The sequence below is a fragment of the Acartia tonsa genome, chromosome 9 (genome assembly GCF_053477335.1).
Source record: "Acartia tonsa isolate MP-2025a chromosome 9, ASM5347733v1, whole genome shotgun sequence".
Taxonomy (NCBI): Eukaryota; Metazoa; Arthropoda; class Copepoda; order Calanoida; family Acartiidae; genus Acartia; species Acartia tonsa.
In genome coordinates, this window is record NC_137268.1 from 48,319,086 (window position 1) to 48,384,183 (window position 65,098).

General features: G+C 30.5%; 1 protein-coding gene across 3 annotated transcripts; it reads left to right on the top strand.

Annotated features, from left to right (window-relative positions):
- Positions 1-336: 336 nt before the first annotated feature.
- Positions 337-49,399, top strand: LOC145329112 (uncharacterized). Of its 3 annotated transcripts, none has more exons than XM_080173153.1 (25): positions 337-517; positions 3,388-3,603; positions 3,903-3,996; positions 6,814-6,881; positions 13,070-13,124; positions 13,499-13,593; positions 17,978-18,094; positions 21,973-22,088; positions 22,835-22,988; positions 23,945-24,083; positions 26,287-26,387; positions 26,611-26,749; positions 26,952-26,996; positions 27,260-27,393; positions 32,107-32,208; positions 40,086-40,172; positions 40,575-40,692; positions 42,509-42,693; positions 43,193-43,272; positions 43,610-43,691; positions 45,964-46,127; positions 47,283-47,388; positions 48,166-48,337; positions 48,956-49,045; positions 49,285-49,399. In XM_080173153.1, the coding sequence occupies exons 2-25, from the start codon at positions 3,391-3,393 to the stop codon at positions 49,299-49,301; spliced, it is 2,673 nt and encodes an 890-aa protein (XP_080029279.1). In that variant the 5' UTR covers positions 337-517; positions 3,388-3,390; the 3' UTR covers positions 49,302-49,399. The 3 variants fall into 3 exon arrangements, with proteins under 3 accessions (XP_080029279.1, XP_080029281.1, XP_080029280.1); XM_080173154.1 differs by lacking the exon at positions 337-517 and adding an exon at positions 2,905-3,038; XM_080173155.1 differs by lacking the exon at positions 48,956-49,045 and having other exon boundaries at positions 376-517.
- Positions 49,400-65,098: the final 15,699 nt, after the last annotated feature.

The following is a 65,098-nucleotide window of genomic DNA, read 5'->3' on the forward strand; positions in this document are numbered from 1 at the left end:
AAGAGAAAAAGATATGGAAAGAAAGTTAAAAGAGTAGGAGATATGAATTGAAGGAGAGAGATAGAGTAAAATAGTATAATGGAAAAGAAAGAGAAATTCAGAGGTAGGCTGATGGGGAGAAAAGAGAAAGAAAGAGAGAGAAAGAGAGAGAGAGTGAGACATAATAAGAGGAACAGAGGGTTTAAGATAGAAAGATATTGTGGGTGTGAGAGGGAGAAAGAGAGAAAGAAAATAGAAAGGGAAAGAGATAAATAGATAGATAGGAGACTTGGAGGTGTGGGAGAGAGGTGTGTGGGGAAAACTATCGGAGGAATGTGCACACACACACACACACAACCTCTGAGAGTAAGTTTGAGAGCGCACAGAATTTTGCTAGTCTCACATTCAGTTCTTCTAGAAACCTCTTACAGCTTCGACAGCTTCAGATACTTTATCCTCGTATCAAATTAAACTAATTTTAATAATTTGTTTCACTTGAAATAAAAGAAAACCTTTAAATCAACTTTAATTTTAGCAGGTAATCATTTAGTTTTTTTTGTTTTTTAGCGTTGTCATTTTAAAATATCTTAAATCTTGTGCCCAAAACGTTATCGCATATGTTTTGATAAAAAAAAATTGTGTCTGGGAATGGGGAAATTACATGATCTTATGTAATAAAAGTAGAAAGATGCGTGTTAGTATATTCACAAGGTTTGTTGAAAATCAAATCATTAGATGCATCTTTTTCAAGGAAGATCCTATTATATAAAGTAGTAAGCTTCACAGGTATCCTAGGATGGTTTAATCTTATTTTTTTTCAAATTAAAGTCTAAAGAGATGGTCTAAGGCTATTTTCTGTCTCTCCCATCAACCTACCAATGGCTAAAATGTTCCTAGAAACTAGGGTCGAAGCCACTAGAGGTGTTAGAAATAGTACAAAATTATTTCCTGGAATGAAACCTTATATTCAATTGTTTATTACAGTTTAAAAACAAGGATGATAACATACAAAGCATGTTAATAATTTAGCCATAACATACCAAAACAAAGTATAGATATGATTCAATAATTTTTGCACAGTTTTATACATAATATCTAATTTTCCCGGCACTTACTACCAGATACTTTTATCAACCATATATGTAATAATATTTTAGCAGAAATTCTTACTAATTTGGCCTGTATGAAAACAATGTGTGAATGCACATTACTGCATTCTTCCTACCTTTAAGGAAATTGCTATTAGGGAAGAAATTTTTCATATATAAATTAACCATATAAATAAAAATTTGACTGCATATATTTGTAAATGTTTATGATATTAATAATTGATTTATTATTTATATGAATTTACGTCCAAAAATACTAAATCTAATCATTCACACAAGTCTAATAGTCCAAACAGCGCGAAGGCTTAAAGAAAAGCTGCATTCGTAGGATTTACATAAATTTAGAAGTACAAGAATATAATTCGTCTACAAACACAAAACGTGATTTGTTTTATTGAAAAAGGATCAAATTTCTATTGCAATTATCTGCCCTTATTTACATTTCTTTGACAAAACAATAGCTGCATAACACTCAAGCTTTTTGCTGTTATTATATCAATTTATGTCTATAGATACAATACCAGTATTTAAAAAGATCAATCAATTTTACAATAGTTATTTATCACAGCTTTCTGTGGACATTAAAATAAAAAAAATAAAGATTGAAACAAGTTTTGTTATTCCCGAGGGAGAAAGGCCCGGTCTCACAAAACAGGTTTTAATTTTATGCTTTGTCTTAATATTCGTGGAAAAATGTCTGTAATACGATGCTATACATGACTTTTTATTATGGCTAAAAAGCGGTTCAAATCCAGTGGATATAATCGGTTTCAAAGCCATACTTGAAAGTCAACGTTAAGAATGATTAAAAGTAAGGTTAATAGATGAATACGTACATCATCTTATTAAATTTTAAATTTAAATAGGCTTAAGGAAATACCAAATAATTGAAATATTTTATAGAGAAAATAAGGATTAAATAAATAATTACTCCACCCCCTTTTCTAAAACACCACCAAATCGCGAGGGGAGAAATTTATGGATTTTAAAGGATAAGACAATTATGATAAATTTTTATAAATTATAAACAAACAAAATTACCACATTATTTGATTCAAACCATTGGTAGAAAAGTATATGCAGTAAGGGCATGCCATTTTCAAAAATTCTCTTGGGAAATCAATAATTTGTGGGTCAAATTTGCGTAATTTTTGAAAAATCACGTAAACTTGAACTAATAACATATAAAGGTTATTGTAAAATATTTAAAATTCTTTTATAATACATCATAAATATTTATAATACATAAGCACTATCGCCTTCTTTGGCGTTTAACTCCCCCTTTTAGAACAACTTTTGTAAGGGGAAATAATGAAACTTCTAGGTTTCTCTGTTTTCAAACAGAGATAGGACAATAGCAGTAAACCAATCTTCCATCCTAAAAACTAGTTGTAGTGGTTATTACAACATTGTAATTTCAATGATCTTTCAATCAGATTTGGAATTTTATCCCGGGAGGGAAGGTACATTGGACTGAAAATCTTGACAGTACCAAAGTATTATATATACAATCTCTTGCTTAAATATTTTGGGCAATTCCATTGAATCTATAGATTAGTTGGTACAAGCATTCAGTTTCTAAGCTTAACCACCAAAAATTTTAATCTACAAACGGGTTAAATTTGTTTATCGCAATTGGAGATGATCAACAATTTATTGCCTATTGTCTTATCCCTTAAGATTCCTGATTATAATCCCATTTTTTCATCCCTAGCAGCAACCTATTTCAATCATTTCCCCCTTTATATACCCCCCCCCCTCCCCCTTTATTGTATGTATTATTATTGACTGACCCCAAAACAAAAAATAAGAATTTAGTTGAAATAAACAAGAAGTGGTGTAATGTTTGAAATATTGAATTTTATGTATTAGAAGTTTGAATTATAAGTTATTTGTGATTGACATTCCTTAAATAATAAAAAAATTAACCGTTAAAATTCAAGATTTAAGGTAAAATTTATCAGTACATATTTAATTAGTTTAGTTTTTATGGCTTAAATTTTTGTCTATGATATATTTGATGTAAAAAAATTATATTCTAAGACCTAGAGCTGTGTATTTTATGTGTAATTTTATGGCGGTTGTTGAAATTATGGATTCAGCTGCCATTTTTGCAGTTGTTAATTTAGAATTATTGTACGCCTGAGAAAATTGACCTTTGAGATACTTCACTGAAAAGAAGAACTATATCAGTATATCGGTCAGCGAGATCTTTCGCTACACACACAGACAGATATCCTGTTACTTTTGTTACTTTAACAATAAAAAAATATTAATAAGATGCTATGTTATTGTTTAGGTAATGGCTATAATAAACTCGCACTGGCCACTCGCCTCAACACTCGCCCTCCTCTTCTGCCTCCACCTGGTTAGCTATGGCGCCCTCGCCACTGGAGATTTCGCGGATTTTGTAACGGAACCTGTGACGACTGCAGCCACTGTGGATGAGACTAACAGAGCAACTGGCACGCCTTACCTCACCGAGTATGTTATCAAGGGCTCCAGAGATGGAGAGGTAATCAAAAACCTTTTTAAAAGCGAAGTATTTCTATAATTAGGTTTGTATGTCCGTTTGTTCATAACGGGTTTCTTCTTTTACTTCATTTAGGCATTCTAGAATTGTACAATTGATTTCAAACTTTGTAAAATGATTGCTATAATAGTTATGAGCTAGGTACGATTTTGGATGCATAGCAAAGATAGTATCTTTTTTTCTTTTTAAATATAAATTGTCACCCAAAATTTTCTTATAGTATAATATTACAAAAAGTTTCATGGAATTATTAGACATTTTTTATTTTTTTTTTATCATAGACCCCGGAAATGTGTTCGTCTCGAGTGATTAACGCCCGCAAGGCAGCCCTCACCAGGCCTATTGAGCGCGGAGTTCAGCCCACTGTTAATCTAGGTAATACATACTTAGACAGAGAGAAATACATGCATTTTTAGCAGCGAAGCTACTCTTTAATTTGTAATGTCCGTCTGTCTGTATGTATATCTTTAACGTTTTGGGGGATACGTTATTTTCTCGGCTCTATAAAAGATAGAAGTCTGAAACTTTTTAACAGTATTTCCATCATTAAGGAGCTTAATTAACTATCAAGCATCCATTACGGTTGGACTCATTTTTAGCAGGTTTTGAGCTATTTTTATATTTTTCTACATTTTCCCCCATATTTTTGGTGTTTATGGTCCGATTTTCGAAATTTTTGTAGTTAAGAATATCAAAATTAAATTTCCCATCGTTTTAAGAAAACATCCGTGACAGTCGGGCTGCCTTTCATCAGAATTTTTATGCTTCACTACTTACGGATTTTGTAATCCTTGTTTATTTTTTTTTAGTTTTATAAAGAAAAATTATGCGTCATTAAATTGTAAAAACATACACAAATAGCAATAAAACTAAATGTTTAATTCTATATAATTTAATTTTCAATTATGTTGCGCAAACTATTGAATTATTGATTATGAAAAGGATGACAAAATCCATTAAAACGAAGTTCTTTTAACAAGAAATTATAAATGGTTAAATTATGATGTAGAATATTTTTTTACAATTGATATTATTTAAAATATGAGTGTTTAACCCTTACAGATCGGGCCCCTATTCCCACCTTAATAGATCGGGGGGGGGGGGGGGGTCATATTGACCCCCCCCTCTATCTCGGCTTCTGTTACAGATAAAGACGTAAAATTTTTTTCTGGTGGTTCATGTTTATTTTTAGAGAAAATTACTTTTTCTAGTCATAGCGGCCAGACCGCTCCTTAGCCGCTTTTTAGCGGCCAGCCGCTAAATTTTAAAACAGCTGTAGAGCGGCCAATTTTGCAGCTAGGATGACCAAATTTTAGGACGAACTTTTATTTTTCATACCAAAAAAATTACTTTTTCTGATCATCGCCGAAAAACGGCAAATAACGGAAACCGCCATTTTCGGCGGTTACGGCGGTAAAACGGCGGTTGGCGGCGCCAATTAATATTTTTATCTGTTTATTATTGCTCAAGGATTTACCAGAAAAATTTATAGGTCTCTAGCTGTAATAGAAGCCACGATATTCATGATATATGTCTGTAGTAAAAGCCGGACAAAAATCGGTCATAAAGTCGGTCAGGGTGCGGTCAAACGGTCATAACACCACTTTTCTCATAAGGTCATTGATATCTCAGTATTCAACAAAAAAATTTTAGGTTTCTATCTTATATACAAAGTCATAATGTAGAAATCAAGAATTATTTAGTTTTTTTTTTAAATTTTGGTGCTACCCAACCGGCTTTGACCGGACGCCACGACCGACACAGACCAGATATCCTTATAAGATCAACTCTTGCCAACGTAAAATTACTAAACTTAAAAAGTCATGAAGTCACAACTCTCTATCTTACCTACAAAAAAAATGACATTGAAAAAATAGAGGGGGGGGTCAATATGACCCCCCCCCCCCGATCTGTAAGGGTTAAGTGATATTTAAACTTTATTAAATATTTATAAAATAGTGAAAAGTTGTAAAATAACTTCATACAACTTTATTCAATATGATTTGTTTCTATTTAGTAGTGTAGCTACTTTATAGCTATTGAGTTTTCGTCCATCCATAAGAGGATTACCTAAGCATATAAAGCTCAATTATAATTTGCCAAAAATTAAATATTCTTTAGAGATTCATAGACGATATTGACTAAAAGAATATTTTGTTTATGATTTTTATTTACTGTTAAATAGTACTAATTAATTTGGAAGATTTCTCACGTGTCTTGAGTGTTTACATAAAACTTTTTTTTTCTCAATTGCATAAGCTAAAAACATGTTTTTTACCTGAAGTTAAAAAAGTAATAACCATTTTCAAACAAATTTTTAGCAGTTTTGTTATGTATTTCATTATCCGCGAAAATCTGTCTTTAATACGAGGCGATAATAAATATTCTTTTTATATGTAAAATTTAAACAAACAATATCTGCAATATCTACCCTCCATCCCCTTTAATAAGATTCTACAGGTCATTAGTATTAGAAAATATTTAGAACTATCTTTCTATCTTTAAAAAGCATTGTATCTATATATCCTAAAAGACTTAGATGTAAAAAAGTGCAATTTTCCTTAAGAAAAAGTTAAAACGAACAAATCAATTGTCAGTTAGGAATGTAAACCTATTCTTGTCCATCCCATAGTACAAAAAGACAACTGTACACTTTTAGAAAGTCTTAGGTGAGGTCATTGGTTTAGAAGCCATTGTCAGATGACTCATGCACCTGACATTCTATCAGAAGTTATTAGTTATTTCTCGCATCGTATTATAAACGGCTTTCCGCGGATGTAGAATGTACAATTATAAGATTAAGTTTTTTAGCCCCGAGGTGCCGAAGGCACGGGCTAATCTTATAATTGTACATTTTTATATTCGTAGAAAGCTGGATATAATACGATGATAGACATAGTTTTTTCGTATGACTCATGCACCTGACATTCCATCAGAAGTTATTAGTTATTTCTCGCATCGTATTATAAACGGCTTTCCGCGGATGTAGAATGTACAATTATAAGATTAAGTTTTTTAGCCCCGAGGTGCCGAAGGCACGGGCTAATCTTATAATTGTACATTTTTATATTCGTAGAAAGCTGGATATAATACGATGCTAGACATAGTTTTTTCGTATGGATGAGAACCGGTTCCTATTCAACGGATTCGAATGAATACGAGAAATATATTTATATATTTAATTTATTTCAGGCGCTGCTTTGCTGATTTTCCTGTTTGTGGGTGTGTTTGCTGCTGGTATTGCTTATGCTTTCCAAATGGTAAGTCAGCTTTTCCCCATCTGCCTTTCAAAAATAATAATTCCTCTAAAATATTGAGAACAATTACAGCACGCTTTTGTTCTATAAGATGCTAAAAAGATTTAACTATTTGGTTACTGTTTAACTGTGTACCTATATCTATCATCCATTTTTGGGAATAGTCCCTTTCGTAGCAACACCCCTTAAGGGGCGATTTGTCATATTTTTAAAATGGTTTTTGATAGGTTATTTTAGGTTAGGTTAGATTATATTGGGTTAGGTGGTTGCCCCACAGGGTTAGGCAATTGGCCCCGCATGGTTAGAGCCAACGTTGGGCTAGAAATAGGAGAAAAGCTATTGTGAAAAAAACGAAGAATCGCCCCCTTAAGGAGCGTTGCCACGGAAGGGACTATACCCCCTTTTTTTTCTAACTTGTGATGTGTAAAACGCGTTGGACAGTATCAATACTAATTTGTTAATTAGCAATAATTATCTCAATTATTTAATTTATTTAATTGTTTAATTAAACACATGGATTGAACTTCATATTAACCTTAATTTGAATTAAAACAAGCACAACCTTATTCATTAAAAGCCATCTAACTATAAATTTAAATTATTTCTGAATTAAGTAGTTTTATGTTATTATCAGTTGTAAAAAATATATGTAAAGAATTTTAATTCCGTTTTAAAAATAAAATCTAGTTTATCTTTTTTTTTTCTGTGAATTATTGTGTCCTAAATAACAGACAGACAGATAGACAAACAATAATTTTAACATTTGTTTACCCCATTTACAATTATGTATGTCAAAACATGTAATAAAATGAGTGATCTCATGAAACATAAAAAGTATAGTTAGAAGTTTTATATATTGATATCTGATTTGATATATAAAAAAATAACATTGCCAATAACCATTAAATCATAAAATGAAGTTTTAAAGTAGTTACACTATTCTAAGCAATCAAACCTAGTATTATATATCTTAGCCTTTTTGTATAAACATTGCTTAAATTCCAATGAATTATGTTTTGTCTGATTTCAAATAAGAAATTTTTTAGGGTTCAAAGAATAATTTTAGAGTAAAGATTTTCCTAAAGCTATTTGTTCTTATTAACAATGTGAAGCATTTTTAGTAGAAAAACTATTATTTTTCCCCAGTAAAAACATCTTTAATTTTCTAATGTTTGGCTATGCTTATTTTTTATGATGTCATTCTTGTTTATTTTTAAAGTTTTGGATAAACATGTGTTACGCAATTTGGGGCGTCTTTTTGTGTATTTTTGTTGTATTTTACGCATTTCTTGTATGTAATTTTGGGGGTTAGTGCTCCAACAAAAAGCTAGTCACATATGTTCAGTACATTTTCTGTGAAAATTTATGTGCTAATTTTAATTTTCGTAGTGCTGCTACTTTTAAACTAATTAGATATCTAAGGGAGGGCAATTTATTATCTCAATATTTTCTTTTAGATATATTTTGTTATTTAGAGGTACTGTAATATAGTTAATATTTAGAATATACAAAATATTTTGTATTGTACATTGCTTAAACTTAACTCAAATATGACCTTTGAAATACAATAGCATTCCTTACTTTTGTACAGTCATTCATATGTTTCAAAACAACTAAGAAAATAAACATTACATTTATTATTGATTGAAAAAGTCATTTAAAGTATAAATTTCTATTCAATAAGCTAGTTACCACACCTTTAGCCTCCCTGGCCTGCCTAGCCGCAGCTCTCAGCCCCTAGTCTGCCTAGCCGCTGGTTCTCGGCCCCCTAGCCATATAACCTAACCTAAATGTTAGGGGGGGGGGGGGGTGGAGGCAGGGGTATACATTTTCAAAATTGAAAAAAATCTGAAGATGATAACCCCATATTCCTTTCTTAAATTTTATATTACATGCTTTATTAAGGTCTAATATACTTTATTAAAACTTTTACTTTCAAATAACAAATGTATATACATACACCCAACAATTGTGGATTTAAAAATATAGGTCTTCTAATGACTTATAGGAAATGTAAAAAATTTGACATTTTGAAAAAAATGCCCGACATTTCTAGGATTTTTAGCATGCATTAGTTTGGGGGCAAAGCATTTTTTTCAAAGATAAGTTATTTACGCTTTAAATCATTAGATGTTCTGATGTAAAATTTTAAAAATAAATGCAAGCAGAGCTGACTAGCAACTATAGCTAACAATATTTCATACTTTCAGTGTATTTACTAAACAGTCAGCTTTTTATAAGTATACTTCAAAAATAATTGCTTATTAAGACATTTGTTTCATACATCAGCGGTATTTTAAGTGTTAATTTTTAAGAATTATTATTGTTTATTGTTATGCTTAACAGTTTTTTTACTTGTTTCAACTTGTTGTCTACATATTATTATTTGTAAAGTCACATTTACCATATTACTTATAGACAAACATTTTGAAAGGAAGTTATAAGAAAGGCTTAAAATGTAAAAGCAGAATTCTATCTCAAATAATAGTCAATTAAGCTCCATCGCCCCTTAAACGTTATATAACCTTGTAAAACTAAACTGTGTAAGTAATAAAGCTACTCTATAATTCACTGTCCGTCCGTCCGTCAGTCAAATTTGTTTTTTTGTTAGTGCTTTGTTTTCTTACAGACTAACTAACATTTGGAGTTTTATTTTAACATCGTTGTTTTAAATCTATATTCTATTCCCATGGTACCATGTCTATATAAAGTTTTGAATTAAGTTAACACGAAAATTTAATTAAAGTTTTGTTCCATCGAGAAAATTAGCAACATGGAGAGTTTTAATTTATTTCGCAGTTTGTATAAATTTGTAGTTTTATTTTCTTTAAACAGGCCTCTTTAACAGTAAACATTCTCTAAATAAACAAAAATATAATAAATATAATATTATTTTGTATTAAAAGCTAGCAATTGTTATCCGTTTATGGTTAGATGATGTATAGTTGTAGTTATAGCGAAGCTGTGCTAATAAAAATGTTCTTTTTCCTCTCCTGATTTAAATGAATACAGAAGAAAGCTTTGTTTTGACAAAAAAATTGAAATTGATAACAGATACCAAGTAGACCAAGAATGTACAAAGTATAAAGTGCAAAAAAACTGCTTCTAAAAGTTGAACCAATTCTTTTTGTTTATTACATTTTATAAAATAAACTTTTTATGCACTGTAGAAAATAGGACCTTGAATTAGCCTATCATCAAGAAAGTGATCTTGACCCTAAAGTCATAGAGGCCTAAAGGCCTAGGCCGTCGGCATTCCTAAGCAATGACTTGGCGCGCTTTTAGTTTTATTACATTATACAAATTTATGAGGACAACAGTTGTACAAGTGCAGCTACTGTACTACTATAGTTAGTCTGTAAGTTCGTAACTCCATTAGAAAAAGTAAAATATATCTTATTGTCCTTAGATAGATAAATAATTTTTTTATTTAATTATTTTCATTGTTCTTGAATTTTACAGGTTTTTTAGGAAGTTTATTTTTTGAAAATTCTTTTAAATTTCTTAAATTACATAGGCCTTAAAACGACTAGCCTATGAGCCAGGCGTCTCTTTATGTATGTATACTATGTAAATGGGAAAGGAGGAGTATAATTGCTTTCTCTCAGCGTTAAAATCTAAAAGAATGTGTATTAATGCCATGCTAATTAAAATTCCCTAAAATTTACATTGTAAAAGATAATAGTTTTTTTCGTCTTATTTCGCTTTTATGTTATATTTTCTAGACAAAGCTTATGAAGCGCACAAAATTTATATATTAATAGTTATTTATCGCATCGAATTTTTGACAGCTTTCCACTATGGATAATTAAAGGAAAAATTAAAACCCAGGCTTAAAACTTGTATTAATTTTATGATTTTTATTTTAAAATTCGTGGAAAATTGTCAATAATACGATGCTGTATAAATGTTTCAGTATGGCTAGGAATCGATTCTAAACCAGCGGATTTTCATCTGTTTCAAAGCCATACTTGAAATCATATTAATGCTTTTGGTTGATAAAATAGTTAAAGGAACGGACTTAAAAGTAAAACTTTCTTAGAGAGTAGCTGCAATAATACCAAACTTAATATTACATAATTTTTATTCATGCTGTTTGCAAATTCTTATTCGTAAAAACAAGTTCAAAATGTAAACAATCCTAACATTAAAAAGTATGTTTCAGGCCTAAAATAAAGTTTACTGAAGGGTAAAGAGAGAATAAACACTCAAATGAAAAGTTGGTAATATAAGAAAGTTACAAATAAGTTATTTGGGGTAAAAATAATAAAGGAAAAATGAAATATATGTATGATTTTTTAAATCTGTATATGCCATGAACTTGGAGAAATTGTCTTTAGATTGGTATATTTCAGGACTCTGCAGCCGCGGCTTTAAAATTTGTTTTGAAAATAAAGATTACCGTAATTTAGGTCAGGTTTAGGCTTCCAGCGGATTTTTGATATTGAGAAACATTGATTACCCTGAGACTTGCAGTAGACTGACGCGCGGCTGCCGAGCCTTGATGTATTCTGTTCATGTTTACTGTGTTCACAATAATAAAATGAATTAATAGATTGTGTCTGTTTGTCCAGAACTTATATCTGACATACTACATTCCTAGAATGACTTTACAGATAACTTTTTCATACACCCGCCCAACAGAAGGTCATTCTAACTGTCTGAAGCTATAAATCAATTTGTATACTCATTTGCCTATTATACTATTTCCTTAAGCAAACTAATTTAATGAGCATACAATATTATTGTTCACTAATTAAAAAATTAGCAAAATTTATGAAATAAACCTATCTAAATAATACAAAAGCTTTAGATACTGCCCATAATCTTTACCAGGGCTCGGCAGCCGCGAAAAATAAGCTGAAATTTTGTGTGCAAACAAAAATAATCATAAATATGGATTGTCTGCTTCTAAACAGGTTAAGAAATCCAACTGAATTTTAAGGTTATAATATGACGATTCTCTGATCTAGGCTTACACGCGGCTGACGCGCTGCTGCCGAGCCCAGATCTTTACATTGCATAACCTAAGGCATGCTGTACACACACAGAAGCGCATAGGTCGTAAAGATAACTTTTTCTCAAATATTTCATGTTCAAACATTCATATGCTTTAAATTTGAAACAGCTTTCTAAGTAGGGTTACGTAAGGGAAAAAAATTTGGACTACGGGATTAGATATGCGCTAGTCGACATAAAATTACTTGGATGTTGCACCAGATTTTCATGTACTCTGATAAGGTGATGTTCGAAGCTGGCTAAAATAATTATTCCCCTATCCACCCCCTTACTTCCATCCCTTTCCCTCCAAGTGGATGAACAAACTGGCCAATAAATGCGGTTCATATTAGCAAGCTAAATGGACGCGGATTTTCAATACATCCATGTATATCCTATATCCATTGATATGCTGCTTGTTAACTTGAGGGGAGGAAGAGGATAAATTCCTTGGAAATGACTTTCTGCATTTAAAAAAATTAAAATTAATTATTTTTTCACACCTCAACAAGTTCATTAAAACTTAAGTTTTTATCTGAAAAAATGCTTCTAAATATTTAAGAATTTTCAAGACATTTCTAGCATTTTTAAAACAAGTACAAAAAGTTATTTAAATAAAACATTTTAATTATATAGAGGAGACTATATTTTAGACTTTTTTTAAATTCAAATACTATGGAATGATATTTAAAATGTTATAAGTTTTTATTAAATTAGTTAAAAATATCTAAATTTTGACACTATGTAATTGTCGATAGGTCAGAGTTGAGGAAAATTGAACTATTTTATTTCGCTTTTCCAAAGAACAATATACATATATTCCACTCCAGTTCAGAAATCGATTCATAACTGCAGAATTAAAACCGGTTCTGAGCCACACTGAAAAATCATGTATCATATCCTATTATAGACAGTTTCCAGAGACTTGTAAATAAAAATATTTGTATCAATGTTACCCTGGCTTTCGATTTCTTGTGACTAACAAACCTGGAATTAACCATATAATTTTCATTTTACTGTCCAAGGAAAACTGTCATAATTGAAAAGTTGTATGTCATTTATCTGCAGGGTGAAGATAAAAAATCATGTCATGGTATTCAGTTACATTTCAATGGAGAATATCTAATAAATATTATTTATTTACAAAATTACTGGTATGTGGCCCGAATTTTGATATAATCAATTTTGTTTAGGTGCGCAAGCATGTGTACCATGATGCTGACAATCTTGATACTGCTTTTGATGCAGGTAATAAGCTTTTTGTGTACCATGTGTACCATGCGTTCCATGTGTACCATGTGTACCATGATGCTGACAATCTTGATACTGCTTTTGATGCAGGTAATAAGCTTTATGTGTACCATGTGTACCATGCGTTCCATGTGTACCATGTGTACCATGATGCTGACAATCTTGATACTGCTTTTGATGCAGGTAATAAGCTTTTTAGTAGCGAAGCTACCCTATAAATCAGTTTGCCTGACCGTCGGCGTCCGTCAGTCTAAAAATTTACATATAGTTTCCATCTCTAACTCAAATTAGCACCCCAAAGTTTGCGACAAATTTTCCCCTGTCAATATATATATACACGGATAAACTTTATCCATTATATTTTATTATAGGAGGAAAGGTGTCTATTGGTCTGACTGCTACCACAATTGTATCCCAATGGACCTGGTCCGCCACCCTCCTCCAGTCCTCCACCGTGGCAAGCAAGGTGGGAATCATTTTTAAAGTATTGCGTCGAAACCGATTAATATCCGCTGGATTAGAACCGCTTCTAAGCCATACTCAAGATCACATAAAACATCGTATTTTACTTAATTTTCTGCTAATAATGAAATAAAAATTATAAAGTTGTAACCAGTTTTGTTAGCATAGCCTTTAGCCCCTAGGGGCTAAAACTGGTTCCGATAGTATTTTTTTTCTCATATAGATATCCGCGGAAAGCTGTCTAATACGATTCGATAAAAAATAATATTAAGACCCATAGAACGCTGTTACATTGAAATATACATTTAATTCTAAAATTTAAAATAGCATGACATGTAATTTACAAAATTGAATAAGTGGTGTACAATTTTTATCGAAATTAACATTTGAAATACAATAGATTATAAAAGTACAAATTCTTTTCAGATTAATTTTAAATTCAGACTATTTGTTTAACATCAAACATCTAAGAAGATTTAATACTCTAAAAACTTTAGTTTTACATTTTTGAATTAAGCTATGTTTTATAATTATACACATAAGTTGTTATATAAGTGTATTTTTCATTTATCAGTAGGCTTTCAAAGCAGATTCTTCAGAGAGATAAGATTAATTTCATAGCTTTTTTTTATTGGGGTAAAATGAGGAGATATAATAGGTTTGAGGGGGGTAATCTGATGTATTTTTTTTAATTTGAGGGGGGTAAAATGAGGGATTTCAACAAAGTTTGGGGGGTAAACACACCTTTACCCTTATCCTTGAACGTACATGATTAAGGGGAAGGTAGCTTATGCTAAAATTCCGTAAAGGTGTAAGTTTTAAGGCTTAAAAAACAGTAGTAGAACGATGATATTCACTGATTTTGTTCCATAAAACTCACACCTACCTCCCCCTTTTTCATCATTTTTCGTTTAACTTAGATTTGAAAAGATTATTTGAAGAGTGTGTTGGCTTAATTTGTCAAGTCAGGATATAAATACTTTTCTACTTTTGAGAATTAGGAGGCTTATTCAAGATTTTTGAGAAATAAAGGTTCTCATGTTGATGTGAATATTTAAGCTTTTCAGCTTTAAAACATAATGACATAATTTAGCAATTTTAACGGAATAAAAGCTTCCCATCGATTTGATGTATAAAATGATGATTACCGTGTTGTTTTGGTATGATGTTATCAAAAAGACTTAAGTTCTATTATCTTTATTTCAATCAAAAAAAGGTGAATTGCTTGTTTGGATTTATTATTGTTTTTTTATACATGGATTTCATGGATTTTTTCGTCCCTAATTTCTGTCTTATTTTCTAATACAAGTTTTTAAAGAGGAGTTATAAATAATGAGAGAGATAAAAGTATTTATACTAAGAACTATTCTTTTTTATCCAGATTAATAAGAACTTATATAAGTGTTCTATTTGGATAAAAAGAATATATCATATTATATTTTTATTTGTCTTAATCACGTTTATGAAAATTAGACATATGGAAAACATTAACATTATTTTTTCTTTTTTTTAACTGTTTACATATTGTCATAACTGCATTTTTAGAATAATAAATTGTACTGTTTAATACTCATTAGAACATTCTTATTTATTTGAATTTATTAGACAATTAAAAGCAAAAATGTTCTTCTAATTTCAATTTAATTTTTTTTTATTTTGAATTTCTTATTGGAATCTGAAATCTCAAACGGGAGGATCCGCTATTGTTGAGTAAATTACAGAGCATCACTTAGTTGTCAGGAAGTCAAAACCGCGCCATACCTAAAGACCCATAGCGGATTAAGAAGCAGTGGACAAATGTCGTGTAATTAAAGGCTGAATTTTCTTTAAATTTGTGGTGGATGTATAATTAAGGCAGCCATATCTGCAACTTGTATTAATTTGGTTTTAAAAAGTAATACGGTTACAACTTACCAATTTATTTAGGAACGCTGGAGGCCTCTAGGCAGAAATTTTAAGAGTTTAGTCATAAAAATGAAAAGTTATAAATATATGGGGGTGATGTCATTATTTTAGTGGCGATATCTCTTAGGAAGGTAGTGTTACTCTTTGCCAAAGTAGATAGACACCTTCTTAGAACCTATTAAAAGCCCACAGAATTGGAGAATCATATCGGTTTAGTGTTTATCGAGTTCCTTTGGTACAGACATAAAAACACACATACATAGACATCCTGTTATATTTTATATAAGAATATGAAATACCAACAATTTTGAAGAAAGGCAAATTTAAATGCTGAGTAATATGCTTTTTTTAAGGGCAGGCTTGTAAAGGATAGGATAGGTCAAATAATATTGACGTAATAATCCTCACAGCTCATGGAATTTACAATATTAACATGACCCTTACAGCTGCATGGAATTTTCCAATCAAAATCATCAATTTTTTAAAGTTTGTGCAATGCAGTTATTTTTTAAAAAAATGTACATTTGGACTTATTAATATGTATGATAAGTGTAAAAGATCTTGGGACTAGCATTAAGTTTTTAGAATAATGGGTTTGCTTGACACTTTTTTAGACTCTTTAGATAGCAATATTCTGGAAAAATTGTGTTTTTTTTGTGATAAACAGCTTAATTTGTCTAAATATATTTCTTCATAAAAATCTATTTTTGACCCTTAAAATGTAATAATATGAGAAGCTTTTAAGTAGTCTGGATCGATACAAAAGATCCCCAAATTCCCCACTACCCCTTTAAATCCCAGCCTTTCTTACCCACCTCTATAAATACTCCCTAACCCTTCCCCACCACCCTTTCTCTAGACCTCTCTTGCCTCTGAAAGCTGTTGGTGTCTAGTTTGAAACATACAAATCCTTTTTTGCGCTTGGAAATTTCCATTCAGCTCACTGTCTACAGTATTATTATACATGTATTGAACAAAATAAAAGAGACACTCTTTTATTTACGGGGTTAGGGAAATTACAGCTTTTTTTAAAGTGTAAAAATGAGAGAAAAATTGAAGGTTTTTTTATTAATTAGCCCCAAAATACAAATTATTGCTTTTTGTAAAGGAAGTAAATAATAAATAAAAAAAAACTTTTGAAATGCATTTTTTTGTCATTTAGACTTTTAAAAAACATTTGATAATATAATTTAAAATAAGCAAAAATAATAGCTTCTCTTTAGATTACAGTGTTCAAAATTTACACAGGGCAAAGTAAAACAGCTTCAAAGCGGCGCCACTTTTCTCCCTTTCTCTATATTTTGCTTTCTGCCTACTCCAGGCACAACACTCATTCAAGAGAGCATTGAGTAATTAGATAGATAGATATATTTAAGCTTAGAGAAGGGATATATAGCAAAAGAGAAAAATAGAGAAAAGAGGTAATTCATAGGTTTATAAAGAGGAGAGGGTCCAAGGGGTGGCTTTTTCTGAGGCTTAACCGAGCCTCCGAGAGGCAAACTTAGGCGAGACTATTTGGAAAAAAATGCTGTGCTAACAAAATATTATTTTGGATGAAGGGTAAAAAGATGTCTTTACATTGACAATTTGTTATTTTGCATTTTTTCATACATTTTAGAAAAGTTTCACTGTCAAATTTCATTCATGAAATATTTTTTTTTAAATAAGCCTTAACTCAGGAAGGGAGAGGACGTTTGGCTGTTTATTACACTAGTCCCTAAAGTTTTTTTTGATAACAATGCTTTATTCGACTTTAGGGAACTTTATTGAATTTGATTGATTGGTTCTTTAAGTCGAGTGTCCAAACGTTTCAACCACTAATTGTAAGAGGAATATTTTTGTGTATCATTATTGGAGATGTACTCGCATCAACCTTTCGGCCATTGTCTTATCCCTTTAGATCCCTGAGGCCAATAGGGATTATGAAACCTGAAATAATTATGAAATATCATGATTTGATCAAATTTGCAGCATAAACAAATAAATATTAAATATTCATGAAAAAATTACATTAAATGGTGACAAGGTCTGCAAGTTATTAAAAATTAATCCATTAAATCTTCAATTTACTTTTACTTTCTACTTTGTATAACCCATTAACACTCAATTTAAGAACCTATTCTTTAAATTTAAATCCACATAGGTAATTATAATAATAGTAAAAAATAGAATAAATAAATAAAATCCTATTCTTTAAAATATATAGAGTTTTAGTTTTAAGTCTAAGATCTCAATAACTACTGAACCCATAGAATTCTCAATTTTAGGTAAGCTTCACATATGTCCTGTGATGGTTTTAGGCTATTTTATTTTTATATTTAATTCTGGTATGATTTTGAACTATTTTCCTGGTCCTTCTCTGCCACTTCGAATACAGAGTCCCTTGAAGATAGGGGCGTAGCCGATAGTGAAGAATAAAGAAATACATTTTTTTTATTCAGAGGTATTTTTTTAAAATCTAAATTAAATCTTTATTATTTTAGTATGGTATCTCTGGTCCATACTGGTATGCCGGTGGAGCAACCATCCAAATTATTATTTTCTCCATTCTCTCCATTATGCTGAAAACCAGAGCCCCAGGTGCTAAAACTTTCCTCCAGGTGAGAAATTTTAATATTTTTACAACTTAGTATTTTCAACCCACCCCTTATGAGTTTATTTTTTTCATAGATATATATTCAAGAAATTTTGTACTTAGAAATTATGAGTAAGCAAAGTTAATAGGAAATAAATTTTTTAGATTTTTGTAATTGAAAAGTAATAAAAGACTTTTTAAAAACTATTTTCAACAAAATTTTAAACAAAAAAAATTATTTTAATAGGGCAGTAATAATAATTTCCCCCTTTTCTTAAATTAATAATGTATTCTATTAAGTCTTGTATTTACCATTAAGCCTGTGTCGAGAGCACACAAAAACAGGTCTTTTCATATTCAGCGTAATAAGATTTTGATATCAAATACATAACAGATAATTTACAAAACACGTATGATAAGAAATAAAGAGAGGGGTAGGTTTCTGGTAGAATCCGTAAAGGTTATGTGTTATAAGTAAAAACAGTAGAAGAACGATAAAAATTTATGTTAAGTTTTAAATTTTTTTTTGTCTATAGTTCTTTTCAATAAGAAATACACATATTTAGTGAATATTATCGTTCTACTACTATTTTCAAGCCTTAAAACACATACTTTTGCGGATTCTACCAGAAACGTACCCCTCTCTTTGATTGGTTTCTCTGGAAATGTCTATTAAAAATAATTACTCACTTTTTTCCTTTGTTGTAAGGTAAAATTACCTAATTCTCCAGTATTGCATAAGTAAGTTTTTTTTATTTGCTCTAATAGAGGTCTCTTTTGTCCTACCTCTCTCCGTTCTCTATACCAATCTCTCTCTCTCTCTCTCTCTCTCTTTAGTCAATACTTCACATAAAATAAAATTGTATTTTTCCATTAGCCTGAAAAATATGGTATTGATTCTATTTTTATTTAATAGTTGTGTCTGTTTTCTCAGGATTTTTGTCCATTATTGATAATTTTTGTTTTTCCTTGATCCTTCTCCGTTACGAATGTCAACCTATACACACCAACCAACCAATATCTATCTTTCTGTGGTACAATTTTAACTCAAGGGCCCAGGCTAAACTTTTGATATATTTGATTGGTGTTCAAAAAATAATTAACAAATCAAAGGCCTTGGTTTTTATGAATGAATATTGGAACCAAAAATACTTTTTAAATATATCAAATTATGTATCTTAATTTGCTCTTTTTGTTAACTGGATAAATTAACAAGGTTTAAGTTTAACATCAACTTTATATTTCAAGAGTAAAATTAAGATAAATTTAGCCTATATTTTGGAGGTTTTTTCCATGGTAGACAAAAAAATATTTTGCCAAAACAGAAAGGCAGATATGACAAAACTAAAATGAATTAATCTAAAGTTTGCTTGATTACTAATACTTATTAATAAATATGTATTGTCTGAATCTACTATGGAAAAAAACCTCCACACAATCAATAGATTTAAAAAAAAAACTTGGTACAAAGTAACACAATTCAAAAATACATTTATGCTTATTTCAAGCAAAATTGTATTTTTGTAATTTTGTTAATTTGAACTTGACTTGAGATAAAAATCTTTGATATTGATTGTGGCCCTCAGTAACTTTTTCCATCTGGTAAAAAAATAATTTATTTGTAATTGTTTCATAATAGCATTTTCATATGATATAAAACCGTCCGGAACTATAGTTAAAACCTATTTAAACAAATGTTATGTAAATAAGGTTTATTTTCAGTGTATTTCTCACATATTTTTATAATGGATTTCTATAAAATTAGTTTTGATTCAATTACAGTTTTCTAAAACATATGCTTTTCAAGCCATTTTAATAATGTTTTTTTTTAAAGTTTGGTCAAATTTTTGAAGAAATTCAGAATCACTTTTAGTCAATTTAAAAAATCAAAAAGACATAGTTATCCATTTTTTGTTTATTTTTTCCCGCATTTTCTTTACTGAAACACTGAAAATGAATCTTCTAATTAATTTCTTTCTTGTTATTCAGAAGGGCTCGCCGTGGGGCATCGTCAAGGTGTTGAAGGCTCGCACCGTCTTCTAAACTGAGATGTAACTAGTTTATAACAATCAATCTTATTCTTTATTTTAAACTTGCATAGCAGTTATACAATTTCAACCTATTTTACTTTTTTTTATGTTGAATGTGCTTTTCACTATTGGTGAGTTTATTGCTTATGCAATAAACCATTTTTTTTTAACCATGGGAGAAAAGCATTATTTTGTATTCATTTTTTTTTCCTCCAAAATTTACATGAAAACTAATGAAAAAGGCAATCTAAAATTTATAATGAATTATTAACTGCTATTCAAGTGTTTTAGCAAAATTCGTAGCTTGAAATTTTTAAACATCTCATATCGTATGATAGGAGAAAATACATAGAAATATAAGATATAACAACAAGCAAGGTTTTAAGCAACAGACTGCAAAATTTATTCAACATAATTAATTACATTATAATTTTTTTAACTTAAAACCCCTAATAAATATTCCCCGAAATAATTAAATCTAATCTTCTAAAAAATCTACTTTTAAAGTTGTAAATTAAAGAAAATAAAAAGCATATTGCAATTAAAAGAAACTAACACACATAAGATTAAAGAACAAAATTCGGCCAATAAATCAAAGTTACACATTTCTTGTTGTATTTGCCTTGTATTACACCATAAGTGGGAAAGAAGAGATATTGTGCAATTAATTTCTTAAGTTTTTTCTCCACCAAAATTTAACAAATAAATATCAAGATTTTTTTCACTGTGAGATTTCAATTAATTTATCGAGGTTTATAATGGATTTTACTAAAATTAAGTGGATATTAGAGGTAATATGGTCTATTGTATAAAACCTTGCCATGTTGCTGTACAAGTTCTCAATACAATAATGCAAACATGGTAGATATCTAAAAATAGAAAATATACCAATCAGAGGATAGATAAGATATATATTTGTGCATGTTAAGACAAGAGGTTAGCCAGTTTTAGGATCTAATAAATAGGACAAATATTTATGCACTCAATTTACAAGTACCTATATAAAGTAATAAAATAAGATTAACTTTATTTTATCTGGTAAAATTGTCTTTATTTTCAACAAATGCATTAGAGAAAGACTTAATATCTTTACTTAGTTTTGTATTGAAGGGCTAAAATAATATTTTTATCAATTTGCTGAACAAACTAAGTTAAGAAAAAAGTTTTTTCTCAAAGCATTTCATATTACCTTAGTATTTTTTAGCTATATTCTAAATTTATCATTGATTAAAAAAGAGTAAAGATTTTAAATATAATAATTTGATTTAGAATATAGTTGTCAAAACTGGTTTTTGCTCTACCAATACTATGCTTTTGATTGATATACATTTTAAGACCTGGGACATCAACTTTGAGTTGTATTGTCTTTTTATTTATTTGCTGATTTTAGGTTAGGTTTAAAGTTAAGAATTTGAAACTGGCTAGGATAGATAGGGGATAGAAAAGATATATTATTTTTATTACTTTGGCAATTACTTTATTTATTGTGATTTATATATTGTATGTTTTTTTTATGGTTGCTCTAACCATTAACAGGTGTTTAGCCCTAAAATTGAGATTATGAGGAAATGTAAAAGTTATAACATTTAATGTAAGTTTGATTTACTTTTTTACTTGAATTCAAAAAGGCTTTAACTTAATAATTGCCTTTTTAATAGCTTTATTTTATTAAATTTAAAAAAAATCTTATAAAATAAAATTTAACTTTTTTTAATATTTCTCAAATGCATCAAAAAGGGATGCATTTGCAAAATATAAAACTAGGGCCTATCAAAACATAATCACAATGAGTCAAGGGCTGAAACAATGTTAACATGTGTACACAGAACCCCAGCTCTATGCTCATTGTCTAATTGTATCACTGTTGTTTTAGGTTATAAAGGCACGCTTTGGTAAGAGGACTCACTTGGTGTTCTGTACCTTTGCATTCTTCACCAACCTCATTGTTATGATGTCACTGACAATCGCTGGAACTGCAGTCTTGAACAGGTATATATTAACAGCTTTCCGCTGATATTATCATAGAATATAATAAGATTAAAACCACTTTTAACCGGTTCTAATCCAGCGGATATTAATTGGTTTTTAAGCCATACTAAAAAAAACTTAATTTGATAATATTATAAATTAATCAGAAAATCTTTCACATAAATTCAAAAACTATATAAGTTTGGAAAACCCCTATAATTGTTTAACCTTAAAAAGTTAATTGAAATATGTACATATATGAATAAATACTCTTATATAAACTGAAATCAGTAAATTTCCATGATATGAAATTTAAAACCACTAATTATGGATTATCAAAATGCTTATCAAAGTAAATTTAACTTCTCAAATTAACAAATTTTCTTTAATTGCAATGTTTTCATTGGAAATGTACTTTAAGAAAACGATTTGATGTACTTTTGGTGATATTTGTTTGTGCATTTTAAGAACACTTTTTAAATTGAAAAAAATGACAATTTTGAAAGACATGCATGAATCTCATTGCCTAAGCTTTGGCATAAATCAAACATTTTTTTTTCTCCATATTCAAAATCTGGATAAAAAAAGGATAAAACAGGGAAAATTCCATGAAATTCACCTTTCACAGCAAAGCTGATTTTTTTCTCATTTTCAATCATGCTTAACTAGGATATATTTTTAAGTCAATTCTCCTTTTAATTTTAATTAATCTAAAATTGAACTTTGAGTGAGAACAAAATAATCATGTCATTAAATTTTAATTTCAGTTTGGTGTCTGATCTCTCTCCTGAAGCTGCCGCTATGCTTCTGGCGGCTGTGATTGGCGGCTATACCCTGATTGGCGGCTTGGGAGCCACCTTCTATGTTTCCTACTTCAACACTATGCTCATTTTCATCCTTATTCTGATGCTCGTGGTCGAGGTAAAATATATTAATCAGCTGGGCTGCTTTAAAATTAGGATATGTTCAAACGTTGTTCTGAGTTTGCTACGTCAACTATGTGTTTAAATGGACTAAAAAGTATTCCAAAATCTGATAAATCGTTTTGAAATAATGAATTTGTGACAAAATATGTCTCAAGGTCTACAAATTATGTGGACTATTTATGTAAACTGCAGGAAGGGAGGGGAAATTGAGCTGTTCATTACACTAGTTTCCAAAGTATATAATAACGTTTTTTTTTATTCGTTGGCTTAACAACTTTGGGGTCTCTTGTTGAATTACGATTGGTTGGTTCATTAAGTTGAGTGTACAAACGTTTCAATCACTGATTGTAATCTACAGAAGTGGTAATTTTGTGTTTCATAATTGGGAGATATTCAGCAATCTATCGGCCATTGTCAAATACCTTTAGATTCCTGGGTAAACTGTGACTGCGTCATTGTGTAAAAAAACTACCTACTTTTTCTTATGCCTGTCTAGTTTCACTTTCAAGTTCAGAATTTACAATAAGAAAGTTGCAAAATTGAGAAATCTTACTGCATTTGTAGTCGAAACAGCAAGGCACAACAGCCTAGCGTCAGCCGTATTTAAGCCTAGGAAAATCAGCCTTTTACTACTTTAAAATCAGCTGGAAGTCTATACATGCATTTAAAAGCATCCGAACGGGTTTAAATTTGAGGTTCAGGGGTGTCTGACGCGCGGCTTCCGTGCCTTGCAAAATTGTCGTATAGTGTTTATCTGTAAAACCGAATGTTCGTGTCTAAGCCTTTCCAAAAGTTTTCAACAGTCTCTATCATTCTACAGTAGAAACTAGTACTTCGTTTTCTTCTTACTGCTTTTATTAATTTTAAGAGATGATATCTTCTTGTAGCTACAAAATTGTTTCATGATTTTTATAAACATTGTTGAGCAGTTGTTATAGATTTTCTATTTAGGTATTCTACAATCCCTTTGAGAACCCTGAAAATCCATTCGGAAGCTCTGAGGCTGTTTATGACTTTATTGCCTGCTGGAGAGCTCCCTCCGGATCCGTGGGTAACAAGGATGGATCTTATCTTACATTTTTCAGCTCAGGTAAACTTTAAAAGCCTCTTTTGATTTTTCTTGACACCAAGTAAGTATAAAATAGCTCTCAGGTTTGTTTTTTAAAATTGTACAACACTCTTACTTGTGTATTGGACTTGAAAGGTACATAAAATAAAATATATAAAGACATACTTAGAAGTTCTACTATATGAATCAGGTCCGTATGTAAAGACACTCTTACATTTGTATATAACATATTTATTAACTAAATTTTTTATATAAAGAGTATTTTTTGCTCTTTTTTAAGTTCAGGTACATTTAAGGGGCACTTAAAAGAGCTTTTCTATTTAATAACAGCTAAATAACAATTGGAATCACATATTACCAACATAGGATAGCCTTTTTTTTCTAGGCATCCCTATTTGTGTATTTGATAAACCAACAGTTTTGTGATTCCATCTAGTAAAGCTTACACCTAACATTTTAGATCAATATTTACTACTAAAAATACTTTCTGGAACTATACATAATAAATGGGGCTCAGTCTATATTATGAAGAAATCAGGTGAAGTGTAAGGGGTGTTTTCTTGTGGGTTCATATAGTTCATATTCAGCAGTAAGTTAAATTTATTCAACTTATACATTAACTGTACACCTATTTATACTTGTTAGAAAAGGTTATCAGGTTCTGTAGCAATCCAGGGGTGGAGACTTACTCATCACCTAACGTGGTCCAGGTACTTCAATGAACAAGGGGGTAGGTACTCAGGGGTAAAGGGAATTATAATTTAACGCGGCAATCCAGCAAATTTTGCGCACCGATTTTCGTGCGCGCAAAAATTTGAAAGTTACCGCATTTTTTACATGATAGTCATTAATTCATTTATGATTAGTTGATTATCATTTTTAGAATTATACAAATCTACAAATTGTTAAAATTAATATGCAATGTTATCAATAAGAACAGAAAACTTTGATATAATTATGTTAAATTAATTAGCCATACTCAAATATGTAATATGTAAGTCTTTTAAAGAAATTATTGCACTAGTGATTTATATTTCAATATCAACACTCTAAATAACACAGGACGAACAGTCGAAGTTCAGTTTGCACTTCTATGTATATTATTTTTTTTGTATATTTACACTTATGTTGATTGAAAATGCCCATAGAGAAATTATATTTTCAGTATTTGAAACTCAAAATATTGAATCATTATGTATTCAATGTCATATTCTTTTGCGTCATGCAAATTAAAATATATATTGGGCCATCACTTACACAAACTGAAAAATGCACAATTCTTATATAAAAGTAAAAGAAGCTTTATTTAAGTTACCTTCCAAGACAAATGATCGAAGAAAAAATGCCCCCCCCCCCCCCCCCTATATATATCTTACTTTCGATTGAACGAATCCACTGGAAGCAAGCGGCGCTTCTTCTTGAACTAAACAAACTAGTTAGGGTGTTAAATGATGAGTTATGCTAAAATGCGGGGGCAGAATTTACTGTAGTAATAATTTTCAGTTCAAATGAAAATGTTTTACTTTTGACAGAAGTGATGACACCTTCATGAATATTTCTATGGAAGGAAGTGTCATAAAAATTAATATACATGACAGTGGCAGGAATTAAAGAAATTGTGGTTGGGTAAAAAGTATCTTTTTTTCATTTAAATGCAGTAAATATAATATCTAATTGATGGATAAATAGATTGCCTCTATTTTATAATGTAAAAAATATCCTAAAGTGTTCATAATAAACCATTAAACCCTTCATTAAATAATATTCAATAGAACCTAAATTTAATGGATCTGTATAAAGAAAATCATTAATCATTCCAAGCAGTAAAAGGAAACATTTACAACATTTGTCAAATTGTCAAATTTTGTTTGCTTTTGTAAAAGTACCTGCATCACCCATTATATGTTCGCAAATAAAAGCTTTTAATATGATAGTACAAAGTCCAGGCCATTTTTAATTATAAAATACTAAATTAAATAAAGTTTTTTTTACGAATTTCTGAAAACCCATGTCTTTTTTTGCTACCACAAAAGTATACAAAAAAGTATCCGATTTTAACTTAGAATTTTAGAATTTTTAAACAATTTTAATATTGGAATTCCTTGTACAAAATTACTTTTGATAGATACTATAGTTTTTATTTACTTCTAATTTATAACAATTATTCTTATATATTATTTTTAAATACCAAAATTTTGTGCTAAAGATATATTACATTGTTTAGGCGGCCTGGTTTTTGGTATTGTAAATATTGTTGGAAACTTTGGAACTGTTTTCTGTGACCAGGCGTACTGGCAGTCATCAGTGGCAGCTAAGCCCCTCCAGGTATAGATAGTCAGATAGAAATTGGATATCTAGAAAGATAGAAAATTGGATATCTTTATGATTACAATGTGTGTTATCTACATAGTTAAACATAAATATCTAGATAGAAAGAAAGTTGGATATATAGATAGATAGAGTAAAAATAAGATAAGATTTAGACATAAATTGATATCTATATTATCTCTTGACTGCTAAAATTTAACCAAAAAAAAAACATTTTCAGGGAGTTTGGGGCTTTATTTCTGGTGGCTTGACCTGGTTTGCCATTCCCTTCACCCTGGCGACCACTATGGGCCTGGCCTACCTGGGTCTCTCCAGTGCGCAGGGAGCTCCTATGCTTTCAGACGATGATGTTGCTAGAGGTAAAAACATATTCACTTTAATTGTAGGGTAGCTGCATTTTTTTTTGCAAAATCATCTTTTGGATTTGGAGCAAAAGTAAATAACATAAAACATTTAAGTTCAATAGGACAATTCTATAGAAAAATAAAGACTGTAAAGAATCAAAGAATGTTTTTATATAGGTCTTAAAACAATAATAAATGATTTTGTTGATTATTTTAGGATTGGCTGCGCCTTTGGTTGCTCAAAAACTGCTTGGTACAACTGGTGAGCCATTTTTATACTGAATTTTAAAGCTTTATTAGCATTGAAATTGAAAAAAATATAAACCAGTAAACCAGACTTTTAAAAAAAATTTTATGAAAAAGGATTCACAAAAGGTTGTCATAGACGTCCAAAGTTTGGGGTGAAGGGGTATTTGAAACCCCTCATTAAATTACCTTCCTCTATTCTTTGAAACCCATACTTTTACTCCCCTTAATATAAAAAGCTTTGGCGTCCTTAATGTTAGTCAATATGTGCTTGTTTAGGTGAATACTCCATGTTGTTCTTGATCCTGATGGCTGTCATGTCGACTGGTTCAGCTGAAGTTATTGCCGTGTCCTCAATTATTATCTACGATGTGTACCAAACCTATCTTTGCCCCTTCAGACGTGATATCAAGGTAGGAGTTTCCAGGATTTTAAATAAACTAACAGTCTGTCTGTTTGTGTGTACCGAAGGATCTCGCCAGCTGATATGTTTCTCCATTATAGTGTAGCTTCTCATAGGTCCTGGAAAGGGTATAACCCTCTCAGAAATAAGATGCTAAAAATGATATTTCAGTATGGCCGAGAACCGGTTCTAATCCAGCGGATATTAATTGGTTTCGAAGCCATACTGAAAATCAAACATCTGATAAAAAAAATATTAATGAGTTAGTAGGATATTTCTAGCAGTAGATTTTATGTTATATGGTTGTGTCTTACCTTATTTACAACAAAATATTTTTGGTTCATTTTACTGTGAACGTTGTATACATTTCGACCTTCAAATGCTATTTTGCTATTAGAATTTAAATACAATGTAAAAATTCAAATTATAATTTGTACTGTAAAGAATAGAAAAACTGCACAGAATAACCTTATTAAAACCAGGGCTCAGCAGCAGATTTGGGTTTTGGATTATTTTTTTTAAAAGACGGCTTGGGCTGCGGAAAGTATTTTTACATTTTGATGCGGGGATCAGCTGATTGACTTACAATTTTCTGCTTATCAGTAACTGCGACTTATGTTTTGGCCTTGAGTTGTCCAAAATTTTTGGACGGCTAAAGTTACAAAGGCCGCTTGTTTGAAAAAATACGATGTAAATAAGAGGCAGCTGCCGAGCCTTGATATAACAACACTCCATGATTTAATTAGCTACATAAACAATAGAATTTGTATCCAAGTGCTGAGTGTTAATTTAATTTACTCTCTTTCTGCATAAATTAAGATTATTAACTAAAAGAAAAAAAACAAGCATAATGGATTTTAAAAAGTCGTACATATTAATATACCAAAAATCACAAACTTTAATAACAATTATAACGGTTTCCACTTTAAAAGATGTAAAAAATTAGCACCAGGGGTAACTATTCTAACAATCAATTTTACAAAAAGAAATCACGTAACCTTTTAAAGTATGGTGACGTGAGGGTATATTTTGTTTTTTTTTTCTTCATGGAACGGAAGAGGGATGGGTAAGAAGGGGACGAAAAGGGGAAGGGGGTGGTGGGGAAATTTTCCTTTAGAATTGTTTGTCAGAATACCATTCCCTTTTTCGTGATTACCCTAGTTGTTCAATCTTAAACCTGATTATTATAATTGCATAATGCATGGAAAATCACCATTAGAAAATCTCCATAGTAATCAAGTTAGGAGTATTTCTAACGCATAAACTTTTAGGTAGTTGACTTTAGAAGAAAAAACTTCTATAAAAAAATCTTTAGATTCCTTAAAAGAATAAAATATTTAAAACAAAAATAAAAAATTACCTTTGGTTTTTGATATAAAAATAGTTAACTTTTGATGTTCTAATAACCTTAGTTTTGTCTGAACTTCTTAACAGGGAAAAAATGGAAAAAAGATTAGCAGGGGTCCAAATATTTCAATAGGGTCAAGAAATTTGAATATGCAATCATTAATAACACATGCTTGAGTGTTTCCCAGAAACTGCATTAGAAATTGTTTTCAAACTTATTGAAATAAATAAAAAAAGAAATGTACAAAAGGACATCCCCAAAATGATTAAATTTTTTTAGATAATTTAATACGATAAAATAATGTATATTAATAATTCTTTTTTTGTAGGCAAGGATATTTTTTATGATAATATGAGTGGTTAGTCAACTGTAACTGCGGAAATTTTAATCATCTGAACTTAAGCATCTTTCTAAAAATTGATTATCATTTTTTTGTGATATAATCACAAAGAATTAATATGATGTTCATAGTAACTTTAGTTACTTTTTTCTATTTTAATTTTTTTATTACATTACAGAGCAACCCCACGCCTGCATATTTGTTTACATAAACTATTATTAGATTTGTATCTTCATATGTATATGCAGGGATCTTAAGGGATAAGACTATGAACATCCTTAATGAGGATAACAAAAATACTCCATTGTATTTTAAAATTATTGACTAAAAAAATCATACTGAGAGAGCCAAATAATAAAACTTTGGGTACCATAATAATTTATATTTCAATACCCCCCCCCCCGGGCCCCCCCCCCCATTCCCTGAACATTACCTTCTTATTTCTACAGGCTAAAGATGCTAGAGGGTGTGTGTGTGTGTGTGTGTGTGTGTGTTTGGGGGGAGGGGTGAGGGTTTGAGCTATGGGTAGTAAACTACCCCTTTTTTTACACCTACGCATGCAATTATTATTATATTTCTAATGTGTGGTGTTCTTAAAAAACTTTGAATTAAAAAAGTAATTATTTAGAGATGGTCAGTCTAGTTGATGTAAACTGACTTTTTCTACAACAAATGCTAAGTATGGGGTTTACTCTCTCTTTAGGCAAATATTCTTTTTTTTGTTTATGTTATCATCAAACTAATGACTGAACTGAATAGATTTTTTGGGAAGCTTCACAGCCTATAAGAGGTATGTGGACTGATTAAAGTGATTAAAATATTACTAATTTTTTATGATAAATTTTATTTGGGATATTAAACGAAAGATAAATTCTTTTTTACAATTTCGTGGTAAATACAGTATTTGCTCTCCAATAATTTGCTTCATTAGAAAAACACTTTAAACTTTGGATGTTTTGGGGGGGTGGGCGTCAGTTTAGTTTTAGACAGGAAAGCATAAAGACGTATTCAAGATTCACAGAGAAACAAACAAAGAATACTAAAAGAAACTGTTTAAACTTGTCCAAAGGTCTGATGTATATTTTGTTCCTAAAAACTATGTAATTATTAGGATAAAATTTATAATTGTTCATGCTTTTGAATCTCCACAATTTTGCACATTTTCTGATATAAGTTAATAAAAACCAATAAAAAATTCGCTTGTACATTTCCTTATTTTAGAACTTGTGTATGTTCTGAAATAAGTATCTGTTTAATATCATCTTTATTGGTAATCAATTTAACTACTATATTAGAGTGAAAATGAAACTATTAAACAAATTCAGCTGTTTAAAATTAAATATAATAGCTGAATAAATACTTTTATGATGTCAATCAAAATTAAGAATTCCAATTATTTCTGATAGTACATGTTAATGTTTTTTTTGTTGTTGATTATTATTGCTAAAACTTTATTTATGAAATTTACATTTTTATTAAATTGATATTAAAAATAATTCTTAAATAAATTTTTGTTGGAAGATATTATTTTTTAAAGGTGGAGTAAGAAGAGGAAGAGGTCGAGGGTAAGCTTATAAGAGGGGTAAAATTTAAAATGAAAAAGAGGGAACCAAAGGCAACAAGAACAAACAGAAGCGTGCATAGATTGGTAAGGGGGAGGTGAGCTTTTAGGAGGCGTTCATGTCATTGGGGGGGGGGGGGTGGGGTAGGGGGGTGTCACCAATGCAGCCAATCAGGATTAAGAAGGGGGGAACATTTTCCTGAGAAAAAGGGATGATTCAGGAAGGGAGATGAGTAAGTAGGGAAAAGAAATAGAAAAGGGTGGGGGAGGGAAGGGCAAGGGTTGAACCAGATAGAGGGATGGAGGGAAAAGGTTTGATAAATAGGGGGAGAAGGGTGGATATAGGGAGGGAGAAGGGTAGATAATGGGGGAAAATTGGGTGGGTTAAGGGGGTGGGGTCAAATTTAAAAAAGGGAAGAGGAGCTATGTCCAGAAAGGGAGTGGGTAAATATGGGAAAAGTTAATAGAGGGTTTATTCAGAAAAGGGAAAAAACAATTAAAAGAAAGGGTAAGGGGGATTTTAAAAAGGGTCAGAGGTCAGATAAAGTAAATGATTTGTCATCTGATATGTAGTTGTTTATCTGAAAAGAAAATTATATTCCTATTAATATATTATTATTCCCCTTTAATATTTTCTTCCCCACTCTGAAAAAAGCGTCTTATACATACAAATAAATTCTATTACAATTTAAGCACAGTAATTGTCTGAAACTTTATGACTATTATCAACTTTAAACATTACTCTAAGAGTATTGTACTAATTTTGTGATTTCAAAAGACTAGGGTAGCACATTTGAAGTTTATTTTGTTCCTCAAAAAAAGTAAATTTTAGAGGAGCTTTGCTTTACTTTAAAGAGGAAATTTCCATTTGTTACTTAATTAATGTTAATCATGTGGTAACAATTATCGGAAATACAGAAGAAAAACTGTACAAAAAAATCAGTGTTTTGTAATTTTTAATCTTTGATTTATGATTTACATATGTGTTTTAATTTTGAATATTCAATTAAAAAACTTTAACGTTTACAAATTTAGTAACATGAAAGTATGACCTTATAAATTTCATAAATGAATAAAATAGATGAAATGAATTAAAAGGGTATCTTTTAAAATATACAACTAGAAAAGTTATTTATACTATACATGCTTTTTTAGTAAGGCTGTCAACCGGTTCTAATCCAGCAGATATTAAGTTTTTTCGAAGCTATACTTGAAATTGTGCTTATTAAGTTGGCTTTGTTTATTTGCATATAATGAAAACTAATAGAATTTACGTGGATATTAATACAGAGCGAAAAATGTCGTAAATTTAGGTTGCTAAATGGACAATGACATCAATTATTGGCCAGTTCGTTAATCCAGTAGAAGGGGAGGAAATGGGAAATATTGTTATATTAGCCAGCTACACGTTTCACTTTATTAGAGTACATGAAAATCTGTTGTAATATGAAAGTAATTGCAAATCTATTTTCAGAGTGGCGAGTGTGTGTTGTGTGGTAAGATGCTGCGTGGTAGCAGCTGCAACCCCGGGGAACTATGCTCCTGCAAAAGTGCCCACAACTGCCATGAATGCAAGGTTAGTTGTAGATAGGTAGATAGAAAGGTACACTAATTCTAAAAAAAATTAATAAATAAATGGATTTACACATAGAAATAAAATAAATTGGTGGTTGATAAGATTAAAATAAAATATATAAAAATTGTTATTAGTTCAAAGACTATATATATTTTTTCTAAAAGGCATAATAATGTATATTTGAGAAAATAACGTTTAGATTAAATGAAAGACAAGAAAGTAGGTAGATCTTATTGAAGAAAATAAACTATTGATTTTCAAATAAAATTTATAGTTAAATTGATGTATATCTCAAATGATAATACACAAAAAATACATCTTTCTTAGATTACAATTAGTAACGTTTGGACACTTAACTTAATAAATCAATCATTCAAAATCCATTAAAAGTCCCCAAAGTTGTAAAGCAAACGAATAAGAAAACGTTATTTAAAACTTTGGGGATTAGTGTAATAAATAGCCCATAGTCATCTTTCTTCCTGAATATGAAACACCTATACAATGTGCACCTAAGGAAAAAAATGACTGATTTACTGGTACTGGCTGCACAACTTTTAATTAAGCAGAATATTATGGTTATGCATTTAATATCATGATACAGTAACTTTGGGCTTAAGCTGCCAACAACCAAGGATGGTGCATTGACAAGAGATATCTTAGCAAAACTTAATTTTTCATCTTGCAATATGGTTGTTTAAACTTATTTTCTCATCATTAAGCCAACATGATTTTATAGTTTTTACTGTTTGCTGTTAAAAAGCCATTTTGGTCCCTTTTCCAATGAACCAACTTCAAATGATTCTAACGTTTTTTTTTCAACAAGAAACTTTGATTAAAAACTTCTACAAAAAGTTGCATTTATAATGATAAAGTTTTATAAAACTTAAAGGCCCCTTCAACTTATATATTAGTAATTTTTTGTAGACAATTTTCCAACTAAATTAATTATCTTACATAAATTGTTATTATTCTTTAACTAAACGGAAGTTGTGGAATATTTTGATAGATTTTTAATTTCATAACCAAAATATTATAAATTCTTTTTAATCTTACAAGAGCAAAAGATTATATGTATCAGTTTAATTCAGACAACTACTTGCCCCAAGCGGTGGAGACCCTTTTCGTATTTAGATTTATGCTCTTATATTAATGACTCTGCTGTGTTTTTATTTCCGACACTATTAGCTGAATTCAAAAATTCTGTGGACGGAGTTACATATAGCTCATGACCCTTTTATTCCTTTACCTTAAAAGTAAGAGCTAAACATTTTGAATAAATAATCCATCGTTCTATCCCTGAATCCATGGCTATTTCAAAGTCAGCATTGGGTTTATATCGTCCTTGATCTAAAACTTTAAATGCATTTGATGTTTGTATACAAAACTTGTATAACATAATGCTTTAATATTTGTTTTCTTTCGTTAGTTTAGGGTTTTAAGTTAATTTTTGCATATATTATTTAAAATAAAAGTAAAATATTATTTTATTTTATATCAGCGATTGGTTTAAATAGCAGAAAATTGCATAAAGTACAACTTTTGAAAATTACATGGATTAAAGTTATTTCAACTTTTACTTTAAATAAAAATATCATATGACATTCTATTTTCACTATTCTATGACAAAAAATATCGAAAAATAATATTGTATAACACTTTTTTTGGCGCCGGATTTAGGAAATTTCCACAAGCGCCGTGTGTTATCATGAATTATCAAAATTTTTAATTTAAAAAATAGCAAACAATTATAATATAAATTACTGTCTGTATATGCAAAAATTAATCTTCATGACATTAGTAAAAGAATCTTCAAATCAGAACTCCGATTTTGCTACTATCAAAATTTAGACTTTTTGTAGGATAATGTTTTGAATGGAAAATTTTACTTTCTTTTGTTTCCAAGTGCAAGTTTATAAGCTTCTCAGCTTTCAGGGGGATAATTCTTGAAGAATTTTCAAATTCACATAAACAATCGAGCATTGTCTATCATCAAGGTAGTTGATACATGTGTCCTCTGTGAGGAGTAGGTTGGAAGACTTTGCTGAAGATCTGATGGTGTGGACCTCCAGGTAGTTGCACTTCTGACAAGCTCTTCCGCGACAACAAATGGTCAACCTACTTCTCCAGATATATCACTTGCCTCAACATCTTTACTACCTCACATTGAATGGGAAACCAAAACTGCTCTCAGCTCTGATCACTTACCTATCATCATCACTGTAAATACCAACATCCAGACAACAAAAAGTGATTTCAGAAAATATGTCAACTTTAAAAAGGCTGATTGGGACAAGTTTCTTAACATCACTGAAAACAGGTTTAACAGACTTCCAGAACCTGAAAATGTCCATAAAGCTGAGAAAAAGTTCCGCCAAATTATAAACCAGGCCTCCAAGAAAACTATACCTGGAGGCCGCATCAAAGATATTGTTCCTGAGATTCCAACATCAACTACTAACAAAATGAAAGAAAGAGATGAACTTAGATCCACTAATTCTGATTCTCCAGATATTCAAAATTTAAATAGAGAGATCCTCCAAGAAATTAATCAACATCGAAAATCAAAATGGAGAGAGAAAATCAGTGAGATCACAAGTGGCTGTTCTTCCAAGCTATTCAAGCTGATTAAAAACCTTAATGGCAAGAATTCCAGTAGCAATAACCAAGCCATTAAATTTAAAGGTCGCTACTTAACATCCTCACTTGAAATAGCTAATGGTTTCAACAAACAATATTCTTCAGTTGTTCGACACCAGAGTTCTAAAACATCCAGGAAAATAACAAAGAATATTAAAAAGAATAGCCTCGAAAATCCCATTTCTTTCACTGCCAAACAGACTGCAGAAGCTATTAAAGCTTGTAAAGCCTCCAAAGCTGCTGGACCAGATAATATCTCGAACCTGCACCTAAAACACCTTGGACCTAAAGGATTAGAATATCTTACAAAGATATTTAATCTCTCAATGGCAACAAGCATCATACCTGATATCTGGAAAACTTCGGTCATTATCCCTCTTTTAAAACCCAACAAAGATCCTCAAGAATCCAACTCCTACAGACCTGTATCCTTACTTTGTCCTGCAATAAAAATCCTGGAACGCCTCATTCTACCCACCCTCACTGAAACCTTGGACATTCCTGTTTTCCAACATGGATTCCGCAAGAACCACTCTACAGTCTCTGCCTTAAACGACTTCAATGACCAAGTTGCCAACGGTTTCAATAAACACAGACCTCCAGATAGAACAGTTTTGCTACAGATTGATCTTAGCAAAGCTTTTGATATGGTATCCCACGATAAGCTTCTTCAAGACCTGGGACAATCTGCACTTCCTGAATTTCTAAAAAGATGGTTCTGCTGCTATTTAAAAGGGCGACAATCTAAAGTTAACTTCAGGAATGTAACATCAAAATGCAGAAATATAAGAGCTGGAGTACCCCAAGGCGCTGTAACATCACCTATTTTATTTAATTTCTATCTCCGGAACCTGCCTAAACCTCCAAATGATGTTCAAATAATACAGTATGCTGATGATATCTCTATCTATGCTACTGGCTTGGACATAGATGCTCTTACCAAATCAATCAACAACTATGTTCCCAGAGTCACTGAATTTCTCAATGAGCGAGAGCTAGTAGTATCACCTGAAAAATCCACAGTGACACTTTTCACTCCTGATACCAAAGAGTTCAAAATCCATCCACAAGTTATGATTGATGACATACTTGTCCCTCTAGAACATCACCCCAAACTCTTAGGTGTCACACATGATACTATGTACACTTTTTCCACCCATATACAAAACTCCACTAACTCTGCCAACACAAAAATAAACATCATGAAGTCACTCTGTGGCTCCGACTGGGGCCAGGACAAGGAAACCATGACAATGACCTACAAGGCCATTGCCAGAAGTGTGTTGGAGTATGCTTGTCCTATATGGAGTCCTGTTATATCAGAAAACAGCTGGAAAAAGCTACAAAGATCTCAGAATCAAGCTCTAAAACTCATCACTGGCAATCTTAAAATGGCGTCAGAACAACACATTCATCAAGAAACTAAGATTCTACCAGTTAAAGAACACTGCCTGATGAAATGTAAACAATATCTACTGACCTGCCATCAACCCGACCATCCAGGTGTTAAAAACATTCACAGACCACTGCCAGCAAGAAATCACCTGAAACCGACAATACAGAAATACAGAAAATGCATTAAAAAATACCTTCCCATTAATGCAGAAAACAGGAAGACTAAAATCAAGGCCATACACACATCAGAAGTAAAAACTGCTCTTGAAAATCTTCCTCCTAACAGAGTCCTTGGAATTAAACCACCGGACATTAATAAAGAAGAACAAACTCTTTCTAGACATGTCAGATCTCAACTCTCTCAATTGAGATCTGGCTTCAGCCGCAGACTAAACAGTTATTTACACAAAATTGACGAAAATATTGATGACAAATGCCCTAGCTGTAAAAACTCACCACATGACACAAGACACCTGTTTAACTGCCCAGACAACCCGACTAATTTAGATGTTTTATCACTTTGGACAAAGCCAAGATTGGCAGCAGATTTTCTTAAACTTGACGAGGGTTCTACCTGGCCTGATTAAATTTGCAATGAAATATATGAAGCTAATACATGTGCGTTAGCAGATACATGTGACCGTCCTCTGGAGGCTAACCAACCAACCAACCAAATCAAGGTAGTTGAAGGTATAAATATGTGAAAAAAAGAAGTAGCTGGGTGCCAACACCACCCTTAACCTTGAAGTTATGAAGATCTACCTTTATTTTAATTATCTCTTGCACCCATCTAGCAAAACCCTGTGCATACCTCTGGTTGAAGGCATATTATTATATCTCAAAGTTTGTTAAATCTCAAATTACTTAAACTGTCATTCAAAGTATTACACATTTTTTATGTTTTCATCTGTAGGGGGAGAAAGTCGCTCAAAAATCAGACACATGACGTCATAAAAATGAGGGATTTTCCATCTCTTTTTTTAGGGGTTTTCTTTCCCACTTCTCCTCTCATCTCCCTCATTTTTATGTCGTCAAAGTCTGGTTTTTGAGCGACTTTCTCCCCGTAATTTTCCTCTTCTTAAAGTCCTTTGAGAATAATACCCCTGTCTGAGGTCAATATAATAGTTTCTTTTTTGTTTGTTATGAATGTTTTTGATAGACGAGCAGACAATAGCTTTATTGTTTACAAATAGATAAATAGATGGATTGATAACACAGTTAGGGAGTTGAATCCATTTTTATAGAAGCAGAAATATAATCTATGATTATGGTTTGGACCCTCTAAAACTGTAATCTACCTTTCCACTTTCCGCTCTCTTGGTGAAGATATCTTCAACGCCGATACGATTTTTGAAATATAAGATTCCACTTTTGTCTCTCTTGTTGAAGATATCTTCACCAAGTGAGGCAAAAGTGGAATCTTAAATTTCAAAAATCATATCGGCGTTGAAGATATCTTCACCAAGAGAGGGGAAAGTGGAATCTTACATTTCAAAAATCGTATCGGCGTTGAAGATATCTTCACCAAGAGAGGGGAAAGTGGAATCTTACATTTCAAAAATCGTATCGGCGTTGAAGATATCTTCACCAAGAGAAGGGAAAGTAGAATCTTACATTTCAAAAATCGTATCGGCGTTGAAGATATCTTCACCAAGAGAGGGGAAAGTGGAAAGATAGATTACAGTTTTAGAGGGTCCAAACCATAATCATAGATTATATTTCTGCTTCTATAAAAATGGATTCAACTCCCTAACTGTAACAGACAGACAGACATTAACTGGTTATCGATGTAAAGATTGATAAACAGACGGATGGGCAGACAACAGACTTTTATTGTTCAACATTTTAGTAATTATATTTGTTCTAATTTTATTTTTGATAGCATAGCTACTTTATAATCCATACTATATCTGTACGTCTGTCTATTGGGTCAAGAACTTTCTGTAGGATTAAGACGGCGAAAAGATAAAAGTAAATTAATAGAGGTGGCATGAGTAATATATAACTCTGCCTACTTGGCGGGGACCCGATTTGTATTTGGTCTTTAAAATCAACTAATAGCGTCATAAATGTAAACACAGCTGAGCCCCTACCGAAAGCAATTAGCTAGCAGACGAAAAGAGTCTCCACCACTTGGGCCATTTAGTTGTCTAAATAATACATATAATTTTACATACATTATTACCTATTTCCTAAAAATATCAGTGTGCACATTTATATGTTTAAGCTGGCTTTCAGATGAATGATTTCAGCGACTAGATACAAAAGGGGCCTGACCGAAAGATAGGGGTTTCAACAATGCATTTGAGACGACGTGCGTAGATGAAAGGATAGATAGATAGCAAAATTGCCAAAAAAAATCTACGAAGAGTTGCACCTTGCGTACGTGAACATACGCAGTTATGTTTAATATAGGAGGGGGGGGGGGGGTTAATACATTTCGCAAAATGCTTGGACGCCAAAAATTATCATAAATGTAGGTTCTATAAACATTTTATATTAGACTATGAATTTCATAGCCTTTTAAGACTTTATCATAGCATTTGACATTCATATTCAACTAGATAACACCTATGACATAGACCAAATTGTGCCAAAAATGGTCCATAAGACGTCATAATAATGAGGGATTATCCATATATTTTTAAAGGAATTTTCTTTCCCACTTCTCCTCTCATCTCCCTCATTTTTATGACGTCACATGGATCATTTTTAAGACAATTTGGTCTTTGTCACACCTTTTTTGTAAAGCTTCTCTGAAAGTACAACTCTTTCGAACCTGCAATTTCCGAGATATTGCACTTCTGACAAAAAAAACTTACTACTTTATGTCATAAGATACATAAAAAGTTCTGATACCCCCTTTTAACTGACCTGTGCATACCTATACTTATGTACATAGGCTTTTATGACATTGATGAACGGGAATCATGAGACGAACTTACAGAAACAAATCATGTACAGCTAGTTTATGACCGCGTTGCCCCTACGTCGAGCTAATTGATTAATGTGTCCTAGGCTACTAGCTGGCGGTCATAGTAACCTTGTTAAACTTTAAAGCATTGTGTTGACTCTAAATTTTAGTAAAATGGTCAAAACTGATTGTAATAATTTCAATAAATGACAAATACAGGCTTAAAATCTATAAATGAAATAGACTAAAACCATCCCGGGACTTAAGGAAAACTTCCCTAAAAAGTATAACTCAATGAGGTACTGTAATCCTAGAGGCTTTAATATAAAGTAAAATAGGCTAAACCCCTCTAATGTATAATTTCGACACTACAACAGCACACAAGTTTAACAGAGGAGCTAGAAAGGTATGCGCTATGTGTCATCATAGTGTATACGGTTAGGTAATTTGTACAACTCCGTTCAGCTTTAGCATGTGGACTTCAGTGGAGTTTTCCATTCCATATTTATTTTTTTATTCTGTACACTTTTTGACACTTCATTGTCTAAAGATATGTGTATAGGCTTTAAAATAGATTTAAGTAAACGATTTATGCTGGTCGCTTTTATTATGTCAACACAGGACTATATGTTATAGTGTCATTATTAAAATGGATATAGAATATACCTAGATATTATGACTGGGGAAAAATTGTCGCCAGTTTAGCTTGCTAACATGGAACTCATTTATCGGTCAGTTCGTCCATCCAATAGGAGGAGGAGGGATGGGATAAAGTGGTTGGATGAGGGGTATAGTTATTTAAGCCCGCTGTTAGTTTCTCTTTATTGGAGAAGATAAAAATCTGTAGTAACATCCAAGTAATATTAATACAATTTAGCTCATAAAATCTTTAAAAAATAAGAAAGAATTAAAATATTAAAACAATTTTTAGATTGACAGCAAGGCCCGCGCTAACTGCAACAGCATTGTCAAGCCACACTATACCTGTCCTACTCATGGGGAGTACAAGGAATATCAGGTATACACAGATAGATAGATAGATTGATAGATTGGTGAATGGATGGATTTTTATATGCTATTTGTGAGAAGAAATGATGAATTTAATGCATAAAAAAAAGATTGAATCTTTACCATTTTTGATAAATGATAGATAATCTTTTTAGAATATAATATTCATTAAAATGATTGTAAAATTCACATCTGAAAGATTTCAATTGTAATAATGGACTTGAGTAAAAAATAAACCAGGGCTCAGCAGCCGCCTTTAAGACTTAGGGAAATCAACTTATTACAATTTTGAAAATTATCCATACAGCTTTAAATTTGAGACTTAGTTGGGTCTGACGCGGTCGAGCCTTGGAATATAATCGTATCATTACTGCAATATTGATTTTTTAAAATATTTATTTAAATTTTTCAGGAGCATTTATTGAACTACAAGAACTGGTGCATTGTTATCTGCACCTTCCTCTCCATCCCCCTCTGCCTGTTCTGCTGGGCCGTCAACCTTAACCTGGCATGGACTTACTATTTCACTGGTAAGTTTATCATCTTGGATTTTAGCTAAAAAATGGCTATATAATGTTCGGGGATATATTCACAGGGGAGTTAGCTTTCTAATATGGAACTCGTTTATTGGTCAGTTCGTTCATACAATAGGAAAGGAAAGGATGGGATGAAAGAGGGTGTCGTTATTTTAGTCTGCTGCTAGTTTTACTTAATCAGAGCATAAGTAAAAGAAACAATTAAGCAAATATGAACAAATGTAATTTTTTTTCTGATATTTAACATTAAAGATCGCCTATTTAGATTATTTCAATAAGAGTAGGATAAGTTTAATTAGTCATTGCTTAATCTTTTGAAGATATAGGCCTTGAGAAAATTTCATAGATGCATTCTTTCATTGGTGGAATTTAGGTAGTAAGAATGTCAAAAAATCTACTAATTTCTTTTTTTTTTAGAAAGCCAAAAATCTAATATTTTTTCTTAATCAACTTGTTTAATTACAAAAAGAAAGAAGGAGGAATGTGATATCTAAGCAATGTCGTATTCTTCTCAGGGATCTAAAGGGATAAGACCATGTCAAAATAAAAAACACACAATTACCCCTTCTGTAGATTACAATAAGTTGTTGAAACGTTTGGAACTCAATGAACCAACCAATTAAAATACAATAAAAGCACCTAAAGTTGTTAAGCCAACGAATAAGAAAACATTATTATAAGACTCTGGGGACTATGGTAATAAACAGCCCAATGTCCCCTTCCTCCCTGTATAAAAAGATAAAAAAATATTTAGAGTTTATTTAAGAAAGAACACATTCAAACAATGAATGAATATTTGTAAATAGTAAAACACTGTATAATACAAATTTTGTATTTTTTCTGAAGATTTTTTTAGCTACTATAACAACATCTAAGAAAACATTCCTTACAATTCATGTGTCAAAATGTATTGAATGAACCAAGAAATGAAAATTTATTAAAAGTACCCAAAATTTTAAAGTAAACAAATGAGGACATGTTTATAAAACTTTGGGTACCAGTATCAAGATATCATAACCTTGAAATGATGATATTATACAATTCTATTATTAAAATTTAAAGTAATACTCAGGGCTCGGCAGCCGCGCATATTGTAAGACTCAAATTCAAACTCACTTGTGAGCATCAAATAAAATTCTGAAAAGATGGATTGTCTAATAAGGAAAAGGCTTTGACATTAAACCTAAAGCTATAATATTGGGATTTCATCAAGGCTTATACGCGGCTGCCGAGCCCTGGACTAATACTGTTGAATAAAAACTGTACAAGAAATTTGGTCTAGTCAAAACAATTTCATTTTATTCTGTTTATTGACAATTGCATAGAAAGGAAATTTACTATTTTAAGAATCAATACATCTTTATATTTGAATTTTGAAAATAAAAATATAAATATAGCTGCCTGCTTTTGGAAATAATATTTATCAAAATGAATTAAACAAAACAAAAAAGAGAGAATTTATTCCATATTAGTGGCGCAGCTACACTTTTAAAAGTATACCGGTCCAATTGTCTGACTGACTATATAAATACACAACTTACATTTTTTCTACTTTTATTCATGGAATACAATTGTTTCACTAATTTATTAGATCACCAGTTCCAATTAAGATGTAAATTTGTTTTGAATCTTCTAAGGAGACTCCCAAACTCAAATGCAGCAGAAATACATTGTTATTACTAGACTATTTATTGTTTACAATATATCATTTATGGTATCACTGTATTTAGGTTTATTCTGCTTTTCTATTAAAGGAATGGTAGATTTTTTCTGCTAAAAGATAATAAATAAAATAATTTTATTCTTTCAGGTATTTTGATTTCCAGCTCAGTGGTGCCTATTGCTCTGTCCATCATGTGGGCCCGCGCTACAGCCACCGGTTTGATTGCCGGAGTCATTGGAGGCTGCGCATGCGGTATGGCAAGCTGGTTGTCCTATGCCAGCCAGTTTGAGGGCGGTCTGTCCGCGGCTACTTTTGTTAAGAATACTGGAGAGGTAAATCTTAAAATTTATATTCATATTGCATTAAAACCGCATACCTAGACTTAAATATTAAACAGCCTAATAACATCCTGGTGCCTATTTTAAGCTTCCCTGAAGTGACAACGATTTGGTGGTTTTCAAGATCTTTAAAGACAATTAAAAAACCCTTATTATTCTAAATAAAATAGGATGATTTGAAGAAAATATTATTGACATACCTACAAAAAGAAGTATTTCCTTATAAAAATTTATTTTGACAATAAATGTATAAGTATAGATGTAAAATCCAGACAAACACCAGGCCTAAGTTGTGAGGACCTTTTTTGTCTGCTAGCAAATTGATTCCTGCTTTTTTGTAGCAACTTGGCTTTGATAAGATTTCCGACGCTATTTGTACGTCTAATAGTCAAAAAGCCAATTGAAAGTTGACACAGGGTCCACACCCCGTGGATAGAGCTAAATATAGCTCGTGTTCTCTCTATTTTTTTACTCTAATGTGTAAATGTTGTAGGAGATGCCTATGTTGGTTGGAAACATCACAAGTATCGGAGTAGGAGCTGTTGCCAGTATCCTGGTGTCATTCTGCACCAGGTACAATTAATATTCATTTATATCTTAGCATTTGGGCATGGAAAAATAGCTTAAAACCGCTTTATAAACAGCTATTCAGTTTAATTTAATTTATAACTTGATCTTACACCAGATTATCATGTACTCTAACAAAGTAAAACTTGTAGCTGGCTAAAATGCCATCACATTATTTAACCCGCTACCAGATAACCTCCCCTCCTACTGGAAAAAAACGAACTGACCAATAATTCCATTTTAGCAAGCTAAATTAACGACAATTTCCCCCCAGTCATAATATTCATGATTTTCAATATACATTTTCTTAAAAGACTTTTTATTGATATCTAAATATTTGCAGGTGGACTATGACCAAGGAGGACGTGGAGGCCGAGTGGGAGAAGACCAGAGACATTGATAATCCCCTCTCCCCATGGGTCCAGGTAAAAACTCAAATTTACGCGCCAAAATTTATAGCAGCAAAAAAAATTATAATTTATGGCCATAAATTTAATCTACAAAAGGGGTAATTTTGCATATCATAATAAGAGGTGTATGTATATGAATTTATCATCCATTGTCTTGTCCCTTAAGATCCCTAAAAAGTACCAATGTATTACACGTATTACTCAAATAAGGGGCTAAGAATTTAGGCAACCTTAAATTTTAGACATCAGATTATGACATTTTACCAAATAATCATTTTGATTCTATGAAAGAAACAAAAAATCATACATGTACAGATATTTTTGAAATTTTAGTCTTTGAAAAAGTAGAACAAGAATGAAACTATTGCAAAAATTTCTTAATCTGACAATTGAGAATGTCTTTATTTAGGTAACATTTTTCAATGTAAATATATAATTTGAACAAAATGTTATCATATAAAGGTAAAGCAGTACACAAATTTGAAACATTTAGAATATTCAAATTAATTAAAGGAAATTTGAAAGGAAATGAAATTATTTAAATACATAGACAAATATTCAAGAATATGATATGAAAACTTCAAAAAAAATTTGGAAAAGCTATAAACTACTTTTTTGACACTAAAAAGTTGTTATAAAAAACCATCACTAATAATTCCAATGATTATCTTTAATTATATCATATTTATATTTTGAGATATATCATATAATTAATCCTTATTTTGCCACCATTTTGAAAATTAAACACATTTAATGCTACAATGAATTCAATATTTTTGCACTAAAACTTATGTTTTAACTCACTGTGCATTCCATTGATTGAATAGTTTAGTCTTAGTTTCTTAACCCAGGTCTGTGCAAAGAATTAGATGTTGCACCAGATTTTCATGTACTATGATAACGTGGTGATCGCAGCTGGATAAAATAACGAAACCTCTAATTCAACCCTTTTACCTCATCACCTCCCCTCCTTCCGAATGAACGAACAAACCAATAAATAAGGTTCATATTACCTTGCTAAATTGACGAAAAATTTTCTTTGTCAACATATCCACGTATATCTTATATCCACTGTGGAAAGAAAATATTCACATGTTTGAGAATGTGATAGGAATATAAGATTTACATAATTCACATGCATATTCAATTATATTTTACATTTCAAATGTAAACTTTTCTAAAAACTTAGAAATAGAAGATTTTTAAAAAGTATATCTACTTAGAGACGTCCAAGCTTTTCATTTTGAGGAGTGTAAAATGGGGGTTCCAAAGGTTTTAAGGGGTTAATCTAATGTATTTTTTTAATTTGTAAGGGATGAAATATGAGGTTTCAAAGGTTTGAGGAGGGTTAAATGAGGGGTTTTAAAGGTTTGAGGGGGGTAATGTAATTTATTTTAGGGGGATTAAAATGAGGGATTTAAATGTTTCAGGGTGTAAACAAAACACCCCTTTATAATCACCCTTGGACGTCTATATGTTACAGGAGCTAAAGATAAGCCTTCAAAAGATAATTTTTAAGATTATAAAAGAATTTTTCTATTTAATTCAATCCAGTAATAAAGCTTTAAACTACTTTTTGGCAAAATAACAAAAAACTTTGCTTTAATTGCAAATATTTTGCTAGATAACTAGCATTAGTAAGTATTTGCAACTATTTGCAAAAATAGGCAAATTTTAAAGCAGTACATACGTGTAAAAACAATAGTACATACAGCTGTAATACGGTCATGGTCAATACATAGAGGTTTTTTTACAATCTTGCTATGTATTTTTTTGATTGAATTAATGTGATGTTTTGATTATATATCACAACTTTCTGTTGCTATTCAAAACTGTTGTGCGGGCATAGACACATTTTTATCAAAACAAAAAATGTCATTTTCAGGTATTCAAATTCCTTGCGGACAAAAAATGTACCTAGTTTTTACTTTCTTTGCGTATGATGCATTTGTCTAAAAACTGGATTCTTAAGAATGTTAATCAAATTTATCCGGTTAACTTAGATCCAATTTATTTATTCGTGCCTTTGAAAAAATATCAAAGAAATAAATCTTATATTACTATCACATGAAAGAATTTTTACTAAAATTTCAAACTTCCTATAAAGGAAAAATAGAAACAAAAACAATTAATATGTGTTTTTTTTATGTATTAATTTTTTTACAGATAATTCACTGACAGAAAAGTAAGAAGCAAAATAGTTTTTTTATCATGAATATAATCCCCTAAATATAATTTATAAAATGATTTAATTAACAGTTTTTGCTATTATTTTATTTAATTTTAGGTGTACAAGGGCGAATTGAATCTTGATGACGGCGAAAACTTCCATGATCGCCCTCCTCTAGAGATTGTTATCCGTAAGTTCCGCGCCGCCAAGATCACCGCCTATGTTGCCGCCGTCCTATTCACACTCTTCTTCGTCTGCCTCTGGCCGGGATCCATGCTCAGGTATTTTGCGCATTTCTTTGGCGGTTTCTATCAAAGTGCATGGGCGAGCATAGAACTCATTCCTTCCTCTTTTGACATAAATTGAAAATAAGGAGTAGGAGAGGTTTCAACTGCTTTTTATCTTTTTTAGATCGGGTTAAGTTATAATGAGGGAAGCCCCTTAAGGTTATGGCACTGCCTGTATAAGCCCTGCAGGGTTAGGGTTAGGCTTTAACAACAACAAAAATAATCAACTTCCTTAAAAACATTTTTTCAATATTAGGGCGGGGGTGATCGCAAGACACTTTGAAGGAAAGCCCCCATTTTTTAGTATGTAACTTTATACTACGCAGTTTTTAAGTATTAACATTTTTTAAAATTATCATGCGTTGATGACCTGATATTTTTATTACAATAGTATTAAGTAATTGCACTTTTTATGTAATTATTTCATAACAAAGAATTAATTTTAATATGTCATTATATTCTCAACCACGACTTGAAACAATAATTTTCCTTTAAAAATACAACAAACTTAATTTAATCAATGACACGCATTATTATAAATATCATGAATTAAAATTTTCAAGGTACTCTGATTATATAATTGAATTTAATTTTATTTACATCACTTTGATTTTAGTAAAACATTTGATGTCTTAAATAGTACGTGCGTCTCTAAAAAAATCCTTTAAAATAATCTGTTTACTCAGCATTTTTTTTAACCTAACCCTTTTTTACTGTGACTTCAAAAAAAGCTCAGACATTTGACTCTATTTTTTTTATTATTGAATGATTTCAAAAACCTAAAAATTAAACTTACTAATTTCATTAACATAATTCTTATTGAATTATGTTAGTTCATGTATACTTCTTCACTACTTATAGACGTAATTCTTCTTTAAATACCTACCTAGCGCTCACACCCCTAGAGGTCTCTACTTTCAATTTTAGTTTTAAATAAAAAAAAGTAAAAGAACATTGGGGATATAATGATATTTTTTCTATAGGCGATCTTGAGAGGGTGTGGTAGTGTGGTACCCTCCCCCAAAATAGCCATAAACCTTCCCAGGTCTTATGGTAGTAAAAGAAAACCATATCGGTTCAGCGGTTAGCGAGATCCTTTGGTACACACAGGCATCCATTTACTTTATTATAAGGATATAATTATTTTAGTGTTGATGTTCTTGATTTCTACGGATTCAACATTTGGACATCATTGAGCCGCGGATGGGCTTTCGTCGCAGCTGCCTTCATCATCATTGTTCCTATGTACCAAGAGGTAACCATCTTACATGTTACTATCGGCTAACGCCCCCTAGAGGCCTCTAGGGGCACTTGAGGTAGCTGGGGGTTGAAAAAAGTAGAAAAAATTAGAGGGATTTTTTTTTTTTGGGGGGGGGGGGTTGGTATTCTTCAAAAATAGCTATAAACTTATAAAGGACCTATTAGAAGCTAAACTGTAAAAAAAAACCGTATCGGTTCATCGGTTGGCGAGATCATTCGGTACAGACAGGCAGACCGATAACGTGTTTCCTTTATGTAAAAATTAGTACGTTGCATATAATTCTATGAATTTCATCAATCACTGTATATTAATTAAATTAAACGCAATAGAAATTATATTTGTATAATATGTTTTTCTTTCCTTTTACGTCTTTGAGAATATAATTAATTTTATTTTATTGAATTGATAATGGTTATTCCCAGAAATACAAAAATTTCTTTTTATTTAATTTTATGTATTGCGTAGATAATTAATGACTTTTTGGCGGTGTAAAAAATTTGTTTTAAAAAAATGATTTTCTCAAGAATAATCTGACTAATGAGATTAAAGAGAACAATATTTTACCCTTTTTGTTTAAATGTTTTTTAGATATATTTAAATAAAATTACAATGTCATTTGACATTAAAAAATTCGATTAGCAGTTTTAAATTCATTTCCTTTTTTGGTGAAGCTAATAAAATGAATTAATAATAATGTACATGATTATATAAAAAAAAAGATTTTTCAACCAAGAAATATTTCTAAAATTTTGACTGTTATTCTCATTTCAGCTGCGCGCCATTATCAAACAAATCGCCAAGAACCGCCGTGATGCCGCCTATGGTTCAGATGATGATGGTTCTACCTCCCCGCTGGCTAACGGCACCGCCAGTAACAACAGCGTGGCCTCTAACGGTACCGTTACACCTAAACCTCATTCAACCCTGGGTAACAACAAACACGGTAAGTTTTGTTTTAATGCACTTTAGACCTGTAAAAAGCCTTTGATGTATAGACTTCAATTCCTATAACTTATGTCGTTTAAAAGATCTAAATATTACGACAAAGACAGTAATTTAAAGTTTGCCTTACGAGGTTTATCTTTTATACTTTTATCTTATAATAAAATGAATTTGAAATAAGAAAACGAAACAAAAAATGCAGTAGTTACTTACATAAGTAAACCTACAACGTAATAATGTCTGTAGCGATATAATCTAACGTTGACATGCCTTGTTGACTTTTCCTGCAAAAATAATCCAAGCAAAATGCGGAACGTATTTGAAATTTTATTTTTCAATCTCTTTTTAGCAGATTTCCTTTTGTTTTCTTAATTTATTTAAAAACAAACAAACAATTGTATAGGTATCTTTTACCTTTTGAGTCCCGGTCTATCTTTATATAAAAGTAACAGGATGTCTGTTTGTCTCTAGCTTAAGCTCTCGTTAATCCTAGGAATTCTGTGGTTCTTTTATACCATGAAGATTCTTATGGGCTCTGGGAAGGTTTATAACTACCAATTTTAACCACCCAATTTTAAAATGTTAACACTGTTAATTTTGACCCACACTCTTGTTTCAGAATACATTTTTCAAAGCCTGCGACGAGTGATGGGTCGGGCACTGTTTTCACTCCGCGGCGAGCAAATTAATGCCAGCGGTCAAAACAGAGGTAAGGCGGCAGCAGAGAAGGGGTGGAATAAAGGGTATGGGGAATAAGAGTATTATACCATTTTATTACGGCGGGGAGGGGGGGGGGGGAGATGGAATGATCTAAAACTTACGATTTTAAACAGTGTCTTTATAAATGGACCAGGCTCTTTTTTCACGGGGGAAAGGGAGGTCCTGTATGCCAATTGAATTAACCCCTTTTCATTATATAATTTTTAATGATTTTATTTATATTTTCAGATTCCTGCAGACGATAAATTCCAAGTTAAAATTGAAGCGTTGAAACAATAAATTAAAAATGATAAAAAATGTAACAGTTAAGAAACTCTTAAGTGAGTTCTGAGAAACCAAGATATATCTCCACAATTATTGAATATAGCAGTATTATAATATTTCATCCTGATTAATTGAGAAAAACCAGAGTCTGATTTTCTAAATTCATAACTCTCATATACAGCAAAAATTTGAATTGAGTAATGATTATGTCTTTAGGTTCAGGCTAAAATAAATACTTTTCTACTTCATGTATGTGGTCTCAAAAATTAAGGAGTGAGGTTTAAATAGTTTCATATTATTCGACATTAATGTAAATTTTTAAATAGTAAATATTTATCCCTAAACTTAAAAAAATACCATACCTCAAAAGTGATTCGATCATGAACCATAATTAAAATACCTAGCTTAAATACTTATCCCCAATTTTTCACCTACTATTGTAAATTGATATAGCATTATTTACATTTTTCTATAACTATTGTTTCAATGTACCAAACTATCTTTTCATCCACCAATTAAGTGGCTTCTTTATTCATCAGTTGTTATCTTTTAACCAAGAGGTTGAACAATTTTAATTGTTATAAATTTTATGTAATCATCTATGGTAGACTTATGTATAATAGAATATCAACTTCATTATAAGAAAGATTAAAAAATTTAAAAAAAAGGGTTTTAAAGGTAAATTTTGTAGTATTTTCTTAAATATTTCCCTTTTTATCTTAAATCTTAGAATAGGACAAATTTTTGAACCATTTTCATATGTATAAAGGCATCCTACAGTATAATTGTAAAGTGATTGATTGATTAAATTAATAAGCAATCAATCATTCATTGTAAATAATAATAATAATAATATTGTATATTATTAACAACCTGACGACCCGTACGTACATATAAACTTAACACTAATACTGTCCTTTAAATTAGGCTGTGAGAAAAATAGGGGTCTCGTGTATATGTACATTCTCACTGATAGTCCAGACAATTTACCATTAGTTCTTTTTCTAATTGAATATTATAAATCACATAAAAATTAACTAAAAAGATTATTGGATGTTTTCGTTGGTGGATTTTGTTTCGTAAATGTTTTTGATTTGGAAGATTTTTTAAAATACATTAAGATGTTGAAAAATATTGAAAACATCAAAAAATCATGAAAGATTTTTCTTTTTTTATCATCTAATCAAAACATTAAAAAAAGCATTGAAAACATAATATTCATCTAACAGAAAAAAAAGTTGAACAAATTGTAAATTGTCTTTACTATGTGTTAGGAGTATTTAATTGTTATTGCTATACTATCGCACACATAATAACTTATCAACACATCCTGAAATTTTAACTCATTTTTGAATATTTATCCTTTAAATATTTAAGCATTTTTAATGTTAAATTCAATCATTAAAACATAAAATCATTCAAAAAAATAAAAATCCTAATTAAATACTTATATTTCTTCCCTTTTCCGATTCAATGAAAAATAGAAAAAGCATTTCAATGTGTGCTTTCTTTGATAATTATGTAATATGTATGATAGTTATAACAGGGCTCGGCAGTTGCGCGTCAGCCGCCTGAAAGCCTAAGGGAAATCTACCTTTAACAATTTAAAAAATCAGCTAGAAGTCTAAACCGGACCCAAAAATAGCATTTCCCATTCTTTTAAATTAAGGTATCCAAATGGATTTTAAATTGAGGTATATTCCAGGCTGCTTCGCGGCTGCCGAGCCCTGATTCATTATTTCTAAAACAATTTCATAATTTTTATTAGTTGATATTGAAAAAAAAGTGCTATGTATCAGTTAATAAAAATCTAATTTAGTCTGTTATTGTAAATATTTTGTAAAAATTTAATTATCTCTTTACACAATTCTGAAAGCTTTTAGTTTTTTTAGAAATAAAATATAAGATGAAGCTAGTAAATGATCTTTTTTAGTTTCTAAGCTTATTTTATTATACAAATAAAACTGTTTTGCTGACAAAAAAGTGTTCATTATACCTGTAAAAACTAACAGTTGGGATCATTTAAGAATATTCTATTACATCTTGTAATGAGCCTCCACAACTGTTTTGATAATTATTTACCTTTTTATTTACCACGTTGATAATTTGAAACTATGTGATTATAAGCAACCAAATGTTTTAATCCAAAATTGTTTGTAAAATAAAATGATTATTTCGAATCTCAAACGAAACTAAGGAGATGAGAAATGTTATTTTTTAATATTGTTTTAATAGCTTAAAGTTATAATTCTAAATTTTTCGTCCATTTATTCTACAATTTTTTTATTTAAATTGTTTCCATTTAAAAGACACAAGGATTACTAATATTGTTTATTTCTTTATAAACTCTAATTATTTTTTACTGTGTAATAAATTTATTTCATTATTTTGTGAATTTATGCATTTTTTTAGTGTGTTAAAGTCACTTAATCTTGAATCCTTATTTTTGATCTAACCAAAAGAGGACTATCCACGAACAAGAGCATGTGATTCTAAGTACATTCCAGCATTGATCCTGAGTATTTTCTTTCAGAATATAATAGGTCACTATCAATAATTAATATATTGACGAGAAAATTTATGTTTCACCACTTCCAGTTGAAGAAAAGTAAAAAAATGTCCACCATTTTTCGTTAAAATTCTATTAAACGTTTTGTTGAGTTCGGGGTGTCTTTAATTGTACATGTTGTCAAATGATAAAAATTAAAAAATGTCAAAAGCACATTTACTATATCTCATATGTATGTTTAAATTCATGCTGCTATGGATTAATTTACAATCTATATAACACGAGTATTCGCATATGTATCATCAAATATCCATTTTATTAAAAGAATTAGCTTCATAAAAGTTTTCAAAATCAATTGAAATACCTAAAAAAACATGGTGAAACATAAATTTTCTCGTCAATATATTAATAATATATGGTGACCTATTATATTCTGAAAGAAAATAGTTAGGATCAATGCTGGAAGGTACTTAGAATCATGTGCTCTCGTTCGTGGATAGTCCTCTTTCTTTCTTTAAAAATTTGACCAATAAATAAATTTTGCAATTTTTCTTGTTTTGACCGTTATTAATTATATTTTTTGGCTTATTATGACTTTACTATTATTATATTATATGTGTATGTGTACTTATATTTTTAGACCATTATACTTATGAATTATTTAGTAGTAATAAATTTAAAAATAAAATTAAATATCTTCTTTTATTCACAAATAAAATTATGGCAATGTTGACATCATGTTTCTGTCGTCTAGCTTGATTAGAAATCGATAAAATCACCCTCACGTCCCCCCTCCCCATTCAGTTTTCAACGAACGGACGAATAACCGGACATTTCGAGTTATGGAGTTACTTTACTTTTTAACACCTTGACTTTAGAGTAGTGTTAAATATATTTTACAATCAAAGAAAGAAGTAATTGTGTATGTGTGATGTTTGGACCTAAGTCATGCTATGCTACAAAAACATTAATAATAAAAAATCTATAAACAAAAATGGTTGACTTAGGTTTCGTGTTTATTTTCTCCAATCTGAATCATTAAATGTTCTTTAAAATTCTTTGTCAATATTATTTTCTTGAATTCGCTAATTATGGATGTCGTCATCCTAGTTTTATTATTTGTTTAAAGGATTTTTTAAAATCCCAGGAGAATGATAAAAAGAAAGAAAAATACTTTTTTATCCATAAAAAAACAAGGAAGCTCTAATTTCAGAATGAAGGTCAAACGAACACTTATTCTTGTCCAGTGTCAGAATTAATAACAGAATAATAGTTTTTAGGTCTAAACAAAATTGAACATAAATTTGTTTCATAGGACATATTTTCCGTTTTAGGATTAAATTATAGAGATGCTTTGCTTAGAATATTGAACCTTGTTGTCCTAGGAATCTCCATTCCAAAAATCAGATGAATTTGATAACTAAAACACATAAAAATGTTGATAAAAAGATAAAAAATCAACATGTTTTAAATTGATGTACATGGACAAACTGCTTATAAAGTTGCTACGCTTAGTAAATTATGACTAACTACTACAGGAATCAACATTCTAACATTCTAAGTTTGAAATCGATAGGACAATTCAATTAACAAAATGTCTAAATTAACAAAAAAGATTCGAATTATAAAAAAGTTAGTTATTAAAAATGGTTAGTTATTCTGCATCTCAGCTTTTTCATGATACCTTTTTCCCACCTCGCAACCTCTTGAATTTCTTATGCAATAAATAATGAACACAGGGATGGGACAATGCATTAGAAATCTATCTTCTCCCCAATTATGATGTTTGGATTTATGGTTAAGTACACGTAAAAATTGGATGAAGTAAAAGTTGTGAAATTATTTACCAGGGATCTAAGGGGATAACACAATGGTCCATAAATTCATTTAAATACATTCTCAATGATGCTCCCCAAAAATGAATCAACCATTAAAAAAAATTTGTTACGCCAACAAAAAAGGAAACGTTATTAGAAAACTATTTATTGTAATAAACAGCTCAAAGTCCCCGTCCTCCCTGGGAAAACTTTCACTTTAACTTTCTCACGTATTCTATAACATAAAGATTGGGTGATCCCTTCAGCCCCCCAACATCGTCCCTTGTCTCAACGGAGACAGCAAAGAGATCCCTTTCCTCCGTTGGATTAATGGATATAGGATATACGTAGACATATTGACAGGAGAAAATTTTGCGTCATTTAGCTTGCTAATATTTACCTTATTTATTGGTCAGTTCATTCATCCAGTTAGAGGGGAGAGGATTATCGTAATTTTAGTTAGCTGTGAGCATCACTTTATCTAAGTAGATATTAAAAGTAGATAAAAATCTGATGCAGCATCCAAATAATAATATATCGATTGCTTGATTCCCCATGAAAGGAAAAATACATTAAATGGGAAATATATCTGTAAATGTAATACATATGAATCATCATTTTTAACATAAATTGCAAATCTTTTAAGCTTAATTTTTCTGAATTCAATATTTTTAAAATGATTGTATGAATTTTGACAAAATTTCATTACTACCTGTTAGTTTTGCAAGAGTTTTCATCATGTGAAGAAAGTCACCTGGTTTTTCAACAATGGAGATTAGAAATAAATACAGAAAATAAATTTTTTTTTGTTTTCTAACTTTAGTTAGATTTTAATATTTTACCCAAGTTATATTATATTTGTATTTTTCGTTCATGTTTTTTTGAATGTATAGTTTTACCTTAAACATAAAGTATTTTTTCTTTTATATAGTTTAAGTGTTCCAATTTATTTGCTACCTCAGTTAGAAAGGCCTTTAGTACTTTCTCTTTGATATATATATTCCAGTTAGGGAGTTGAATCCATTTTTATAGAAGCAGAAACATAATCTATGATTATGGTTTGGACCCTATAAAACTGTAATCTACCCTTTCACTTTCCCCTCTCTTGGTGAAGATATCTTCAACGCCGATACGTTTTTTGAAATGTAAGATTCCACTTTCAATAGAGGCGAAACTGGAATCATACATTCATGTTTACATATCAGCGTTTTCATAAACATTGATTTCCTTATTTATATCGACATAATAGTAATGTATCATTCTACTTTCAATAGAGACAAAACTGGAATGATACATTCAAGATAACATATGTATCATATATTTAAATCGACATAGTAGAAATGGTACATATTAGTTAGTTTTTTTTATATTTTTATTAGTTTGAAGTTTTTAAGAAAAAAAGGACCTAAAAATAAAGGTTGCTAACACTTAACAACCAGGCCCATTTCCGGACCTTAATAGTTCAACGCCCCCCCCCCCCCCCCCCCACATATCATCTCAGCTCCTATTAGAGTTAGATGGCAAAAAAAATTGTGCATGTTCCCTGTTAAATAATACATTTCCGACTTTAAGTGAGACAAAGTCATTTTTTGCTTACTTCACCCTTTCATTTAACAACTTTCTTTTTAAAGTTAATTAAAATGTTAAATGGTTTTAATTTCCTTATTTTTGAAGCTAGAACAATTTTTTTCAGAAAATTTTTATCTTAAAGTAAATTTTATATTAGAAATCTCAAAACATAAATTTTTTTATTCGTTGGCTTAACAACTTTGGGGACTTTTACTGAATTTGGATCTACTATCTATAATACAAAGTAGAATGATGTCTTTCTGTCCGTCCATCCGTTTGTCCCTTAAGATCTCAGTAACAACAGAACCGATCAGATTCTACTCTTCAGGGTATATACCTATTGGTCCTGTTGTGGTTTTAGGCTATTTTCTTGGGGGGTGGGACAACCCCAACCCCCCAAAAAATGAAAATTCCCCCCCCCCAAAAAAAAATATTCTGGTGATGCTCATAAATTATGGGCGCAGCACCAGAATTTTTATTTTTTCAAAAATTACCTCATGGGGCAAAGCTCCTAGAGGCTAAGGGCGAAGCTGCTAGTACTTAATAACCTAACCATTCAAAATCCAATAAAAGTCCCAAAAGTTGTTAAGCCAGCTAATAAGAAAACGTTATCATAAAACTTTGGGGACTAGTGTAATAAACAGTCCATTGTCCACCTCTCTCTATGCTAGTTCCCAAAGTTTTACAATAACGTTTTAATTTTTGTTTGCTTAACATGTTTGGGGACTGTTACTGAATTTTAATTGGTTAGTTTATTTAGTATAGTGTCAAAACGTTTCAACCACTGAAGGCAAATTACAGTAGGGGTATTTTTGGGAATGTACATCCATTTATCGGCTATTGTCTTAAACTCATCAGATCACTGGTGGCGATAAACTTGAATTAAAGTACCTAGAGGTTTTGGACCAGCTAAGAAGGTAATTACAGTTCAATGTTCCCTACCTCCCTGGGTACAATAAAAGTTGTCTAAAGGGAGGGAAAAATGGACGAAAAATTAAATAAATTCTGTCTATAATAACATGAGAAAACAGAATGAGAAGGACAGTAGCACCCTGTAATCGTTATCAGAAAGTCCTGAATGTCCATTTAAAACATTTGACGAAGCTTATTATAATAAGAGTTATCTATAATACAAAGTAGAACGATGTCTGTCCGTCTGTCTGTCCGTCTGTCCGTCTGTCCGTCTGAAGCTTAAGATCTCGGTAACCACTGAACCGAATGGGCTCTACTCTTCAGGGAATATACCTACTGGTCCTGTGGTGGTTTTAAGATATTTTCTTGAGGGGTGGGACACCCCTAACCCCCCCAAAAACAAAAAAATCCCCCCTTAGGGGAGACTTCAACGTCAAATAAGGAGGTATCGTACATAAAAAATTAAATTTAACAAACAAAAACATTTAAAGTGCCACTAGAGGCCTCTAGGGGCGTAGCCGCTAGTGACAATATAAATTGATAAGATACATACAAAATGTTATTGCTTCTAAGTAACGTTTTCTACAAAAAGGGTTGGTAGAAGTATATATGTATGTCTAAAAAAATCACTCTTATGGTTTGCAGGTTTCTATAACTATGTCTTCATAATAATGCCTATAATAAGGGAGGGTTTAAATTTCAGTAGTACCCAAAGTTTTATAAACATTTGTTGGATTTATAAATTTTTTTACTTTTATTTAATCTTAATTGGTTGATAAAAACTGGCATTGTCAAAACTAAACAGCCAAGATTAGTTGTTTATTGCATATGTTTTTCCAGTTTTGTTAGTCCTGAAGGGGCGAAGGCCCAGTCTAACAAAACTGGTGTTCATATTACAACTTTTTACTTTACTATTTGTAGAAAAATGTCTATAATACAATACAATACATGGTTTCAAGTATGGATTAGACGGGTCTGATCCAGCAGATATTAATTGGTTTTGTAGCCATACTGGAAAATCATAAAAAATCATGGACAGAATGGCGGACAGGCAGAAGAGTGAATTGTAGAGTACCATCGCATTTTATTCTTTCTTAGTTAGTATTCGTATCCAGAGAGGGAGGAGACAACTGACTGTTTATTACAATAGTACACAAAGTTTTACAACAACGTTTTCTTATTCATTGGCTTTGGGGATTTTTACTGAATTTTGATTGGTTGATTAAATTGTGTTTATAAACGTTGGAACCACTAATTTTAATCTACAGAAGGGGTTATTTAGAGCGTCATCATTATGGATGTGCATTAATTTATCGGCTATTGTCTTATCTCTTTATATCCCTGATATGTTTCATAATTTTATTTGTTTGCTTTGCTTAAAGGGACTGTGAACGAAAAAATTTCTCATCAGATTATCAAACCTTAACATCATATCATTAATATAATCTCAAAAATAGGGCAAAACTGTCTCTTGTTTCCTTAAAAAACGGCTTTTTCCAACGATTTTTACTATGTCCAAGTTTGGGGAAAAAATTTCATGACTATATAAATGTGCAGTTAATTGTCTTTTTTTCCTTCTATAGCTAAAACTAAACTTTTTGACATAGTTCTCTATTTTTCCTAACGGTTAAGCTCACCTTTAACAATATCCTTTCTGTAAACCAATGTATAGTTACTTAAAAATTGATAAAGTAATATTTTTTATTGAAAACCAAATACAATAACAAAGCTAGAAACAGGTTATTTTATTAGTATCCAAGTAACTTTAGATGGCCCATCTCTTGCCCACCTTTATTTACAAATTTGTAAATAATAAAGGTGCAATATTTCTTTATAAACAGTCTGATAAAAGTGTAAACTAATTCTTCAAAGTAGGTTATTTATTGTCACACACAATAAAAAAGGATATCATTATTTTAAATAACCTATGAGATTCAACCCGTTGTAGACTTTGAGGTATTTTTTTGTCAATAATACAAATTTAAGATAGATCTTTATTACCTAATTACTACGTTATAAAAAAAACTAATTGGCAATTTTATATTACAAAATAAATTCCTTAACAGTAACTAAATTGTTTCAACTATATATGACAAGTTAAATACCCCTACAAACATTTTAAGAAACAAAAACGTTCAGATTTTCCTTGTTTTTTCCTTTTTCCCTCCCAAAATACCATAAAATCAATGCATTATTCCTAGATATTTTTGTTAATAGGACATTTTTGGTTGATCAGTGTAGTGAAATGTGCTTAGAAAATGTTAAGATTTGATAATCAGATGAGAAATTTTTACGTTCACACTCCCTTTAAGTGAAAGCTTTTCATTACATTAGGTTTTATTAAGTATGTGTTATAACATATAACATAGGCCAAAGTTTAAACTTTATCTGAGAGTGATAGGACAATGGCAGATTGGTTATCATACCTTTTTACATAAAAATGAAATGGTTTGGCAAGGGTAATTAATATTCCATTGTCCTTTACCATTATCCTAAAGTTAATTAAATCTATAAGGCCTTTGAATCTAATTTATTAAGCTATTTGAAATATATTTAAATCTATTTTTACAGTTTTAAAGAATACATAAATTCAATCCACCTACAATGAAAGCCAAAATAGACAGGCAAAACTTCTGAATTCTATTTTGTACTTCAGTTTGAATTTTTATTGGTTTGAAATAAATGCACATTTAAAATAATCTTTGTCTAAGAAAAGATAAATATACCATGCATGGTTTTGTTTTACTTTTTGGGCTGATTATTATCACTGAGAGAAAAGAAAAAATAAGTATTTTTTTCTGTTGATTTTTTGGTATCTGTGCATATAAAAGGAAATGGAATTATCCTCTTAGAATTTTTTTTTCAATTTTGAAAATTTTGGTAACTACCCCCTTCCTCCGAGTGTGACTCTCATTGGTTGGAGTTTTTTTTAGCAAATAGCATCACGGTTCGTTTTTTATTAAATGAATAAGTTAGGGTACAATGTTTGGCACTTTCAATATAAGTAAATGATAATAAAAAACCCATAAAATACGATAATAACTTCAGAAAAATCGATGAAAATAGTTTTCATACTAAATTTTGGTTTTTTATTGTTTTTGAAAAATGTCATAGTAGAAGATGAAAAATGTCGTCTTAGTTTTTCTAAGGGATCTATATTCTCTGAAATCTAAATTATCAAAATAATTTTTTGGTAAATGATTATACGATATATGTCAAACATTTTATCAGAAAAAATATTTTAAATTATAAAGTAGAAACTTGAATAATTTTTCTTGTGGAAAAAGTTTTCTGCTAATGTTGATAAACATATGTCTGCTAGCATTAAGATTTTTGTACTGCCAATACATGTTGGGTTTTATATTTAAAGAATTTCTTTAAAATGTTGTTTTTTTACCTCGTATACCAATAACGCAATATTTGCTATCAGGAATTTAGGTACATTAAAAAATCATATTATAAAGCATTTGAATTAACAAAGGTTATGCTAATATTTTTACCATTTAAGTTTATTTAATATTTAAAACAATATCACAACCCTCCAAGTTGTAGCTACTTTTCCTGGACATATGATTTGAAGAATATGATGTGATGTAATGTCATATAAGGAAATTTTAATATTCATTAAAAAAATGTTATTTTTGCATATATGAAACATTTTAATGTGTTTGATGGCTAAAAAGAAAGATAATTAAAATTTATTTCATATTATATAGTTTAAATTACATAAGATAACCTAGAAATAGTAAAAAGGCCCCTTTCTTTTTTTGTCACAAAAGAGAAATTAACAAAGATTTTTATTAAAAGACACCTTAGTGTAAAAATTTAAAAGTTTAAATATGGTCACAAAAAGATTCAATTAGTTTATTAAATGTTTCATTTTCATCAAATAATGATTAAACTCTATTACAAAGAATAAAGTGTTAAAAGATGTTCTTGTTTTAATTTTAAGTAACTTAAAATGCATTTTAATACCTTTTAATGATTTATTTTTTAAAACATCATTTTATTAAATGTTATTGATTTTTAAAATTATATATTAGAATGTTTTTAAATTTTGTTAACATTTTGTTTTAATTGTAGAAAATTGGTAATTCTAAACATTCAAAAAATGATTTCATTAAATTTTCATCACTTAAATTGCATGTTTGATGAAATTTTCAACTGATAATTAAAAAAATCGTTCAAGTTTTATTATATTTTACTTTGAATTGTTTAAAAAATATATTATTGTCAAAAAAGGAGAAGTTATCCTCAAAAAAAGACCTAAAACATGAAAATTAACACTTGTAATGAGATTTTTTGCTTTCAGGCTTAATTTTAAGTAATTATTGATATTTTTTGTAAAAATGATTTTATATAAAAAGTTTTCAAACTCGATTTAAGTAGTGGTGCAAAAAAAGGTTGCAAACTTTTGCAATTTTCTTGCCAAAAAAATTTTCTCGGATTTTAAAAATAGCAAAGGGTGTTATTAGACGTACTTACAGATACAATTGCTAAGTCAATTTGGCCAAACACTAAAATAAAGTTTTTACATCTGAGGGTGGAACAGTGAGCATAGCAGATTTTTTTTCAGATGCATATAAATAAGCTGAATGGACATTTGAATGTCAGTTGCCCATGGCTTGTGGTGCAGAACTGTGATTCTGTTCACCAGACTAATGAGGCTTATTTCTCCACTTACCCTCCCTCCCACCCCTCCCTTCCTTCCTGTCCAACATAATAATATTTTACAGAAAAAAATTATTTTGTTGTTGGGGGGGAGGGGGGGTACCAAAATTTTAAAATAGAGGAAATTACCAAGGAAACACCCAAATATGCCTTTTTTTGTATTTTCCTTGAAATATAAAGATATCTTAAAACTGATTGATTGGGCTTGTAAAGGAACCATTTGAGTATCTTTGGTCGAAAAAGGTCTGATTTGTGAGCATTTTTGACCAAGTTGTGGCCAAATAATAATGAAACATATAAAAAGGTAGCACACTTTAAATACTCAGTCATTTTTAGTAAAAGTAGCTTATATAAGTTGAAGTGAAGAAAAAGGAGGAGTAATAATTAATCCCTTCCTTCCTGTATGCAGTTTATGAAAAAAATTAAGATTTGACTGATATAAGCCAAATAAGCAATGTTTTTCATTGATTACCTGTAAGTAATTTATCAAAAATAGCATAATTTGTTATATAAGCCAAATAAATAATAATTTTCATTGATTGCTTATATGTAACTAGCGGCTTCGCCCCTAGCCTCTAAGGGCTTTGCCCCAAGAGATAATAAAAAAAATATAGTACTACTGGTGCTGCTTATAGTCTAATGTGTTCCCAAGAAAATTATTTTTTTTGGGGGGGGGGGGAATTTTCATTTTTGGGGGGGTTGGGGGTGTCCCAACCTCCAAGAAAATAGCTTTAAACCATGCAAGAAATACCATGCTTTAACTGCTGAAAGACTGTCACAAGTTGACCCAATACCCCAAATTTGAAGTCTTCAGCTTCTATAACAAAAAAGTTCTAGGCATTTTAAAATGACATTTTATGTACTATGAAAATTTTGAAAGAATTTCAGTGCTAATGTTAGAAATTTTGAAATTGAACTACGTGACCTAGAAACAAAATTATAAGCTTAATCTTGTCATAAATTTAGGTTGCCAGTAACTAATTATATTTTTACAATAAAAATACCCATTTTTATAGTCACAATCATTAAAAAAAATTAAGTTTAACTCGCGTTATACCGAGTGTACTGTAGCCAATCAGAAAGCTGAATCAGCTAAGCAACCAAACACAGCTGAGCTTGTATTAGTTTACCCCTTTTTTTCCTCTATGATTTTGGTTTACAAATGAAAAACAGTCAATCAGACATAATTAGGTTAGGTTAGAGGGATTATCCACAAAAAATTTCATAAGGATTAGACTATTCCTTCTATGTCAAAAATCATTTTTTTAAAGATGGGAAATTTTATTTTTTTTGCAAAAATTTTCTTTAAAAATAAAATATTTTCATAAAAATCCACTGTCCTACCCACTTTTTGGCCTAATTCTTAAAAAGCCCATATTGAATTTTTGAAAACCTGAAAATGGACCTTAAAAATCAAATTTAAATTTTTTTCCAAAATTACCTGAAAATACCCCACCACCAACTCTGGACATTTTAAAAAAAATATTAACTCTATTTTAAAGTTGAAAAAAACGTTATTGGTTTAGCCCCCCTGTGGGGTATTAATCAGTAACGACTTTAAGTCCAATTATATCAAACTTCTAAAATCCTAGGATAACCTGATAGTCTTTTCCGTAAGCTTTCTAACATTCTTGGTTTCATTAGAAAATATTAAACTGTTTTTAACCTATTTTTAAATGGGGTGTCAAAAATATACTAGGACTCCTATAGAATCAGACTGCAGAGCCCAAATTTGAATTAAGTTCCCAATAAACTTTTTGGGGGGGATTTAAAAATTATTTTTTAATGTTGCTCTGGTCATTTTGACTAGAGCAAAAGGTCTTTTTTACTCGGGGTAATATTGTGGCATTTGGAACAATTTATATATAATTCACTTTATATTGATACAATAAAAAAACATAACTCTGTTCAATGGAAATATTTTTTTTTCTAAAACAATTAATTTCATTGAAAAATCTAACATATACAATAAAACAAATAATTCTAAAGTCTGAACCAATAAGAAGTCTTCTTTCATTTCAATTCTTTACATTTCAAAAAAGAGTGTTTTCACAAAGTGACTCATTTCCAATGTAGTTAAAGGACGCCTGCAAGAAATAACACGCTTTAACTGCTGAAAGACTGCCACAAGAAGACCCAATACCCCAAATTATAAGCCTTCAGCTTCAATAACAAAAAAGTTCTAGGCATTTCAAAATAGCATTTTATGTACAATGGAATTTTTGAAAGATTTCCAATGCTCATAAAAGAAAAAACAATATTAAATTACGTTGCCTAGACATAAAATTATAACTTTATCTTTGTCAGAAACTTAGATTGCCTGTAACTGATTACATTTTTACAATAAAAACACCACATTTCATAGTCAAAATCTATGAAAAAAATTCGATTTAAATTGCATTTTTAAACGAAAATCATAGCGGAAACAAAGGGGTAAACTAATACAAGCTTAGCTGTGATTGGTTGTTAAGCTGATTCAGCCTTCTGATTGGCTACAGTACATTCGGTACAACGCAAGTAAAACTTAATTTTTTTTAATGATTTTGACTTTAAAAACGGGTATTTTTATTGTAAAAATATAATTAGTTACTGGAAACCTAAATTTATGACAAAAATAAGCTTATAATTTTGTTTCTAGGCCACGTAGTTTAATTTTAAAGTTTTCAACATGAGCATTGCAATTCTTTCAAAATTTCCATGTACATAAAATGTCATTTTAAAATGCTTAGAACTTTTTTGTTATAGAAGCTGAAGGCTTCAAATTTGGGGTATTTGGTCTACTTGTGGCAGTCTTTCAGCAGTTAAAGCGTGGTATTTCTTGCATGCTTCCTTTAAATAATTTTCATTTAATCAAAATGAAAAGAATGAAAACCATACACATAAAACATACATACTTTAAAAAAATATTTTAAAAAATAAGTTTGAATAATCCTATATTATATCATATTTGTATAAGTGACAAAAGTAAATTTGTTGTATTGCATAAACATTTGTTGTCATCTTACATTATTTATATATTTAACCCTTTACAGCTGATTTTTATGTGTTTTAAATAAGTGATAGAAAACAAACATGATAATGTTAATTCATTGATTTATTGTAAAGAATTAACTTTTTAATGAATTAATTTAGATGAAATCAAAAGGCCTAATTTTACTCTATACCAGAATACAATATTTATGAAGCAAAACATTCTAAAAGCTATGAATTTTAACCAAATAAAAAAAGAGCTTTTGCTCTGATCACAAAGGACCACAGCAACAGTAAAAATTAATTTTTAAATCCCCCCAAAAAGTTTATTGGGGACTTAATTCAAATTTAGGCTCTGCAGTTTGATTCTAATAGTGTCATAGTATATATTTGATATATGTTTTAAAAATAGGTTAAAAACAGTTTAATATTTTCCCTATTTTCTTTCTTCAAAAACTGAAAAAATTACCGGTTTAGTTCGCCCTCACCCTAATGCAAGAAAATTTAACTCTTTCATTTTGTACAAAAAGAACTTTTGATTAATTGTTTATAAGAAATTAATGAAAGTTTTTGTTTATTAGGCTTTTATACCAAATCATGCCATTTGTTGATAAATTACTTTCAAGCAATCAATCAAAATTTTTGCTATTGTCCAAATCATGGTAATTTTACGAAAAAATACTCATAATCAATCAATAAAAACTATTGCTTACTTGGCTCATATACCAAATCATGCTATATTATGATAAAATACCTTTAAGTAATCAATTTGATTGATTAGCCATAGTTTTGTATAGTTTTGACCTGGAGTAGGCGGAGACACTTTTCCATAGAAATAGGGCTATCAAGCTCCATAATCAAGCACATTTTGACTTGACTTGCTATCTCATAAGATCTACTCTTACCTTACCCTTGCCAAATATGGCCCAAATTAAGTCATGGTAATGAATGACGCTCTCCAAAGAGGAGCTTGGGTTAGAGGTAGTACTGTAAGTAAGTGACTATTGGGTATCCAAACTTACTCAATAATCCCCATCTTACACAACCAGGGGATGATGCACGATTAATGTTGCGAATGAGAAATTAGAATCAACCTATAGAGAATTGAACTTGAACTCTCACCAATTTAGCTCAGTGTGCTACCACTAAGCATGACACCCCTACTAAGTAATCTATGAAAATTATTTGACTTATATATATATACAAAATCAGGCCTCCAGGTGGTCTCTCTACAGGTAAAAATGAAAAAAAAAATTTTTAAGAGTTAGAAGTCAGCTTATGAGACAAAATATGTATGTTTTTTCTTCAAATATGTGAATAACAACAAAAA

Excerpts from the sequence above, each read along its gene's own strand:
- LOC145329112 (XM_080173153.1), top strand. The coding sequence starts at position 3,391 with ATGGCTATAATAAACTCGCACTGGCCACTCGCCTCAACACTCGCCCTC. Across the intron at positions 13,594-17,977 it reads CCTCCACCGTGGCAAGCAAG|TATGGTATCTCTGGTCCATA; the intron begins GTGGGAATCATT and ends TTATTATTTTAG. Across the intron at positions 26,750-26,951 it reads AGACGATGATGTTGCTAGAG|GATTGGCTGCGCCTTTGGTT; the intron begins GTAAAAACATAT and ends TGATTATTTTAG.